This window comes from Carcharhinus amblyrhynchos, unplaced genomic scaffold (genome assembly GCF_965287045.1).
Source record: "Carcharhinus amblyrhynchos unplaced genomic scaffold, sCarAmb.v2.hapA scaffold_38, whole genome shotgun sequence".
In the NCBI taxonomy this organism is placed as follows: domain Eukaryota; kingdom Metazoa; phylum Chordata; class Chondrichthyes; order Carcharhiniformes; family Carcharhinidae; genus Carcharhinus; species Carcharhinus amblyrhynchos.
The window spans coordinates 4,420,944-4,493,032 of NW_027649779.1; the positions used below are offsets into that span (position 1 = coordinate 4,420,944).

Sequence of the window (72,089 nt, forward strand, 5' to 3'; positions counted from 1 at the left end):
TGTAAATTATCTGGGAACAGAATGGATTTCACACAGGCTGGAAGACAGACTGAGGGAATGAGATTGAAACTGCTGGTTAGAGTGAATGGGTTTGTTGCAGAGAGGGATGCATGGAAGGGAGAGAGAGAGCTGGATGGAGAGAAGGAGGAAGGGTGAGATGGATGGAGGGGTAGATAGATGGATAGGGGTGAATGTGAGAAGCTGAAGTTTCCAGTTGAAGAGGTTCCCAGTGTCTCTGAGCAGCTGAACTGGGGAAGCCTTTGGGCAGAGACTGCGCTGCTGCTATTTCCCTTCCTGACCACCGGGGGTCGCTGTAACACGCCCGGCCGCTGAACCGCCCAGTGTCACCTCTTGCCCACTCCGGCCCGGCCGCTGCTCGTTGGCGGGACATCCGGGATCTGAAGAGAGGCGGGGCCATCCACCATATTTCCGTGACGTCACTGTCAGCCCCTCCCCCCGTCGAGGAAAAAGCGACGGTTCAGAAACGTAGAAAGTGAGAGAAATTCCCACCCGGAAATCCCGCCCGGAGCGGAATTAAAATTAAATAAAATACATATTTTCATAAAGAGGCAGGTGGCGGAACCGCGCATGTGCTGCAGTATTTTCCCAGAGCGCACCGCGCGGGTGTGATTGAAAAAAAGACGGAATAAAAAACAGAAACGATTTTCCCGAATGGAGAAGGAACCGAAAGTCTGACGGGTGAGGATGTGAATAATAATCATCAAGATTCAAAATATTAAAAGATTAAAATGTAACTGCCTGGGCGCATGTGCAGGAGGGGAATTCCCCCAGAGTGCAGCGCGCGGGACGCCGTCTCCCCTGGCAATGCAAGATGGCCGCTGGCCGTCTCCCTTGGTAACGCAAGGTGGACGCCGGCCGTCTCCCCTGGCAACACAAGATGGCCGCCGGCCGTCTCCCCTGGCAGCACAAGACGGCCGCCGGCGGTGGGTGTGATTGTGGCGCAGGCGCAGTGAGGTCTGCCTGCAGCCCATTGTCCAGATTGCCCCCCAGTGGATGTGGTGGGGATGGTGCAGCAGATGGAGCAACAATCCCAGTTTCAATGGGGGGAGAGAAGCTGCAATGCTGCTCCCTGTTGTTCACTCCTCTCCCAGTCTCAGCATTGCAGAGTGTTTAAACAAGAGGGTGCATTGTCACAGCAGCACCTTGACCTGTAGTTTAAGTTTATTTATCAGTGTCACTAATAAGTCGGCTTACATTCACACTGCAATGCAATTCCTGTGAAAATTCCCTAGTCGCCACATTCCTGTTCAGAAACACTGATGGAGAATTTAGCTTGGCCAATGCATCTAACCAGCTCGTCTTTCGGACTGCTGGAGGAAATCAGAGCATCTGGAGGAAACCCATGCAGACGTGGGGAGAATGTGCAAACTCCACACAGACAGTGACCCAATCTGGGAATAGAATTTGGGGCCCTAGCGCTGAGAGGCAGCAATGCTAACCACCGTGCCACTGTGTTGCAACACTCTCCCCCAGATATCAAATTACCATCCCCCCCCCCCCCCCCAATTACAATCATAAAATCCTGACAGTGCATCAAGTCTATGTCAACAGTACATTTTACCCGATTCCCGTAACCCCACAATACTCTCTAATCCCCCTAACCTTCACATCTTTGGACATTAAGGGAGAATTTAGCATGGTCAATCCACATAGCCTGCCCATCTTTCAGACCCCACAGATATTCTGGTCACCCGATTATAGAAAGGATATTATTTAACTAGAAAGAGTGCAGAAACGATTTACTAGGATGCTACTGGGACTTGATGGATTGAGTTATAAGGAGAAGCTGGATAGACTGTGACTTTTTTCACTGGAGCATAAGAGGCTGAGGGGTGATCTTATAGAGTTCTATAAAATAATGAGGGGCACAGATCAGCTCGATAGTCAATATCTTTTCACAAAGTTAGGGCAGTCTAAAACTAGAGGGCCTACGTTTAAGATGGGAGGGGAAAGATACAAAAGTGTCCAGAGGAGATTTTCTTTTCACACAGAGGGTGGTGAGTGTCTGGAACAATCTGCCAGATGCAGCCTTAGAGATGGGTACAATTTTGTCTTTTAAAATGCATTTAGACAGTTACATGGGTGTGATGGGTATAGAGGGATATGGGCCAAATACAAGCAATTGGGATTAGCTTAGGGGTTTTTAAAAAAGGCAGCATGGAGCAGTTGGGCTGAAGGGCTTGTTTCCATGCTGTAAACCTCTATGACTCTATATGGGAGGAACATGAAAACCTCACACAGAGAATGACCCGAGACTGGAATTGAACACGGGTCCTTGGCACTAGGAGGCTGCAGTGCTAACCACTGTGCTAATGTGCTGCCACTCAGGCAAGTGTATTTGGAAGGAGCTCAGGACAGGTGGGCTTGTGGCGGGGGGGGGGGGGGGGTTGTGGGTTGACTTCTAACTCACTTTGATGAGGGGAGGGGTGGAAATCAGAAAAAAAAGCTTTGCCTCAACATTTTCCCTCATTCCTGCTCTTGTTACTAACTAAAGACCAGCTCACTCCTCCATTCTGCCCATCAGTAGGGCAATAGGGAAAAGGTTGTGGCACAGAAAGAGGCCATTCAGCCCATCACACCTTCACCAGCTTGGGAAATAAAGACTTGCCCTTCATTCTAATCCCAGCTCCAGCCATCCAGCCCCTAGCCCCCCTTACTACAGGTTCCAGCATTTCAGCTATAGATCTGTGTGCGAGGTGAGTGAGCCGAGAGATTTTTGCCTGAACCATCAGTTTAGGCAGCAAATTCCAGACACCCACCATCCCTTGAATGAGAACCCTTTTCCTAATGCCCCCTCTAATCCTTCCACCAATCACTTTACATCTGTGCAGCCCCCACTAACCCCCCCTCCTACCTCCCCCATCCCCACCCACCCACAATAAGTGACCTCTCTCTGCTGAGGGGAAACAGGCCTTTTCTGTCCACCCTGCCTTGGCTCCCTCATAATTTTGGACACCTCAGTTCGGTTTCCCTCAGCCTCCTCTGCTCTGAGGAAAACAAACCTTGCCAATCCAGTCTCTCCTCATCACCACAATTCCCCAGCCCTGGAAACACTTTTGTAAATCCAAATGGTTATCCAATCCGACTAAACTGTCCATTTAACATTGTCCCATCGCCAACTGTGAACAACCACCAGATACTGGCACCACTGTGGCACACTGGTTCACACTGCTGCCTCAAAGGGACTTGGTTCAATTCTGGCCTCGTGTGACTGTGCGGAGTTTGTATGTTCTCCCCATGTCTGCGTGGGTTTCCTCTGGGTGCTCTGGTTTCCTCCCACTGTTTAAAGATGTGCAGGAGAGGTTGATTGGTCATGCTTTAGTGACAGGGGCAGTTGCAGGGTAAATGTGTGGGATACGGGGACAGGGCATGGACGGGATTGTGGTTAGTGCAGACTTGATGGACCGAATGGCCTCCCCGTGTACTGTAGGGATTTTACACACAAATGAGAAACAGAGACTTTGCAAATGTTGGGGTAATTATTCAGGAATCAATGGGATATTTGTTGACATGTTCAGGTCAATCGCAATGATGGTCATTGTCCAGGTTGACATTAAAACAATAATGCAGTCCAAGGTTAAAAGTCATTTATCCTGAAATTGGACATTACCACTGACTCCCAATATAACCGAGAGATGTAAACTCACACCACACCCTGATGTGGCGAAGGGGACCCCTTTCAGTTATTACAATCTGGGACTTGTATCAGTAATCTCTGCCCTATTTCTATCTCATTTATTACGATCTGGGCCTTGTATCAGTAATCTCTGCCCTAAACACCTCCCAGTTGTTACAATCTGGTCCCTGTATCAGTAATCTCTGTCCTAAACATCTCTCAGTTATTACAATCTGGGCCTTGTGTCAGTAATCTCTGCCCTAAACCTCTCTCAGTTATTACAATCTGGGCCTTGTATCAGTAATCTCTGCCCTAAACCTCTCTCAGTTATTGCAGTCTGAGCCTAGTATCAGTATTCTTTGTTGTAAAACTCTCTCAGTTCTTATAATCTGGGTCTCGTATCAGCAAACTCTGCCCTAAACCTCTCCCAATGATTACAATCTAGACCTTAAGTAGAGGACACAGAGATTTAATATAATTGACAACAGAATTGAAGGGGGTGATAAGGAGAATTTTTTTACACAATATGATCTGGAATGCACAAACTGACAGGTGCTAGAAGCAGGTTTAATTGTAACTTTAAAAGGAAATTGGATAAATATTGACACAGTTATGGTGAATGGGATTAATTAGATAGTTCACTCATCTTTTTGACATTTTGAATGTTTCTGCTCTAAGGTTTTAATATTTGATCTTTTCAGTCACAATGTATCTGAAACAGAAGATTAAACCATTGGGTTTGATGAGCTGTCAGATCTGTTTCCTATGTGTCTGTGTAACTTGAGAACTGCAGATAACCATGAGAAGGAACTGATTATTTTCAGTTCCTCTAACAGATATACCTCAGATATCGGAAATCTCAGGAGATCCTCATGCCCTCATTATTCTCGCGCCGAATATAACAGCTCTCAGTCAGGCTGAGTCAGTCACATGTGTCTCTGTTATGATGTTTCCACTTCTATTTTATCACTCACTTCCTAGTGACACTCACCATAACACAGACACTTTAAAATATCATTGCTCCCTTACATCTTGTCCTCCTATTATAATCGCATGTTTGTTGGGCCTCTTGTCTCCCTTAAGGTCAGATTACCTGCAGTTCAAATGACCTCAGAGACACTGAAACCGACCTTTATGATTAATATTATACCAGACGCCAGTCAGCCCCAGGAGCTGCAGTTGTAAAATACAGTAAGAAGTCTCACCACACCAGGTTTAAGTTCAACCAGCTTATTTGATAGTAAAGCTTGTGGGATTACTATCAAATAAACTGGTTGAACTTCAACCTGGTGTTGTGAGACTTCTTACTGTGTTTACCCCAGTTCAACGCCAGCATCTCTATGTCATGACTACCATCGACGTTGTAAAATACACCAGAATTGGAATAACAGACAGGTTATTGTCTGATACTGACAGTGGCAGAGTCACACACACTGGAATTTAAATACATTATATCAATAGACCGTGTCTCAGTCACACTATCAAATGAAACCTAAACTTTGGTTATGGTGCACTGGATACTGACTGTATTATCATTGCATTGGATCTAATGTTGTGTTCACTAACATACTGCAATGTGACTCTTATTATGTGAACAAACACTGTTTATGTTACACTCAGAGTCAGTCAGTGTTTTGCTGGGTTTTCTCTGTGCTCCATCTCCACTCTGATTGGACTGGAGCCTGTGCGTGGGTCATTGTTACACAGAGACTGTGTTATTATTGGACAAGCAGCAAGTTATCGTCACAATACTGGGCTGATTGACAGCGCCTTGGACCATTGGGAACAGGGGGCGGTGCTGGAGGACTGATCGGAGAGCTCGGTCCTCCAACCAATCGGAGCGAAAGAGGGGCGGGCCCAGCTTTGACTGGAGCATGCGCAATGTGAGTAATGGCGATGGAAAACGGTTTTTGTTTTGGGCTGGGAAATCTGTTCGAGGTGATTGACGGTACGGAGAGAGCAATGGATCGCCCAGGTGGGTGAAAACGCTGCGTAAGCATGTTGTGTAAGCAGCAAACCGCGGAAGAGAGCTTCCCGGACTCAGTTTGTTCCGAGCAGGGCCGCAGCTCCTCAGGTTCGCTCCGGGTTACCGTTCGCCATCTTTATTGGGGGCAACATGCAGCGGTGCGCACGTGAGGCCGCCGTGTTTGTAGAGGGCAATGATGTCATTGAGTGGGAGGAGCTTGTTCCCCATTGTTCAGAATGGAGACAACTTGTCCATCAAACTGCATCAACCCTCTGAGTCCCAATGTCTCATTGATGAGGCAGAGCGGTGACAGAGAAGGAAAAATAAAGGGAAATAAAAACAGAAAATGCTGGAAAATCTCAGCAGATCTGACAGTATCTGTGGAGAGAGAATAGAACGCTCTCTCCACTCACATTGTCTGTACCTTTAAGACTGAATTACCTGTAAAAAATTGCATTCCAACCATTATTTTGTGAATTGAGTTTGTGTCTTTCTATGCCTTGTTTGTGAACAGAACTCCCACTCACCTGACGAAGGAGCAGCACACAGAAAGCTAGTGGATTTTGCTACCAAGTAAACCCATTGGACTTTAATCTGGTGCAGTGAGACTTCTTACTGTGTTTACCCCAGTCCAACACCGCCATCTCCACTTCAGAGAAAATAGAACCAACATTTCGAGACTGGATGACCCATAAAGCTTGTACATGTGTACAAAGAGCATGTAAACTTCGACACCACCATGCACCTTTGTACACCTCTATCAATCTACTTTGCTCCAAGGAGAACAACCCCAATTTATCTAAAAAAAAGACAATGTGAGAAGATAAAAGTGAAGGTAAGAGTTTTATAAATTTTCTTAAATAATTTAATTGGTGCTCAAAATGTCAGCCAGTGGGGTTAAGTGCTGCACTTGTGAGATGTGGGAGATCTGTGATGCTTCCAGGGTCTCGGATGACTACATCTACAGGAAATGCACCCACTTGCAGCTCCTTACGGCCAGAATGGATAGGTTGGAGCAACAGTTGGATGCACTTAGCAGAATGAAGATGGCGGAAAGTGTCATAGATAGGAGCTTTAGAAACTTGGCCACAACCAAGGTGCAGGCAGGTAGATGGGTGACTGCTAGAAGGGACAGGCAGTCAGTACAGGAACCCCCTGTGGTCATCTTCTCTAACAAGTACACTGTTTTGGGTACTGTTGGGGGGTTATAGCCTATCGGGGGATAAATACAGCAACCAGAGCACTGGCACCACGGCTGGCTTTGTTATTAAGCAGGGAGGTACAAAGAGCACTAGAGCAATAGTTATAAGGGGCTCTATAGTTAGGGGTGCAGATAGGTGCTTCTGTGGGCATGAAAGAGACTTCAGGATGTTGTGTTGCCTCCCTGGTGTCAGGGTCCAGGAAGTCTCTAAAAGGGCAGTAAGCATTCTGAAGCGAGAGGGTGAACAACCAGTGGCCATGGTACATATTGGTACAAAGGTAGGAAGAGTGACGATGTCCTGCAACAGAAGTTAAGGGAGTTAGGTAGAAAGTTAAAAAGCAGGACCTCTTGGGTTGTAATCACAGGATTGCTCCCTGTGCCACCTATCCACTTTCATCTCTTTAAGTAACTCTCCCCAATCTATCAAGGCCAACTCATGTCTCGTATCCTCATAGTTTTCTTAAGATTTAGCACCCTCATCTCTGAATCAACTCTCTCATACTCCAGTTTGATTTTAAAAAATCTATCATGTTACAGTCGCTCATCCCCAAGAGGTCTCATACAGCTAGATTGGCAATGATTCCCTTCTCATTACATAGTACCCAGTCTAAGCTGGCCTGCTCTCCAGTTGGTTCCTCCAGATATTGGTCAATTAAACCATCCTGTATACATTCCAGGAATTCTCTTCTACGGCATTGTGGCTAATTTGATTTGCTCAATCTATGTGCGAATTAAAATCATCCATGATCACCAATACTCCCTTATCACATGCATCTCTAATTTTGTGTTTAATGCCATTCCCAACATCACCACTACAGTTTGGAGCTCCATATATGACATCCACTAATGTTTTTTGCCCCTTGGCAATGGGGGGGCAGTATAGAATTCTTCGTATGAGACCCTTGATTTTAGTTTACTACAATGTGTAGACTAGACTGAGGTGCCTTATATATAGTGAGAATTCACAATGTGCCAGTCTCACAACTTTGCTCCAAGTGGACTGATGTTCTTTGAGGCTGGGAGAGCACATTTCCACTGAAATGATCCACAAAAGCTGATGAAGGACATTTATTTAATCCTGGATAGTAAATCTTATTTTTCCTACCACTACAGGTAGATCTAAAATAAATACATTTGTCTCTATTCCTTTAAGTCTACAGCCCAGGGCCAGGCCAGTTGGCTCAGTCAGTCTGTGTCAGTGTTTATGTTCCACATGATCCTCCATCCACCTCTCTTCATCTCCCCCCATCAGCATATCCTTCTATTCCTTCCTCCCTCATGTATGTATCTAGCTTCCCCTTCAGTGTATTCATGCTGTTCACCTCAGTCACTCGCTGTGGTTATGTGTCTGTCATTCTCACCACTCGCTGGATAAAGAACTTTCTCCTGTTACAGCTTATTTATTAGTCACAAGTAGGCTTACGTTAACACTGCAGTGAAGTTGTTATGAAAATCCCCTTGTCCTCCCACTCCGGCCACTGGTCGGGTACACTGAGGGAGAATTTAGCACGGCTAATGCACCTAACCAGCACATCTTATTGGACTGTGGGAGGAAACTGGAGCTCCTGGAGGAAACCCACGCAGACACGGGAAGAACATGCAACCTCCACACAACAGTGACCCAAGCCAGGAATCAAACCTGGGTCCCTGTGCTATGAGGCAGCAGTGCTAACCCACTGTGCTGCCCTAGAAATCACTACTGGATTATTGAACCCCTTCGTAATTGTCAGGTCAAGGTCAGGGGGTGGGGAACTCCAGCACGCAGACATAGAACATAGAACGTTACAGCGCAGTACAGTCCCTTCGGCCCTCGATGTTGCGCCGACCAGTGGAACCAATCGAATGACCCTCTAACCTAAACTATTCCAATGTTATTCATATGTCTATCCACTGACCATTTCAACGTCCTTAAAGTTGGCGAGTCCACAACTGCTGCAGGCAGGGCATTCCACGACCTTACTACCCTCTGAGTAAAGAACCTACCTCTGACATCCGTCCTATAATTATCACCCCTTAATTTAAAGCTATGTCCCCTTGCGTTAGCCACCACCACCTGAGGTAAAAGGCTGTCACTATCCACTCTATCCAATCCTTTGATCATCTTGTATAGATGATCTGGAGGAGGGAACCAAGTGTATGGTGTCGAAATTTGCTGATGACACCAAGATTGGTGGAACGGCAAATAGTGTGGAGAGTCTGCAGAAGGATCTAGATAGGCTGGGCGAATGGGCCAGGAACTGGCAAATGGAATTTAATGTTGGCAAATGTGAGGTGGTCCACTTTGGTAGGAATAATGGTAGGAAGGACTTTTACTTACGTGGAGAAAAACTGCAGCATGCGATGGTGCAGAGGGACCTCGGGGTCCTTGTGCATGAGTCACTAAAACACAGCCTGCAGGTGCAGCAGGTGGTCAGGAAGGCAAATGGGATGCTGGCCTTCATAGCGAGGGGGATTGAATATAAAAATAGGGAGGTCTTGCTGCAGCTGTATAGGGCACTGGTGAGGCCGCAGCTGGAGTACTGTGTGCAGTTTTGGTCGCCGCACTTACGCAAGGATATTTTGGCCTTGGAGGGAGTGCAGAGGAGGTTTACTAGGCTGATACCGGAGCTGAGGGTGTTGAACTATGAGGAGAGGCTGAATAAACTAGGCTTGTACTCGTTAGAGTTTAGAAGAATGAGGGGAGATCTCATTGAGACATATAAGATGATGAATGGGATGGATAGGATAGAGGTGGAGAGACTCTTCCCGCTCAGAAAGGACAGTAGGACTAGAGGGCACAGCCTCAAGATGGGGGGGTGGGGGGCGCGGTTTAGAACGGTGTTGTGGAGGAACTTCTTCACTCAAAGGGTGGTGAATCTCTGGAATTCTCTGCCCGTTGAAGTGGTGGAGGCTGCCTCGCTAAATATTTTTAAGACGCGGGTTGATAGGTTTTTGATCGGCAAGGAGATTAAGGGTTATGGGGAGAGGGCGGGAATGTGGAACTGAGCCATGACAGATCAGCCATGATCTTACTGAATGGCGGGGCAGGCTCGAAGGGCTAGATGGCCTACTCCTGCTCCTATTTCTTATGTTCTTATTGTATCCCTCATGGGACATGGGAGCCCTGCCCCCACCCATTGCCCCCTCCCGGGAGCCCCACCCCCACCCATTGTCCCCCTCCCCACTCCTGGGAGCCCCGCCCCCACCCATTGTTCCCCTCGCCCCCCCAGAAGCCCCGCACCAGCCATTGTTCCCCTCGCCCGTCCTCTCCTGGGAGCCCTGCCCCCACTCATTGTTCCCCTCCACATCCCGGGAGCCCCCGACCCCTCCCATTGTTCCCCTTCCCCTCCTCGAGCCAAGGTTTCTGCTCATGCGGCTGGTGGATCCGCCCAGAGTGAGAAGCCGCTCGGCGATCTCCCCCCTCCCCCTCCCTGTCCCAGGACTGCGCATGTCCAAAGGAAGAAGGGCCATGTGTGGGTCTGTGCCCACCCTCTGTGACTGGCAAGCTTAGTTGTTGACCAATGGGAGAGTTGGGGGACTGGAAAATCTCTGGTCCTCCAGCGAATTGAACCACGGGCTTTGTGTGAATGAAGATTGAGCCTCAGAAAACCTAAAACTCCCTCCTCTCTCTCACATCAGTGAGTAAAACACTCCCCCGTTTCCATTTCTTCTTAATTTCTAGTTCTGTAATATATTACTGCAGCTACATTATATATTTCCAGTCATAAACTCATTGAAGCACAGAAGAAGCTAATTGGGTAACCTTGAGGTGAGTCTGAGGGGGACACTGGGACTGTGGGACTGACAGTGAGCACCTTGAGGTGAGTCTGAGGGGGACACTGGGACTGTGGGACTGACAGTGAGCACCTTGAGGTGAGTCTGAGGGGGACACTGGGACTGTGGGACTGACAGTGAGCACCTTGAGGAGAGTGTGAGAGGGGGACACTGGCACACTGGGACAGGAAAGCAGCACCTTGTGAGAGGGGGATACCGGGACACCGAGAGAAACAAGCAGCACCTTGAGGAGAGTGTGAGAGGGGCGATCACTGGGACACCAGGGCAGAGAGTTAGCACCTTGAGGAAAGTGTGAGAGGGGGACACTGAGACAGACAGTCAGCCCCCCGGGGAGCGTGTGAGGCGGTGGGGGGAGGGGTCAGTGTGACACTGGCATAGACAGTAAGCACCTTGAGCAGAGTGTGAGAGGGGGAGACTGGGACAGACACTCAGCACCTGGAGGAGAGTGTGAGAGGGGGAGACTGGGACAGACACTCAGCACCTGGAGGAGAGTGTGAGAGGGGGAGACTGGGACAGACACTCAGCACCTGGAGGAGAGTGTGAGAGGTGGAAACTGGGACAGACACTCAGCACCTGGAGGAGAGTGTGAGAGGGGGAAACTGGGACAGACACTCAGCACCTGGAGGACAGTGTGAGAGGGGACACTGGGACAGACACTCAGCACCTGGAGGAGAGTGTGAGAGGGGGAAACTGGGACAGACGCTCAGCACCTGGAGGAGAGTGTGAGAGGGGGAAACTGGGACAGACACTCAGCACCTGGAGGAGAGTGTGAGAGGGGGAAACTGGGACAGACAGTCAGCACCTGGAGGAGAGTGTGAGAGGGGGAAACTGGGACAGACACTCAGCACCTGGAGGAGAGTGTGAGAGGGGGAAACTGGGACAGACAGTCAGCACCTGGAGGAGAGTGTGAGAGGGGGAAACTGGGACAGACAGTCAGCACCTGGAGGAGAGTGTGAGAGGGGGACACTGGGACAGACACTCAGCACCTGGAGGAGAGTGTGAGAGGGGGAAACTGGGACAGACAGTCAGCACCTGGAGGAGAGTGTGAGAGGGGGAGACTGGGACAGACACTCAGCACCTGGAGGAGAGTGTGAGAGGGGGAAACTGGGACAGACACTCAGCACTTGGAGGAGAGTGTGAGAGGGGGAGACTGGGACAGACACTCAGCACCTGGAGGAGAGTGTGAGAGGGGGAAACTGGGACAGACACTCAGCTCCTGGAGGAGAGTGTGAGAGGGGGGAACTGGGACAGACACTCAGCACCTGGAGGAGAGTGTGAGAGGGGGAAACTGGGACAGACACTCAGCACCTGGAGGAGAGTGTGAGAGGGGCACAAAGAGGATTCAAGCCACAGGTGGAGTTATGCAGCACTGGAACTGGGACCGTTTGTTTATGCCCTGTGGTGCTGAGGATTCTCTTCAATATCGACTCCACAGTCAGTTGTCAGGGAACACAACTCTTCACTCCGTCTGTTCACACAACTCTTCACTCCGTCTGTTCACACAACTCTCCAAATATTGACTGCCCAATCTGGGAGGATCCAACAGCTCACCCCAGTCCTGAGATCACATGGACTGTTCTCTGAAAGGAATGCCCCAGCATATATATAACAATCCTCCCCTGTAAATAACAAACCCCCACTTCCAATATATTTGCAAACAATTGTACATTTTTGTCTATTCACTTCATACATAAGAAATAAGAAAGAACATAAGAAATAGGAGCAGGAGTAGGCCATCTAGCCCTTCGAGCCTGCCCCGCCGTTCAATAAGATCATGGTGGATCTGAAGTGGCTCAGTTCCACTTCCCCGCCTTCTCCCCATAACCCTGAATCCCCTTGCCAACCAAAAACCTATCTACCCACGTCTTAAATATATTTAGCAAGGTATCCTCCACACTTCAATGGGCAGAGAATTCCAGAGATTCACCACCCTTTGAGTGAAGAAGTTCCTTCTCAACACCGTTCTAAACTGCTCCCCCCCCCCCCCCCCCCCCCGCCACTCCCACACTTATCTTGAGGCTGTGCCCTCTAGTCCTACTGTCCTTTCTGAGCGGGAAGAGCCTCTCCACCTCTATCCTATCCATCCCATTCATCATCTTGTACATCTCAATGAGATCTCCCCTCATCCTTCTAAACTCTAACGAGTACAAGCCTAGTTTATTCAGCCTCTCCTCATAGCTCAACCCCCTCAACTCCAGTATCAGCCTAGTTAACCTCCTCTGCATTCCCTCCAAGGCCAAAATATCCTTGCATAAGTGCGGCGACCAAAACTGCACACAGTACTCCAGCTGCGGCCTCACCAGTGCCCTGTACAGTAGCAGCAAGACCTCCCTACTTTTATATTCAATCCCCCTCGCTATGGAGGCCAGCATCCCATTTGCCTTCCTGACCACCTGCTGCACCTGCAGGCTGGGTTTTTGCAACTCATGCAAAAGGACCCCAAGGTCCCTCTGCACCGTAGCATGCTGCAGCTTTTCGCCATGTAAGTAGTAGTCCTTCCTACCATTATTCCTACCAAAGTGGAGAACCTCACACTTGCCAACATTAAATTCCATTTGCCAGTTCCTCGCCCATTCACCCAGCCTATCTAGGTTCCTCTGCAGACTTTCCACACCCTCCGCACAATTTGCCGTTCCACCAATCTTTGTATCATCAGCAACTTTTGACACCTTACACTCGGTTCCCTCCTCCAGATCATCTATATAAATGGTAAATAGCTGAGGCCTCAGCACCGATCCTTGGGGCAGTCCACTAGCCACCAACTGCCAATCCGAATAGCACCCATTGACACCAACTCTCTGCCTCCTATTTGACAGCGAATCCCCTATCCATGCTAACACCCTACCCCCAACTCCATGCCCCCTGACCTTCTGTAACAACCTCTTGTGCGGCACCTTGTCAAACGCCTTCTGAAAATCAAGAAACACCACATCCACCGGTTCCCCTCTATCCACCGCACTAGACCCATCCTCATAGAATTGCAATAAATTGTTCAGACACGACTTCCCTTAACGAAACCATGCTGAGTCTGCTGTATCAAACAATTCTCCTCAAGATGCCTCGCTATTTTCTCCTTAATTACGGATTCAAGCATTTTACCTACAACAGACGTTAAACTAACCGGCCTATAATTCCCTGCCTTTTGCCTGCTACCCTTTCTAAACAATGGAGTAACATTAGCCATTTTCCAATCTTCCGGCACTTCCCCGGAATCTAGCGAGGTTTGGAAAATAATCATCAAGGCATCCGCTATCACCTCTGCCATTCCTTTCAGAGCCCTTGGATGCATTCCATCCGGCCCTGGGGACTTGTGGCTTGGTGCAGAAGCCACAGCATATTTACAATATATTGCAGCCCACAGTTCATTCCTGTTCCTTACGTCCATCTCACATAGATCTGATCGGGGGAGAGACAATCACTTGGGAGTTGATACCTGGAGACTGGAGTCAGTTTTAAAATCCTCTCTGGCGAGTGAGGCGTCGAGGAACCACTGCCACCCATCCCCCCCCCCCCCACCCCCCCAATGTCTGATCCTCTTCCTGCCTGTTGTTAGTAACCAATGTTGAGATCCTTGTCCCCTCCATGAATGGAGGAGCTGTTGATACCAGGCTTCCCTGGCCTCCCACATAATAGAACAGAGAGTATAGAAGCTGGCACAAATCTAACCTTTGACAGGAGCAAAACAAGTTGACAAGTATGAGAAGGGAGGTGGTGAATGTAGGACTGAGTGTGTTGCACCAAATGCGTGCAGTGGACTCAACAAGGTAAATGACCGAGTTGCACTTAATGAAATTAGACGGTACGATGTTATGGGCATCACAGAGACGTGTCTGCAAGGGGATCAGGGCTGGGATCTAAATATCCAAGGGTACATGCCCTATCGAAAGGACAGGCAGATGGGCAAAGAGGACAGTATTGCATTGTGATTAAGGAATGAAGTGAAATCGATCGCAAGAAGTGATATATGACCAGAAGAGATTGAATCTGTGAAGGTGGAGATGAGGAATCACAAAGATAAAAAAGACCCTGATAAGAGTTAGGTACGAACTTCATAACAGCAGTCTGGTTGTGGGCACAAAATGAATCAGGAGGTTAAAAAAGAACACATAAAAGGCGATATTACAATAATCATGGGGACTTCATTATGTTGGTGGGCTGGGAAAATCAGGTAGGTGGAAAATTTGTGGAATTACTCAGATTTGTTTTTCTTTGAGCAACTTGTGACATAGTCTCCGAGGGAATAGCCAGTTCTGGATTTGGTGATGCGTAATGAGGCAGACTTGATTAGGGAACTTAAGGTGAAGGAACCTTTCAGGAGCAGTGACCACAGTTTGATAGAATTGACCCTGCAGTTTGAGAGGGAAAAGCTGGAGTCAGATGTAACGGTATTAGAATTAAATAAAGGTAATTACAAATACATGAGGGACGAGCTGGCCAGAGTTGATTGGAACGGGAGCCTAGCAGGGAAGACAGTGGGACAGAAATGACAGGAGTGTTTAGAGGCACAACAGAAATTCAGGAGGCACAAGAGAAATTCATCCCTGGCAGGAGGGAACATATCACAGGGAGGATGAGGCATCCATGGCTGAAGAGGGGAGTCAAGGACAGCATCAAGGCAAAAGAGAAAGCTTACCAAGTGGCCAGGATTAGTGGGAAGCCAAAGGATTGGGAAGCATTTAAAAGCAAGCAGAAGACAACTAAACAAAGGAATGGGGTTGGGGGGGAAGGGGGAGATGAAATATGAGTCTAAACTGGCTAGAAATATAAAAGAAGACAGGAAGAGTTTTTTTTTCAATATATAAAATGTAAGAGAGGCATTGGACCACTCGAAAATGAGGCTGGAGAAGTAAAAATGGGAACCGAAGAAATGATAGAGGAACAGAATGGTAACTTTGCATCAGTCTTCACGGTTGGAGACACCAATGGGATTCCAGAGCTCCGGGAGAGTCGGGGGCACAGGTAGTGACCATCACGAAGGAGTTCTGGGAAAATTGGAAGGTCAGAAGGTGGATAAATCATCTGGAACAAATGGACTACATCGCAGTGTTCTAAAGGAGATAACTGAAGAAATTGTGGAGGCATTGGTGGTGATCTTTCAGGGATCACTGACACAGGGACAGTACCATAAGACCGTAAAGTAGCTCATGCAACAACGTTGTTTAAGAAGGGAGGGAGTCAGAAGATTAGAAATTTTCGGCCAGTTAGCCTGACTTTGGTCATTGGCAAGATATTACAATTTGTTATTAAATATAAGGTCGCAGAAGTGCATGTTTAATTATGTCTGAGTCAGTTCAGCTTTGCCAAGGGGAGAACATGACTGACAAATCAGTTAGAGTTCTCTGAGGAGCAAACAAGGAAGTTAGATAGGGATTTATTTCGATTTCCAGAAGGTCATTGATAAGGCACTGCTCAGTTCACAGTTAAATAAGTTAAGTGCCAATGGTGTTGAGAGCAAGATCCTGGATGGAGAATTGGCTGACTGACAGAAGGCAGAGAGTGGGGATGAAGGGATCTGTTTTCAGGATGGCAGCCAGTGACTAGTGGTGTGACTCAGGGGTCGGTGCTCGGAAGACAACTTTTCAAAACATACATCAATGATTTGGAAGCATGAAATGAAGGTACAGTTGCTAAGTTTGCAGGTGATACAAATATATGTAGAGAGACAGGGAGTATTGAGGAACTCGGGGTTGGAGGGCTGCAGAAGGACTTGGACAGGTTAGAGAGTGGGCACAGAGGTGGCAGATGGAACACAATGAGGAAAAGTATGAGATTATGCTCTTTGGAAGGAGGAATAGAGGCATAGACTATTTTCCAAATGGGGAAATACTTAGACAATCAGATGCACAAAGGAATTTGGAAGTCCTTGTTCAGGATTCTCTAAAGGTTAACCTGAAGGTTCTCTCGGCAGTTAGAAAGGCAAATGAAATGCTGGCATTCATGTCGAGAGGGCCCACACCATGTTCAGACAGAGACGCGGTTCAGATTCAGACAAGGTTCAGATGAATACGAGGCTCAGAGTTAAACAAGGCTTGGACGGAGACCACGCACAGACTCAGCTTCACAATGATAGAAACATTGAAATATGGTAAAAGCAGGAGTGGGCCATTCAGGCTTTCGAGCCTGCTCCGCCATTCAGTTTGATCATAGCTGATCATCAACTTCAATATCCTGACCATCCCTTCCTCCCATATCACGTGATCACTTTAGCCCCAGGAGTTATACATCATTTCTTCCTGAAATCACTAAAGGTTTTAGCCTCAGCCACTTTCTGTGGTACTGACGTACGACGATGTTTCGTGTGGAGAAAATTCTCTTCATCTCTGTTCCAAAATGTTGATGTTTATCCTCAAACCATGAACCTTACTCCTCAACTTCCTGAGCCTCAGGGACATTCTTTCTGAATCTCCCCTGTCTAAACCTGATCCAATATTTTATGTTTCACCCTAATAAACTCCAATGAATATTGCCCTCATCGATTCAGTCTCTCTTTACATCACAGATTGTTATCCCAGGAATCGGTCTGGGAAACAGTCGCTGCACTCCCTCTGTACAAGAACATCCTTTCTCAGATAAGGACACCAAAATTGTACACAATACTCAAAGTGTGGCCTCAGCAATGCCCTGTACACCTGCAGTCACACACCTCTATTCCCGTACTTAAATCTTCTCCCTTTGAAGACCAGCATACCATTGGCCTTCATTACTGCCTGTCCTACTTGTGTGCTTACTTTCAGTTACTGATGTATGTGTACACCAAGGTCTTGCTGAGTAGCCACCTCTCTCAATTTACACCCATTCAAATAATAATCTGTCTTCCTATTACTGCTGCAAAGAGGTAACCTCACACTTATGAACCTGTTTGAAGTCATTGCATCTTTCCAACCTTAATTCTCAGAGACCGCCGAGGGCTGACTGTACAGGGCACTGGTGAGGCTGCAGCTGGAGTACTGTGTGCAGTTTTGGTCGCTGCACTTACGCAAGTATATTTTGGCCTTGGAGGGAGTGCAGAGGAGGTTTACTAGGCTGATGCCGGAGTTGGGGGGGTTGAGCTATGAGGAGAGGCTGAATAGACTGGTCTTGTACTCGTTAGAGTTTAGAAGAATGAGGGGAGACCTCATTGAGACATATAAGATGATGAAGGGGCTAGATAGGATAGAGGTGGAGATGTTCTTCCCGCTCAGAAAGGACAGTAGGACTAGAGGGCACAGCCTCAAGATAAGTGGGGGGGGGGGTGCGGTTTAGAACAGAGTTGAGGAGGAACTTCTTCACTCAAAGGGTGGTGAATCTCTGGAATTCTCTGCCCGTTGAAGTGGTGGAGGCTACCTCGCTAAATATATTTATGACACTGGTAGATAGGTTTTTGGTAGGCAAGGTGATTAAGGGTTATGGGAGAAAGCAGGAAAGTGGAACTGATGAACTTCAGATCAGCCATGATCTTATTGAATGGCGGAGCAGGCTCGAAGGGCTAGATGGCCTACTCCTGCTCCGATTTCTTATGTTCTTATGTTCTTATGTTCTGACTGATTTGGAAGCCTTTTTTGGAGTTTCAATGCTGGGTCTGGTTCCTCCTGCTCAGCCTCGGAAGTGAGTGGGGTTCAGCAGAAGGAGCTCGCCTCTTCCACCATGAGCATTGTGGCCCAACTTCCCTTTATCGGGAGACAATGTGGTCGAGAGGCTAAACCCACTGTGTCCATTTCAGTCTCCGAGCTTCCCACTGGCGGAGATGGAGAGCAGTAGCCGGAGTGCCTGGAATTCTTTACAAAGTTCCCAGGGTACTGAGAATAGATTTTTCAGGCACAGCTTGAGACTTCATGGCTTGTAGATGATTGAAGTATTCCATAGGATGGTATCTCCGCAAACAGACTTGAACTTGCCTCATAACCACGTTGCCAGGATTCATTGCCAGGATTCATTACTAATAACCTATCAACTGCCTTTAAGTGCCTCTCCCTGTTGGTGGGAATGGCACTGGGTGTCAACTTCCACCTTCGGAATCAGACTTAACTTTGTGTGATCTTACCATGAGCAACTCTGCTTGGGCTATTCCAGTTGTTGAAGAGGGGGGGTGGTGGTGGGAGGCGGGATGTTGTCCTGTAATTGAAGATGAACCTGGATAGTTTGGTGTCCAAGGAGGCGGTGGGATGGTTTTCTGAATCTGCTTTCACTGCTGGGTCGCTCTTTCTGCCGGACCATTGGATGATGGGTAATGTGGGCACTGTCCTAACGCATAAGAACATAAGAAATAGGAGCAGGAGTTGGCCATCTAGCCCTTCGAGCCTGCCCCGCCATTTGACAAGATCATGGCTGATCTGAAGTGGCTCAGTTCCACTTCCCCGCTTTCTCCCCATAACCCTTCATTCCCTTGTCTATCAGAAATCTATCCACCCGTGACTAACATATATTTAGCGAGGTAGCCTCCACCACTTCAACGGGCAGAGAATTCCAGAGACTCATCACTCTTTGAGTGAAGAAGTTCCTCCTCAACTCCGACCTAAACCGCTCCCCCTCCCCCCACTTATTTTGAGGCTGTGCCCTCTAGACCTGCTATCCTTTCTGAGCGGGAAGAACCTCTCTACCTCTACCCTATCTAGCCCCTTCATTATCTTATATGTCTCTATGAGATCCCCCCTCAACCTTCTAAACTCCAACGAGTACAGACCTAGTCGATTCAATCTCTCGTCATAGGCTAACCCCCTCATCTCTCGTATCAGCCCAGTGAACATTCTCTGCACTCCCTCCAAGGCCAAAATATCCTTCCACAAATATGCCGACCAAAACTGCACACAGTGCTCCAGTTGCGGCCTCACCAGTACCCTGTACAGCAACACATCAAATATTGCTCAACTTCATGCAATGCACAAATTCCTGACTGATGGAGGGTGGTCCATTTTTAGAATTCAACACCTGCAGAATGCCTGGTGACAAGAAAGCGGTGTGAACTTTCTCCACTCTTCTCCTTGTGTTTGATTAACTCATCCTGTGTTTGACCATCCATTTTGAATGAGCATCTACCAATATCAGGAACACAGACCCCATGAACGGTCCGGCACTGTCCATGTGCAGTCACGTCTACGGCCAACCCAAGTGTAAAGAATAGTGACTGGTGACAGTTCTGCCCTTGTTGATATTGCCAACACTGACACACAAGCAAATATCTGTATCCATACCTGGCCACCAGACGTGGCATTTTGGAGGATCGTCAGTTTGCCACTCCTGGGTGGTCATGGTAAAGTTCGGCCAGGTTGGGATGGTGTCTCAGGATGACACTCTTGAACCCCGTAGGAGTATGCCATCTTCCACAGTCAGCTGGTCTCTGCCACTCCAATATGGGTGCAATTCTGTCTGTAACAGGCTTTTGGTTACCCCCATCAGCTCTTACTTCTTCAGTTTATTCAGGACTGGGTAAGTTTGCCTCCACAGCCGAATATTATTGGCTGCCACTGGGAGAATTTTGAAAAAGTTCATGATTCCTGTCTCTTCCATTGGGGATGCGACCAGTGTCTGTTAATTGTAACCAGCTCAAGGTATCTGCCTTCGCGACTCGGCCTCCTAGTTACCCGTGTTCAGAGGACAATTAAGTGTCAACCACGTTGTTGTGGCCCTGGAGTCACAGTTAGGCCTGACCACGGAAGGACAACAGATTTCAAATCCTGGGACATCGGTGAACCAGTTGGGGCTTTCCGACAATCAACAATGTTTTTATGGTCACCAGCGGATTCTAAACTGCAGATCTATTTATTCAAATTCCACCATCTGCTGTGACGAGATTGGAACCCGGGTGCCCAATACATTAGCTGAGTTTCTGTATTAATAGTCGAGTGACAAAACCACCTGTCCACATCCTGAGTGTACACACCCTGAGTTCTGGTAACCAAGACACTCCATATTACATACATCTGCAGAGCTCCTGGAGTGGACAGCATTAACTGCCTCAATCAGGGAGCTCATATTGCAATAACTCCACCTGATGGCAATCTGTAAAGCCTTTTAATATGTCTCTCTGCCACTTTCTGTGTTTCTCCCTCCCTCCCTCTCTCTCTCACTCGCTCCGTCTTTTGCTCTTGTTGTTTCCATTTTACTCATTCAGTCTCAGTCTTTCCCATTCACTCCCACTCTCTGTCTCTATATCTGTTTCTCTCTGTCTCTGGCTGTTTCCCTTTGCCTCACTTTTTGCCTCCCATTTTCCCTTCCTGTCCCTCTTTTAGTTCAACCTCCAGTTTGTCTTCTTCTGTCTCCATTTCTCCTTCCCTCTATATCACCTTCACCATTTTCTCCACTCTCTATCCCTGTCTCTCTCACTCTGCGAGAGTCTCTCTCTGTCTGTGTTCTTTCTCTCTCTGTCCGTTTCTTTCTCTGTACCTGTTAGAAACTCTTTCAAACTCTGTTGTTCTCCATGTCTTTGTGTTTTTCCCTCTCTCAGCCAATCTCTCTCTCTATCACTCTCACTGTTGCTAACACTGTCCCCTCTCTCTCTACCTGTAACTATTTCTGCTTCTGCGAGGGTGTTTTGTTGTTTACAATATGAATGCCCAACAGAAACAGTCATGGGACTTGTGGTTGCAGTTTCCTGTCAGGGTTTATTGAGTTGAAGAATTGCAGTAAGGGGGTATTTCAGGAGATCTTTTAACTGCTGTCTGAAGTGAGTCTGTGTCACAGCGTAAATGGCAGTATTTGTGCAGCAACTTGTGAGTTGCAGCATGAAGCCCAATTCCATAACAAAAAGATCTAACCTTACTGATTGATAGCCCAAATTATACATCCGAATCCATATAGTATAAACCATTAATGTCGACCATAAGATGATGAAATTGGCTGAGATAACAAACAGTAAAATGATGGATTTTCTTCGACTCTCCATCTCTGGGTCACTAGGGTTCTCCCCACTGCTGTGAGCCCGGAGTCTCCTGCGGGCCCTGCTGCTCACTAAAATGTGTCTGACAGTGAGAGCATTGAGCAGCAGAATCAGGACGAACGGGACACACGGGGTTAGAATGTTGTGGAGGAACTCGATTGTTCCCCAGACCGGAGATTCTGCAGCTTCCCATGAGAAAACACAAAACCAGGGATTGTTCACCAGCTGATATCGATTTAATAACATAAAATACCAGGAAATGTTCTTTAAACAGCTCAGCACCGTCACTGTTCCCAGAACCACAGCCGCTGATTTCTCAGTGCAATATTTACTTTTCAGCTTGGGGCAGCAAATGGCCACAAATCGATCAAAGGTGAAAGTGACGGTGAACCAGACAGAACAGTCAGTGGCTGCATAAAGCAGGATGGCGTGGATGTTACACACAGGAAACGACAGCAGGAAATAAAAGTGTTCCCAATAAACAATGGGAATGTGTCTCAATATCAGGTCAAGGATAATGACGAGCAAATCTCCCGCTGACATGGCCACCAGGTAACGAGTGACACATTTGGACAAACCACAGTTTCTGCTCATCAACGTCACAATTGTGATTATGTTCACTGTCAGGAAGGAAATAAAGAATAAAATTAGCCATGATTCAGGGGAATAAGTTACCATTTAAACTGCAGGTTCAACAATTTTTTTTTAAATGTGCACACACACTGAATGAGTTTTTGTTTTATGATCCAGCACATCTTTTGGAGTGTGAGAGGAAAGTGGAACATCTGGAGGAAACCCACGCAGACACGGAGATAAGGTCCAAACTCAACACAAACAGCGACCCAAGCCTGGAATTGAACCCAGATTTTTGATGCTGTGAGTCAGCACTGCTAACCACTGTTATCCAACAGCAGATTTTATGAAATTGGGCACAAAATATGGAGGCAGAGTAAAGTTACACTCAGAGCCTCTCCACAAAATTCACAAAGGAACAGACACCGATCAGTAGGCAAGAGCATACTTTTAGAATGCAAATGAGGGCGAGCACACAAGGGAAGCTGGACAGGATGGCACCGACAGGAACTAAATTTAAAAAAAAAAATCCCACCCCATCAAAATCAGCACTTCTAAAACAGTCAAACAACCCATGGAGACACCTAAAATTAGCATAGTTAAGGAAACGTCCCTGGCCCCTTAAACATCTTTGGAGATCAATGACACACCTTATGGTTCAAACCTCAGAGATTCTAGACCATTAATAACCAATCAGACAAAAATGATTAACACACACTTAAAACAATTGTCCCAACACTCAAAAACATTGAAACAGGATGGCTGAAGTCAAATACTGTAAATAAAGTATTAACATTTGAATCGCATACTACACCGAAGATCAGGTATAACTGTAGCCCCATACGGCGGGTGTTTAGTGTGCTTTCGGGACAGTCCGATTGTATGTCCTGACTGTGCCTCCGTTGACGAAAAAGAAAATAAAGCTGTGCCTTTATTGAACTACACCCTGAGTCCGTAATGGTCGTTTCACCCACTCGCACTAACACCACTGTGCCAATATGATGCAGTAAAAAGTCTGACAACACCAGGTTTTAGTCCAACCTATTTATTTGATAATATACTCACTAGCTTTCGGGGTTACCCCCTTCGTCAGGTGAATGGAGAGTTCTGGCCTCAGACAGAGCATATAAAGCACAGACAGTTTAGAGATTACTGATTAAAATGCGAATCCTTACACCTAACCTGCTGTTCAAGACCTGAAGTGGCTGACAATGTGAGTGGAAGGAGCACTGATCACAGTTTAAAGAGATGTGTATTGTCTCCAGACAGTACAGTAAGTGAGGTTTTGCAAACCCAGGCAAGTCACGGGGGTTACAGATAGTGCGACATGAACCCAAGATCCCTGTTGAGACCGTCCTCATGTGTGCGGAACTTGGCTATCAGTCTCTGTTCAGCGACTCTGCGCTGTCACAACAGCGCAGAGTCGCTGAACAGAGACTGATAGCTGTCACGACAGCGCAGAGTCGCTGAGCAGAGACTGATAGCCAAGTTCCGCACACATGAGGACGGTCTCAACAGGGATCTTGGGTTCATGTCGCACTATCTGTAACCCCCGTGACTTGCCTGGGTTTGCAAAACCTCACTTACTGTACTGTCTGGAGACAATACACATCTCTTTAAACTGTGATCAGTGCTCCTTCCACTCACATTATCAGCCACTTCAGGTCTTGAACAGCAGGTTAGGTGTAAGGATTCGCATTTTAATCAGTAATCTCTAAACTGTCTGTGCTTTATATGCTCTGTCTGAGGCCAGAACTCTCCATTCACCTGACGAAGGGGGTAACCCCGAAAGCTAGTGAGAATATTATCAAATAAATAGGTTGGACTAAAACCTGGTGTTCTCAGACTTTTTACTGTGTTTACGCCAGTCCAACGCCGGCATACCCACATCATGACCAATATGATGCTCCATGGTAGGTACAAAATGGTATACATTTTGGAAAGAGTTTTCTGGGGGTCCTCAAAATTGACCCTCACTCAGCTCTAGGTAAATAGTCTTTCTACCTTATGGGGGATTTGGAGTGTGAGAAGGCTGTGGGGGTAACTCTGACAGAAAATACAGAGTGGAGTCCTGTAGGCAGTAATCTGTCACCTTTCAGATAGCTACTGACAAGCCCTGCAGCAGAGCTGGTACCAAACAGTGCTGGTTTCACCCTTTCCTCTGGACAGTACCAGCAGTTGGCAGAGAGAGATCCTAATGCCTCGACAGTTCAGAATCTCTATAATATTTACAAATGATTATATCCTGTAGGAGAGACCACAGCATTGTGGCCACTGAACGCACAACACTGGAAGAAATAATAATCTCACACTCGAATGACACAGAGGGTTTGCTTTCAAAGCATCGGGGTTCAGTGTATAGCTACCTTTCATAGTGCCCAGTGTATTTTTTTTGCTGCCTCCTAAAAGTTCTAGAGAGGTTGAGGAAAGGATTGCGGAGACAATCCTGGTTAGGAGTGAAAGTAATAGGGTAATTGTTATGGGGGACTTTAACTTTACGAATATTGATTGGAGTTGCTATAGTTCTAGCTCGCTAGAGGGGTCAGTGTTTGTACAAAGCGTGCAGGAAGGTTTTTTGTCTCAGTATGTAGACAGGCCAACTAGAGGTGAGGCTATATTGGATTTGGTGCTGGGAAATGAGCCAGACCAGGTGCTAGACTTGGAAGTTGGTGTGCATTTTGGTGATAGTGACCACAATTCGGTTACGTTCACCTTAGTGATGGGAAGAGATAGGCATGAACCTCGGGTCAGCAATTTTAGCTGGGGTAAGGGCGATTATGAGGCTATCAGGAGTGAATTAGGAAGCATGGATTGGATTAGGGGATTACAGGGACTGGGAACGTCTGAAATGTGGAGTTTTTTCAAGGAGCAGCTACTGCGAGTCCTTGATAGGTATGTCCCTGTCAGGCATGGTGGATTTGGTAGATCTAGGGAACCGTGGTGCACTAAAAGAGTTGAGTCGATGGTTAAAAAGAAATAGGAGGCTTATGTTCGGATGAGATTGGAGGGCTCAGATAGTGCACTAGAAAGCTTTAGATTGGCTAGGAGGGAGTTGAAGAGTGAGTTGAGAAGGGCTAAAAGAGGACATGAGAAGACTTTGGCTGATAGGATTAAGGAGAATCCTAAGGCGTTCTATAAGTATGTCAAGAACAGAAGGTTGGTCAGGGCAAGATTAGGGCCAGTTACAGACAGCAGGGGGAAGTTGTGTGTGGAACCGGAGGAGATTGGAGAAGTATTGAACCAATATTTCTCTTCGGTGTTCACGCAGGGGGACATGAATATAGCTGAGGAGGACATTGGGTTGCAGGGGTGTAAAATAGACAGTATTACGGTTGATAAAGAGGATGTGCTGGAAATTCTTGAGGGGCTGAAAATAGATAAGTCCCCTGGTCCGGATGGGATCTACCCTAGGATTCTCTGGGAGGCTAGAGAGGTGATTGCAGAGCCTCTGGCTCAGATCTTCAGGTCGTCATTGGTCTCTGGTGTAGTCCCGGAGGATTGGAGGATAGTGAATGTTGTCCCATTGTTTAAGAAGGGGAACAGAGACTTTGCCGGGAATTATAGACCGGTGAGTCTTACTTCTGTTGTGGGCAAGGTTTTAGAAAAAATTATTAGGGATAGGATTTATAGTTATTTGGAGTGTAATGAATTGATTAGAAATAGTCAGCATGGTTTTGTAGCAGGTAGGTCGTGCCTTACTAACCTTATTGAGTTTTTTGAGAAGGTGACCAAAGAGGTGGATGGGGGTAAGGCAGTTGACGTGGTATACATGGATTTTAGTAAGGCGTTTGATAAGGTTCACCATGGTAGGCTTCTGCAGAAAATGCAGATGTATGGGATTGTGGGTAATCTAGGAAGTTGGATCAGGAATTGGCTATCAGATAGGAGACAGAGGGTGGTGGTGGATGGTAAATATTCATCATGGAGTGCAGTTACGAGTGGTGTGCCTCAGGGATCTGTTTTGGGGCCACTGTTGTTTGTAATTTTTATTAATGATCTGGATGAGGGTATAGTTGGGTGGATTAGTAAATTTGCTGATGACACCAAAGTTGGAGGTGTGGTAGATTGTGAGGAAGGGTGTCATAGTCTGCAGGGAGACTTAGATAGGTTGCAGAGCTGGGCCGAGAGGTGGCGGATGGAATTTAATGCGGAGAAGTGTGAGGTAATTCACTTTGGTAGGAGCAACAGATGTGTCGAGTATAGGGCTAACGGGAGGACTTTGAATAGTGTGGATGAACAGAGGGATCTAGGTGTGTGTGTACATAGATCCCTGAAAGTTGGGAATCAAGTAGATAAGGTTGTCAAGAAGGCGTACGGTGTCTTGGCGTTTATTGGTAGGGGGATTGAATTTAGGAGTCGCAGTGTAATGTTGCAACTGTACACTACTCTAGTGCGGCCGCACTTGGAGTACTGTGTGCAGTTCTGGTCCCCGCATTACAAGAAGGATGTGGAGGCGTTGGAGAGGGTGCAGAGGAGGTTTACTAGGATGTTGCCTGGTATGGTGGGGAGGTCCTATGAGGAGAGACTGAGGGATCTAGGGTTGTTTTCGTTGGAAAGAAGGCGGCTAAGAGGGGATCTTATTGAAACATATAAGATGATTAGAGGTTTAGATAGGGTGGATAGTGATAGCCTTTTTCCTCGGATGGAGAAAGCTAGCACGAGGGGGCATGGCTTTAAATTAAGGGGGGGTAGCTACAGGACGGATGTCAGGGGTAGGTTCTTTACCCAGCGGGTGGTGAGGGATTGGAATGCCCTGCCTGCTGCAGTTGTAAATGCGTCTAGTTTGGGGGCGTTTAAGAGATCTCTGGATAGGTTTATGGACGAAAAGGGATTGGTATAGGCTAGTGGGTCATTGTTTTTGTAACTGGTCGGCGCAACATCGTGGGCCGAAGGGCCTGTTCTGCGCTGTAATGTTCTATGTTCTATGTTCTATGTACTGAACCAGTGAAGCACAGTGAGTCCTCTCTCAGTAGGAAAGTCGCTGATCCATGCGCCAAGTAAAAAAAATATACTCAAACCAAGGCCACTACCAAAGAAAAACCAAGCAGCCTGCCTTAATGACGATTTTCCAGTGACACATTTGTCCAATATTATGTGATGCACCAGGAGGTTAGTCATGGCAAGAATCAGTTCCAACCTCCCAGATTGCTTGGATCCACTACAGTTCACCTATTTCCGCAACAGGTCCGCAGATGTCATTAACGTGGCCGTACAGTCTGCACCTTGAAAATAAAACCCGAAGTCACTCGAGCTTTTTCCCCCTATTTTGTTTTCTGTGAATCTATGATCTGATGTAAGTTGGCCAGATGGTAGCAGGCACAGCACAGCTTCCCAGTGGAATAGGCCTTCTGGACAATTGCCAAGTAAACCCTTAACTATCTTGGCTGAACACATTGATGAAGGAAGAGTGGTGGATGTGGTTTACATGGACTATAGCAAGGCGTTTGATAAGGTCCCCCATGCAAGACTTCTTGAGAAGGTGAGAAGGCATGGGATCCAAGGGGCTTTGGCCTTGTGGACCCAGAACTGGCTTGCCTTCAGAAGGCAGAGAGTGGTTGTGGATGGGTCTTTTTCTGCATGGAGGTCGGTCACCAGTGGAATGCCCCAGGGATCTGTTCTAGGACCCTTGCTGTTTGTCATTTTCATAAATGACCTAGATGAGGAAGTGGAGGGATGGGTTAGGAAGTTCGCCGACGATACGAAGGTTGGTGGTGCTGTGGATAGTCTGGAGGGATGTCAGAAGTTGCAGCGTGACATAGATAGGATGCAAGACTGGGCGGAGAAGTGGCAGCTGGACTTCAACACGGATAAATGTGTAGTGGTCCATTTTGGCAGGACTAAAAGGATGCAGGAGTGCAATATCAAGGGTAGCAGTCTTAGCTGGGGTGAAGGGCAGAAGGATCTTGGGGCCTGGGTCCGTAGGACTCTTACATAGGCCTCGCAGGTGGAGGATGTAGTCAAGAAGGCGTATGGTGTACTGGCCTTCATTAATCGAGGCATTGAGTTTAGGAGTCAGGAGGTAATGCTGCAACTTTATAGGACCCTTGTCAGACCCCACTTGGAGTACTGTGTGCAGTTCTGGTCGGCTTACTACAGGAAGGATGTGGAAGCTATTGAGAGGATGCAGAGGAGATTTACAAGGACGTTGCCTGGATTGGGAGGCATGCCTTATGAAGATAGGTTGAGGGAGCTAGGTCTCTTCTCCCTGGAGAGACGAAGGTTGAGAGGCGACCTTATAGAAATTTTGTAAAATGTTGAGAGGAATAGATAGGGTGGATTCTCGGAGGCTATTTCCCAGGGTTGAAATGGTTGATACGAGAGGACACAGGTTTAAGGTGCTGGGAAGCAGGTACAGAGGAGATGTTCGGGGTAAGTTTTTCACTCAGAGGGTGGTGAGTGAGTGGAATCGGCTGCCGTCAGTGGTGGTAGAGGTGAACTCGCTGGGGTCATTTAAAAGACTTCTGGATGAGTATATGGGATGAAATGGCATTGGAAGTTAGAGATAATTCTATGGCTTGGTAGGTATAGATGTGATCGGCACAACTTGTGGGCCGAAGGGCCTGTTTGTGCTGTAGTGTTCTATGTTCGATCAGGGGCACAGCAAGTACGATACTACCCAGCCCCCTCCCTCCCTTCCCATTCCCAAGCAGTGCTGCCCTCCCCCATGAACCGCACCCCCAGCCCACGCTCTAATCCATTAATATTCAAAGTTCTGTCTGTCTCCTTAAGTTCATCAAGTCCTAACGTCCACCGCTCTCTCCGATAATGAATTCAACAGATTCACCACCCATTGAGAGAAGTAATCTCTCCCCATGGCTGTCTGAAATCTAACTGCTTCAGGTGATCGGGTCCCACTTCTGGTTGTACTCCTGGCTCAAGCACTGGTGGATCTGCCCTGAAGGCAGTTGTGTGTTTTTTTTTATATAATCCTAATGACCTGTCAACAACCCTGGACTCAGATTGGCTTGAGGTTGGCCACAATAATAACTTCAAATAGGTCCCTTTTAGCTGTGTGTTTTATTTAAATACATCAGCTGGCACAATGCAAAACCATGATGTGGAGATGCCAGCGTTGGACTGGGGTAAGCACAGTAAGAATTCTCACAACACCAGGTTCAAGTCCAACAGGTTTATTTGGCAGCACAAGCTTTTGGAGCGCTGTCCCTTCATCAGGTGAGTGGAAGTTCTGTTCACAAACAGGGCATATAAAGACACAAACTCAATTTACAAAATACTGGTTGGAATGTGAGTCTATAGAGATAATCAAGTCTTAAAGGTACAGACAATGTGAGTGGAGAGATGGCCAAACACAGGTTAAAGAGATGTGTATTGTCTCCAGTCAGGGCAGTTAGTGAGATTTTGCAAACCCAGGTTGTCGATCACCAGGAGTATTCCAGTTGGGGAATACTTCAGCACTCATGGACACCCAGCCTCTGATCTTCACGTACGCATTCTCCAAGGCGACCTTCATGACACACGACAGTGCAGATTCGCTGAACAGAGACTGATAGCCAAGTCCCTCACACCTGAGGATGGCCTCAACTGGGATCTTGTGTTGATGTCACACGATCTGTAACCCCCACGACTTGCCTGGGTTTGCAAAATCTCACTAACTGCCCTGGCTGGAGACAATACACACCTCTTTAACCTATGCTTAACCCCCTCTCCACTCACATTGTCTGTGTCTTTCAGACTTGCTTACCTGGAAAGACTCACATTCCAACCATTATTTTGTTAATTGAGTTTGTGTCTTTATATGTCCCGTTTTTGAACATAGCTCTTCACACGCCTGAAGAAACAGCAAAATTCCAAAAGCTCATGGTACCAAATAAACCTGTTGGACTTTAACCTGGTGTTGTGAGACTTCATACTGTGCTGACCACAATGCAAAACCTGCTGTGCCGGTTACCAAAACAGCCCCTATGTTTTTGGCCTCTGGAATAAGTGTTGCAACTTAGAGTTTCTGTACATTCTGCAGTTTAAACATCTTAGCGTCAAAGAAAATAACATTTTTAAAGTGATCGCACACTTTTCCCCGCTCCTACCGGTTTTTGCAATTCTTTTTCATCTTTCTAAACATCTTTTACATCTTTACAAACTCAACTTCACAACACAGGCATCATTAACGTAGTGATCCACGCTTTTTAGATGTGATAACTCAATAAGGACTCAGACCACAAGCAACAGTCGCAAACAGGGTAGAGCAGACGGCAAGAGTGGCAGAGTTAAACACGGGTTACTTCATTCATAATCAGTGGAGAAACTTACCGGGGACACCAACAATAGCCAGGATTGGATAGTAAAAGTATCGAATCAGTTTCAGGACATATTCAACACGATGAATTGTAGGCAGCCAATCTAGAGAAAGCCTGTAAAGTATCGAGTATAAACTCCTCTCAATTGTTGTAACATTCAGATCTCTGCCCCTCAGATGCTGAACCATTATGGGAACGTCCAGATCTACCTTTCCTGGATTCAGGTCCATTGCAGAAAGCTTGCAATTTCTTTCTCCTAATGTTGATCCCTCGACTCCCTCTCTGTGGAGCCGCTTATCACTGTGACACTCCCAATGACACCGTGCATAACCCCTTTATGATGCCTGGATGGGAATGCTCCAGAGACACGATTAGGACTGGTTGAATTAATTCCGACGTTAATTACAGTCACTGAACAAACAGGTTAATATTTTCCATTCAAATTTTTTTTTGTGAATGCATCACAAAATAATTCTGGGTCTGTGTGAGCGTTCCTGATGGAAGGAATTTTGGAAATGCCGGGAGGGTTGACCAGTATCTTTCAATGCTGCTGGGATATGGGATTGTAACAAAGAAAGGAACACATTATGCAAAAGTCCCCCCAGCTTGTCCGTAAAGGGAGAACATTTTAAACCTGGAAATGTAGAGCTGTCAGCATCGCATCAGTGAAAGAAATGGGGAAAGTCTGAACCCAAAATCTTGGAGAAATTAACTTGTGACTTCTGGCACCATGGGTGGGTCCATTGTGATTTGTCATTTATATTAATGATTTGGATGAGAATTTAGGAGGCATGGTTACTAAGCTTTCAGTTGACACCAAGATTGGTGGCATAGTGGATAGTGAAAAAAAGGTTATCTCTAATTGTAATGGGGTCTTGATCAATTGGGCCAGTGGATTGATGAATGACAAATGGAGTTTAATTTAGATGAATGCGAGGTGATGCATTTGATAGATCGAACCAGGGCAGCACTTACTTAATGCTAAGGTATTGGGGACGGTTCGAGAACCAAGAAATCTGGGAGGGTACATGTTCATAGCTCCTTGAAAGTGGAGTCATAGTTGGGTAGAGTTGTGAGGAATGAAATCAGCATACTTGGTTTCCTTGGTCAGAACAGCGAATAAAGGAATTGGGACAACTTGTTGAAGTTGTACAAGACATTGGTAAGGCCACACTCGGAATACTCTGTACAGCTCTGGTCACCTTGTTACAGGAAGGATATTATTAAACTAAAAAGAGTTCAGAAAATATTCACTAGGAGGGTATAGGGACTTGATTGTTTGTGTTTGAAGGAGAAACGTGATAGACTGGAACTTTTTCCCGGCTGTGCAGAAAGCCTAGGGGTGACCTTATGGAGGTCTACAAAATAATGAGGGGCGCAGATCAGCTAGATAGTCAATATCTTTTCCCAAAAGTAGGGGAATCTAAAACTAGAGGGAATAGGCTGAAGGTGAGAGGAGAAGATGCAAATGGGTCTGGGTGGGCAATTGTTTCACACAGAGGTTAGTGAGTGCCTGGAAAAGGTGCCAGAGGGAGTAGAGGTGGGTACAGTTTTGACAGTGAAAAAAACATGAAGTCAGTTAGATGGATAAGATAGATGAAAATGGGTCAAATGCCGGCAATTGGGACTAGCTTAGCGGTGGATGAAAAAAGGCAGCATGGACAATTTGGGCCGAAGGGCCTGTTTCCATGCTGTAAACCTCAGTGACTCTATGATTTTCCGGCCGTGTTCGTTCCGCCTGAGGTCAGCGGTCTTTTATATGATCTGTGTCTCGCCTGCCATGGGAATCATAATGGGCGGGATAGGACAATTCCATCCCGTGTTAATCAGTAGCAATCCGTGTTTATGTCATAGAATCATAGAATTCCAACCGTGCAGGAGGAAGTTATTTGGCCCATCGGGCCTGCGCCAGTTCAAATGGGCCACAACAGTCCCAGCCAGACCCTATCCCATAATCCTCTGGAAGTCTTCTTCTCCCTCAGACACCCACTCAGCCTCTTTCACTCTCAGACACCTCAATCAGCCCTGCCTACCCTCAGCACCCCACCCACACCCGTCCCCCCCCAGACTCCTCATTCACCCGCCCCATCCTCAAAACCCCACTCGACCCTGTCCCCCTCAGATCCTCACTCAGCCATCTCCTCCTCAGGCTCCTCACACAACCACCCACACCATCAGAACCCTACTCAACCCCCTCACCACTTAGACAGCCCACTCAGTTCCACTCCCACCTCAGACACTCCTGTCAGCTCCCTCTCCCTACAAACCCCTCGTTACTCAGCCCCCTTCAGGCCTGAGTCTTGGCAGGGTCCATGACACTGTCCACTTGTACTGACACCTGTATTTCACGCCTTGCTCCTGCACGGAGAGTTGTGGAGGTTTATCTGCCTCGTGAGTTTGATATTGTCTGTAGTTAAAGACAGTACTGGACTCTTCAAATTATCCCATAACACCAGTCACAATTTGGAAATTTGTAATCGATTATGTGCTTGTTTGAAATACACATCAGTCTCTTCGTTTCACCTCATGGTTTGCACCACATCTCCATATGTGTTCTCTATCTAGCTTGTTGTATGCCTGCCTTGAAATTGTTTCATCGGAAAATGTACAGAGATTCGTTCTCTCAATCCATGCTGCAGCGACTCTAATAGTGTTTTTAAGGGGCAGTGTAAAGGGAACTATTTTCTGCCTAGCACTGCCTTGCATCGGCCTCTGATGAAGCAGAGCCTTTGCTGTTTAGGATTATCTGAAACTTGTCAGTGACGAACTAGTTTATGAATGAAATCACCGATGTCTCCTCATTGTTCATTCATTCTGTCTCAGGATTTTATCATAAAAAGGCAGAGATGAAGGTGTCTTTACGCGGATGGATCACTGGGTGGCGCAGTGACTCTGACGGAAGGGCTTTGAGTTCAACCACATCCCATACATGACTGGGGGGACATGCCTGTCTGGGAAAGTGGGAGGGGGGGGGGTGGTGGTTGGGCTGGTGGGGCGCGGATTGCGGTGGTGGGGGAAACCTTATAATAGGGAAATGGAGCGGAGTTGTTGGGTTTTAGAGAACGGAATTGAGCCAAGCCGGAGACGGTTAAATTTTTATTCAATGTTTATTTTAAAAATTCAGAGATTTTACAACTTTTTTTTGAAAAGTTAGAAAAGTGAACATAACGATCGAACTTTACATTGAAAATAGAACACATAGACAGGGAATCCGTCAATATTTGTACATCTGTTACATACACCAAAAATAGAAAACAGGGCATTAATAGGAAGAGGAATTAACAAATGTGAATAAGAAATAAAACAAGCTTCTTATTTATAAATGAAATTTGAACTCTGGGAAACTATTAACCACAATTATATTATAACAAAAATGCCTCATACATTTTACACTGAAAACTGAAATAATATCTAAGGTAGCCTCAGTTACAGATTCAGAATGATAAGCTGGGAGAATTTTACTGATACAGTCACTGACAGCTGAGATTGCAGTTGAGCCTTACACAGATCTTGATAATCAGCTGAGGGAAATCTTCAGCGTCCAAAGTTCAACCCGTCATTTGATCTGTAAAAGAAAGAGAAAATGTTGAAGCAGATGTTTATGATGCGGGACAATAGTGTTCGAGTGTTTAATCAGTGAAACATTCAGAGATTTTTCAAATCCATTCTGCCGATGTGAAATGTGAGTGAATTGAATCATCTCACCTTCACCAGAGTGACGGCAGTGCTGTAGAAAATGCTCAGGAAGAACAGGACGATGAATGTGGAAGCGGTTGTCCAGATGTTGCTGTTATCATCCTCATTGCCTTCAATCCAGATGCGGTCGGTGGGGTCTAGGGGTTGGAGACCAGGAAATGAAATTAGATGACTTAACTTATCCAGGAAATCATATTGTTATTTTTCATCTCCCCGTTCTCCTTCATGAGTTGTTAATGTATTCTCTTTGTATAATTTTCAGTATATAACTACTGTTAAGTTCAGGACATTTAGTAACCGATCTCCATAATTATGTTCACACTTGATATTTATGTACATTCCTTGGACAATCCATGTCAGAAAGAACTGAAGAAGTTTTCTTGAGTATCAATTCATTTTCGATCAATTTGGCACTATCCCTCATTGAAGAATATTATGACTGATATCGAGGAACGTCCACTGATCAATGATTGGTTTCACAGATGGTGGCTCATCTTTAAACTGTGAATATTGCTGTTTAAGAACTGGGATGTAATTTCTGATTTTTTCTTATTTGTGGCGGTAATGGTTAGAAGATCACTAGCTTAATTCAGTTTCTCAACGTGTTTTCGGTGCTATGTACATTGAGCTAGTTGTCGGTAGATATGTGCGTTAAAATTTATGTTTAAATTTCACTTTCATCATTTACCTACCATTTGTACTTAAGATTTTGCATTTGTGTGCGTGTGCATGAACATCTCGTGCTCTGCATTAATCTTTGGCTCTCAGTTAATATATGTAAAGAGCTTTAATGTACGCGTTCATTTCCCTGCGTTTGTTGATTTGTGTAGTTGTGTGCCTGCACCTATGTGTATATTTGATTTTTCTGACATTGTGTATGTACGACTCTATTATTGTGGTAAGTCTGTGTATATTTATTAAAGCCACTCTTACTGGGTGCACATGCATTTCTGGCTATTCCTATGTGTTAATTTTTGTCATTCTAGTAATGTTTGTTTCCTTTTCTGTGCGCGTCTGTTTCTCCATTTGTCTGTGTGTGTACCTGTTAACATGTGTGTTTGTATATACGTGTTGATAATTCTTCACAACGATATCTTGATATATGTTTGTGTTTCGATATGTAGTAATGTGTGCTGTGGTGTTCTGTTCTGTATGAGCATGTTAGTTTTTGTGTCTACATGTTTGCGTGCAAATGTTTTGCTGTCAGTTCATCTATATGCAGCCTGCTTATTTGTTTATATGAATTTCCATATATACCTGTTAACGTGTATAACATTGTGTGTCTCTATAGTTATATTCCTGTCAGAGTGAATGTGTGCTAAGATATATACTTATTTAAGTATATGTATGTGTTTGTGCATTTATGTGGGTCTGCATGTATGTGCATCTGCCTGTGTTGTGTCTTTCCATGGTATGTGTTTGTGTTTGGGTCTTTGTTCCAACTCACGTAAGTGTCTGTACTTGTGTGTTTTATGTGTATGTGTGTGTGTGCCTTTGTATATATTTGATTGTGTGGCCTTGTTTTAGTGCCCATTTGTACAAGCGCGAGTTTATATATTTGATTGTGTGTGTGTGTGTGTGTGTGTGTGTGTGTGTGTGTGTGTGTGTGTGTGTGTGTGTGTGCGTGTGTGTGTACGTGTGTGTGTGCGTACGCCTATGTGTGTATTTCTAATTGTGACAGTTCTGTGTAGTATTGTCAGTGTGTATATTTTTTAACTGTTGCTTCAAGTTTTACCGGCAATTGTTAACTGAACGTGATCCAAACAATCCGAACAATGGAGCACATTTTCAGACTTTGCTGTTTAAATGTCTTTTATGTGAGTGGCACGGTGATATCAGGAGAGTGAATGAAATAATTCATTGATGCATCTCAGAATCATCAGGGACAGGACAGTGAAAGCCGGGGAGGATTCGGTTACTTGTTTAAATTTGTATTATGGGAAATCAATGCCAGCACATGATTAACAGGAACAAGAGTGTTGAAACATTTTTGAATTATGTTGCATAAATATATATACATATATTAGTTTATGTGTATTATATACTTCAGTGATACTTTCATGAAGATAATTATACTTCAAAATCTGTAGCAAAAATAGGAAGCTAATTTGTACTGTTGACAACTGACTCCTTATTGTAGAGAGTCATTCCCTTCCAAGCACGCTCCTTACGAAAGGGTGGAGAGTGAGCTCATAGCTTACCTCTCTCTATCCTGTGATGCAATATTCCTGATGGTTCTAACCACTGAGGAAGTGGAGGTGAGTGGATTAAATAATGACATTGCTCCTCTTTTCATTGAGGAAGTTGTGGTACATGGATTAACTATTGATCCTCCCCTGTCTTTGTTGGGTGAGTAGGAATCCGGTATGTTAACAATTTCACTCTCCCTCAATCTGATGTGGGATTATTTCTCTATGTTTATGTGTGACCCTTACTTCTGTTCAGTGGGTGTGATGCAGCAGCTTAAAGCTGACATGAAAGGGTAAAGGCATGGACAATGAGAGAAACAGAAACACCGAGATCTAAATATTGAGAATGTTTGCCGCAAATGTTGAAATTGTCGGATTTTTCCTCAGGGAGGAAGTCGGTGAAGACATTTTGGAGAATCCTGGAATAAATGTGCTCTATTCTGTCTCTGAGACAGGGTGGATCTGAGCTGGGCGCATTGGTTCAACAAGGCTTCGATCTGAGGCCTGAAAATATCTGACTCAAACAAAAAAAAACTACTGGAAGGAAAACTGAAAAGCAATCAATGAAGCGATTGGGTATTTCATTTATCGTTAGAGGAAAATGATTTTATTCTGTTTATTGTAGTTTTTAATGTACCCGACTGATACTCATTGACATGAATTAACAGTGTCCATCAGTGCAAGAGAAATGTTCACAAAACTGGGTTTACCGCTGGATTTGTCAACTGTTCTGTTGATGATCTTCAAGGGGATGGCTTCATGTCCCACCACACAGGAGTAAGAAGCGCCGCTGGACCATTCCTCTGCTGCAATGGATAACAGGCTGTACATGAAGAAGGAGCTATTGCCGTTCTCCGCCACCACCTCGGTGTTCCTGTAGTTCCCGGGATTCACCGGCTTGTCGTTGACGGTCCACTTGACGAAGATCTCTCGGGGGGAGAAACCTCTCACTAAGCAGCTGAGGGAGACGAAACTCTGAGCGGAGACGTCTTCCGCCGAGGGCAGGAGGACAGAGACGACCGGTTCCCGCGGATTTAGATCTGCAGAACATGTACAATAAATATCAATAAATTGGAGAATTCTGGAGGCAATGAAACCGCTGGTTCGATATCAGGAAAATGTGCTTCGGTTTTGATTTTAAATGTTTCCATTTTTGATTTCCAGCTTGGAGGAGAGGTGAACACAATTGTTTTCTCAAATAACTCAGGGGGGCGGAGTGGAAAGATTCAGAAAGTTTACAGCACAGAATCAGGCCATTCGGCCCAACTGATCTACTTTCCTTTTTGATTTCCTAGTTTTGATGCGCCACATCAGACTCGCCCCTTCTTCTTCGATCTAAACCCAGTAACATCGCCTTCAGTTCACTTTTCACTCATCAACACATCAAACTCCCCAGAAAAATATCAATCGGCCCAGAGTCGTTTAGTTCAGGGAGAACATTAATGCACTGAATACTAAATATTGACGAGTACACTTTCACTGGAGATAGACACAGTGATGCATTTACATGGAAACATAGAACATTACAGCACAGTACAGGCCCTTCAGCCCTCAATGTTGTGCCGAGCAATGTCCGAACCCACAATCAAGCTATCCCACTCCCTATCATTCTGGTGTGCTCCATGTGCCTATCCAATAACCGCTTGAAAGTTCCCAAAGTGTCCAACTCCTCTATCATGGCAGGCAGTGTATTCCTCACCCCAACCACTCTCTAAATGAAGAATTTACCTCGGACATCCCTCCTATATCTCCCAGCATGAACCTTATAGTAATGCCTCCTAGTAACAGCTACATCCACCCGATGAAATAGTCTCCGCATGTCCACTCTATCAATCCCCCTCATCATCTTATAAACCTCTATTAAGTCGCCTCCCATCCCCCTCCGCTCTAAGGAGAAAAGCCCCAGCTCCCTCAACCTTTCCTCATAAGACCTACCCTCCAAACCAGGCAGCATCCTGGTAAATCTCCTCTGCACTCTCTCCAATGCTTCCACATCCTTCTTATAGTGAGGTGACCTGAACTGAACACAATATTCCAAATGTGGTCTCACCAAGGTCCGATATAGTTGCAGATAACTACACGGCTTTTAAACTCAAACTCCCTGTCAAAACACCCTGACACACAGTAAGCCTTCACTGTTCTATCCATTTGAGAGGCAACTTTCAGAGATCTGGGGATATGAACTCCAAGATCTTCCGGGTCCTCCACATTCCTCAGAACCCTGCCTACATTTTGACCCCACATTTATTGCTTCAGTCTCTCAGCTCACCTGTTTCCTTGTGGATAGATGTTCTTAGAGGAGTCGGCAGATCCTGATGGCTCACCACGCACTCAAACACAGCCGCACTCAGCCAGGCTTGTGTGGAGATGCTTAATTTGCTGATCACGCTGTCAGGATCCGCTCCGGGCTTTTCGGCAGTCTCTGATTTCAAATACTTCCTGTCTCGGATCCAGGACACGTTAACTCCATCAGGAGCATGAGAAATGATGCAGGTTAAGGTCACGGTCGCCTCCAGTAAGACCTGTTCTATTGGTGGTGGCTGTATCTTCACTGTGGTATCAAGGCACTGGAGAGGACCTGTGAATGACAAATGAAAATGAACCCTAGTTCCCCTTCAGAAGCAGGACAGCAGTCTTCAGCCTGAAGGAGATGAAGTCACCTCCAATACATCAATCTCTAACTATAGCCTTTCAACATCAATGGACGATGAAGAACCAACTTGTTCTATGAACTTATTCCCTTTATTATAGTATTGTAGCAGCGGTACCATTTTCATAAATCAACATTGCAGGATTCCCAAACGATACACCATCCTGAACTCAGGGAAAACAGTACTGGGCGTTAGTTTATAAATAGGGTGGATGCACTTTCCGAAATTTTACCCCTATGCTGTGACTTGTGAAAGAGTCCGATCCCCACTGTCTCTCTGAATCTTACCAGCTGCCTCAGGGAAAAAAAAAAGTTGACATCAAGGCCATCTCTCTCACTATATTACTTCAAAATGGAAGGGGGGCACTCTTTCAGGGGAGGCAATGGCATATGGTGTTGTCAATGGGCTTGTAATCTAGTGCAAGGTTCTGGGGACACAGATTCGAATCCCATCATTGCAAATATTAAATCTGAATTCTATAAAAATGTATAATTAAAAGTTGAAATGATTGTTATGAAGCCATTGCTGTAAAACCTCTTCCAGTTCACAAATCCTTTTTTAACAAGTAAATCCGCTGTCTTTATCTGGCCTGGTATGCATGTGACTCCAGATTCACAGCAACGTGGTTGACATTGAAGTGCCCCTGGGTTTGGGAAATAAACGCAACTCTCATGAAGGGATAACAAACAATTGCTTTTGTGATGAAATTCTGAAGGAGGCCTTGTCCTAATGCAGCAAATTACATGACAATAACTTAGAAGTTATTCTATGCGTTGTACCAACATTAATAGATCTCTAATTCCGGTTAACATCGGAATGATATATTGTATCCTCTGTTTGAGTCTCTTACCCTGAGATGCGCTGATGTTCAGACTCTGAGTGTTTCCTTGGTGAGTGACCTGGCAGGTATAGACCGCTTTGCTGAACCATTCCCCAGCGGAGACTGTCAGCCGGCTGCTGGCCGAGAAGTTCCCGTTCACTTGACAGGCGGGAGAGGTGACAATTCCTGAATCCATGGGTTCCCCATTCTTCAGCCACTTCACCGTCAGTGACCCTGGCTGGAAATCGATGATTGAACAGACGATGGTTGCAAATTTGCTGCTTGTGATTTCTTCACTGGAACTCACGGTGAGGATAACGGTTGGGGGGATTTCACCTTCAACAAACACATGTTTAGACATCACTTGAAAATTCAATTGACAACAATTAAAATTAGTTCTTTTATTTTAGCACCAGAGCTGCCGATTTGAGAATTGTGCCCATGGTTTTATGGAACTGGCAGGGAAATGGCAAATAGAATTCAACTGTCAAAAGTGTCACGCAATGCATTTGCGGAGGGCAAACAAAGCAAGGGAATAGTCAATAAAACAGAAGGTTGAGAGAGATTGAGAAAATACAATACCTTGTAGTGCATGTCCACAGCTGTTTTTCGATGGTAGGGCAACTGGACAAGTTGATCAAGAAAGCATTTCGGATTAATTCCTCCAATGTGTGAGGTATTGAAAACAAAATCAGTGATGTAATGATGGGGCTGTGTAACACACTAGTTAGGCCACGTTTGGAGTTTGCTCCATAGTCCTGGCCTTCACGTTGCAGGAATGACGTAATGACTCTGGAGAGAGATGAGGTTTACAGGAATGTTTCCATGGCCTGATCATTGCAGCCATGAGGCGAGATTGAATAGGCAGGAGTTGTTTTCCTTAGAAAAAAAGGAGGAGGCTGAGGTGTGACGTAATTGTGGTTCACAAAATTATACGGGACGTAGGTAGAAATAATTCATTCCCCAGGTGGAGGGCTCAATTACCAGGGGGCATGATCATTTAAAATGTCTCTGTATCTGTATCTCAAGTGCTTTAACCGACAAGGCTACGAAGCAAGGACTAGAAAGTGGGCTTAAAATGAATGGTTAGTTTCTTTGTTGTCACTTTTGGACAGCACAGACATGATGGTCTAAATGGTCTCCTTCTGCACCGTAACATTTCGATGGTTCTCTCGTTCTGAGTAACTTATCAGTCAGTAGATATTTACCTGGATTTTGCACAATTTACATTTTTCAAATTGCTACAAATCAGTTATGACTAAGGCCTTATACAGTTCATTCACAGCGCCCCTCTCTTACCCAGGTTTCACAACACTTACATGGCATTTCAACGATCTTGACTGAGTCACTGTGTCGAACCTCACAGTCAATTCTGGGGCATTCTCCCGCTGAGTCGGTGATGGTTAACTGGCTGCTCAGTGTGTAGGTCCCCTTCGTGTTTCTCACTGACGGGTATGTTTTAAACCCACTGGTGATCTCCTGCCCATGTTTCTTCCAGGTCAGTTTGGCGACATCTGGAAGGTAATCCATGGCCAAACAGCCGTAGGTGACGGAGCCATCGGAGTTGTGTTGCTGACAGGAGGAGACCAGGCCGTAGAGAGTGGGCGGAGACGGTGTCGCTGGGAAAGAATAGCCGATTGAACAAGTTAGACTCTCATTTGCGTTTATTAAGTCATCAAACATGTTGTTACAAATATGTTTCTATATTAGATATAGCTCTCGGTGTTGTATGGGTTCCAGGTATGATCAGGATATTGATGAGGGATATGGGCAATAGGTATGATCAGGATATTGATGAGATCTGACCAAAGTGAATGGTGGAGTAGGCTCAGAGGGCTAAATGACCACTCCTGCTTCTATTTTTGTGCTTCTATCCCGAACATTGATTAGAATTATGAACTTATCCTAATATTTCCAGATTTAATCCTATATCTACCTTTCAGATTGTGTTATTTCTATCAATTGGGAAAAGTCATCTCTGAAGAAACTCACATCCCTGTCTCCACCTCTAGCAAATTAAGAAGAAAAATACATTCATAGAGTGTCAAAATGGCATATCATTCATTGGATTAACAGAGAAGAGCAAAGATTGTCTCAATTGTTGCAGCAACTATTTATTTCTCAAACAACAACACTTTGTGATGAAGAAGTTGTCTCTTCATTCATATCATGCACTCACCTGATGAGGGAGTTCCAATAGCTTGTGATTCCAAATAAACCTGTTGGACTTTAACCTGGTGCAGTGAGATCCTTACTGTGCCCACAACAACCTCACTCCGGCATCTCCACACTAGTTTTGGAAATTGCCTGTGTTCAAACTGATTGATGCTCCTTCCTCTCTCCAACTCATTGCCTCTCACTCCACAAATCGGAGATTAGTGACTTTGCTTCAAAAATACCTCCGGAATGAATACTTACTGAATGATCAGGAAACTCTAAATGTGATTATAAATTCAAATAAATGCAACATTAACTAATTGAAGGATCATACATTAATGGTAAGAGTTGGCCATTCGGGCCCTGAAGTCTCCACCATCATTCACTGAGATTACAGATGAGCTGATTGTGGTGCTAGCTCTATTCTCAACCTCCTCACTCCGCCCGTCCATCATCCGCTCTCTGCCCATTTTCCCCAGCTCCTTGCCCTTTCCACTGGCTCTCTGACTTTCATGGTGGCTCGTTTTCTCATTTATCCGGCTCTCTGTATTTCCACCTGACTCTCTACACTTCCCTCCAGCTCTGTGCCCTCTCGCCCGGCTCTCTGCTCTTTCTCTCAGTCCCCTACACTTTCCCTCAGCTCTCCGCCCTCTGTCTCTGCTCCCTAACCTCTTTCTCCTTTCCCCCGGCTCTCTGACCTTTCCCACTGACTCTCCTGCCCTTTCCCCTGGGCTCTCTGCCCTTTCCCTCGGCTCTCTGGCCTTTCTCCGACCTCCCTGCCCCTTTTCGTGCCTCCCTGCCCTTTTTCATCCCTCCCTGCCCTTTTTCCTGGTTCTCTCCCCTTTCCGTGGTCTTTCTTCCCTTTTCCCCATCTCTCTGTCCTTCCTTTCGGCTCTCTCCCCTTTCACTGGTCTCTCTGCCCTCTCCCCCTGCTCCCTGTCCTTTCTCCTCTCTCTCTACCCTTTCCCCTGGCTTTCCGCCCTGTTCCCCAGCTGTGTGCCCTTTCCCCGTCCTCTCTGCCCTTCCCCCAGCTCTCTGCTGTTTCCCCTGGCTCTCTGCTGTTTCCCCTGGCTCTCTGCCCTCCCCCCACCCACGGCTCTCTGCCATTTCCCACGCCTCCTGTTCTCCCCTGACTCTTTATCATTGTCCCTGGCCCCGAGCCCCCAGCGATTCCCTCCAGCTCTCTGCACTCCCAGGGCAGCTCCCACCTTTGAACACCAAACGGCCGCTTGAGATCTTTCTTCTCTCTCGTTGCAGACCTTCCCCACACAGATTTAGTGAGTGTGAGTGAGAGAGTGTGAGTGTGAGTGATTAGATGAGTGAGAGTGGATGAGTGATGGTGTACGTGTGACGGAAGGTGAGTGAGTGAAGTTCTTTGAGTGATGATGAGTGATTTAGGGTGAGTAATTGTGGGTGAGGGTGAGAGAGCGTGAGTGAATGAGGGTGTGTGAGAGAGGGTAGGGAGTGAAGGTGGCTGAATGTGAGTGAAGGTGACTAGATGATTGAAGGTAAGCAAGATTGAAAGAATGAGGGAGAGTGAGTGAGGATGTGTGAAGGTTAGTGGAGGTGGGTGAGTGGAAGTGAGTGAGATTGAGTGAATGAGGGTGAGGGAGTGAATGTAACTGAATAAGTGAGGGGTGAGAGTGAGTGAGTCAAGGTGGTGTGTGAGAGTGTTTGAGGGAGAATGAATGTGGATGGGTGGGAGAGTGAGGGTGAGTGAGTGAAGGTGTTTGATGAGGGTGAGTGATTGAGGATTTGTGAGTTAGGGTAGTGAAGTTGAGTGATGATGAGTATGTGAGGGTTTGTGAGTGAATGTATGTGCGTGAGTTTGAGTGAGTTTGAATGGGTGACCGGGCGTAATTCAGAGCGAGACAGAGAGAGGGTCATTGAGCTTGAGTCTGTGGGGGTGGGTAGGTGAGTGAGTGAGTGTGAGTGAGTGAGACTGGATGAGTGAGGGTGGGTAAGTGAAGTGAGTGAGTGAGTGATAGTGAATGGGGTGAGTGAGTGAGGGTGAGTGAGACTGGGTGAGTGAGGGTGGATTAGTCGGATCAGTGAATGAAGGTGAGTATGAATGTTGATGACTGACTGAGGGTCGAAGTCAGTGAGCGAGGTTTAGTGAGTGAGGTTGAGTGAGTGATGGTGTATGAGTGTGGGTGGCTGAGTGACCGTGAATTAATGAAGGCGCGTGAGGGTGAGTGCGTGAGGGTGAGTGAATGTGGGTGCGTGACTGAGGGTGAGAGGGTGAGTGAATGTGAGTGAGTCAGTGAGGGTGTGAGAATGAGAGAGTTAGGATGTGTGATTGAGGGTGAACGAGTGAGGTTGAATGCGTGTTTGTGGGTGAGTGTGGGTGAGTGAGTGAAGATAGATGAGAGTGAGTGAGCGAAGATGAGTGAGTGATTGTGAGTGAGTGAGGGTGTGAGGATGAGTGAGTCAGGGCGTGTGTTTGAGTGAATGTGCGAAGTTGAATGAGGGTGTGTGAGTGCTTGTGGGTGAGTGAGTGAGAATGGATGAGAGTGAATGAGCGAATATGAGTGAGTGATTGTGAGTGAGTGTGTGAGGGTGACTGACTCAGGTTGAATCAGGATCAGTGAGTTTCTGACGGCGAGTGCGTGAGGGCGAGTGCGTGAGGGTGAGTGTGTGACGGTGAGTGAGTGAGGGTGAGTGCGTGTGAGGGTGAGGGTGTGTGAGGGTGAGGGTGTGTGAGAGTGAGTGTGTGAGGGTGAATGTGTATGAGGGTGAGTGTGTGGGAGGGTGGATGAGTGAGTGAGGGTGAGTGTGTGAGGACGAGTGAGTAAGCGTGAATGAGAATGAGTGAGTGAGGGTGAGTGATTGTGGTTGAGTGAGTGAGGGTGAGTGAATGAGGGTGAGTGAATGAGAGTGTGCCAACGAGAGAAGGTAGGTAAGATAATGTGAGTGAGTGAAGTTATTTGATTGAGGATGAGAGATTGAGGGTGAGTGAGTGAGTGTGGGTGAGGGTGAGAGAGTCAGTGAGTCACCTCCTCCTCTCCCTCTCCATCGATCTTTTCCCGATTCTCTCCATTGATCAGCTTTCAGTAACAGGGCTGTGTAAAGTCAGGAATCAGTGTAGATCACCGGGCAGCTGCTTTAATGTCGGGGCCTTTCTTTCAGAAACACGGATCAGTGAACAAATAGACAGACTGAGGGAGCTGGAAGGGAAGCTTCCAGCAAAACTAGGGTCACACAGGAATCAAACACCAAGTTGACACCAGTATTGGGGAGCCAGGCGGACTTAGTCTCAGCCAGATCCCTTCTTATTGATTGTGTCTTTGTGTCCGGTGTAACACATGGAAATCCCTACTTCTGACCTCATGTTGGATGGAATGTGTCATTGATGAAGCAATAGAAGATTGTTGGTCCCAGAACAGTCCCCTGCCGAACTCCTGCAGTGATATCTCAACTTAGATGTTTGACTTTCCACAACCATTACCATCTTGCTTTGTGCTAAATATGACTCCAAACAGAGGAGAATTTCCCTCTGTAACTGATTCACTTGCGTTTTACTCGGGCTCCTCGATCCCACCCTCATTCAAATGTTACAGGGGAGGGTAAGGGGGCGGCGGGGAGTAACGTGGATGGGCGCTGTGGCACAGTGATTAGCGCCGCTGCCTCACAGTTCAATTCCCGATATGGGTCCTTGCGTGTGGAGTTAGCAAGTCCACCCGTGTCTGCTTGGGTTTCATTGGGTGCTCCTGTTTCCTCCCACAGACCAAAGATGTGCGGGATCAGTGGATTGGCCGTGCTAAATTGTCCCTAGTTTCAGGGGGACTAGTTAGGGTAAATACAATTGGTAATGGGGATTGGGCATGGTGGGACTGCTGCTCGTGCAGACTCGATGGGCTGAATGGCCTCCTTCTCTACTGTAGGATCCTATGATTCTGTTCTCTGGTATCAATGACAGTCTCTCTTACGTATGTGAGATGGAAAGTGTGTGAGGGTGTGCTTGGGTCTGTGTGCCAGGGAGGGAGGGTGACAGTGTGTGTGTGTGTGTGTGTGTGTGTGTGTGTGTGTGTGTGTGTGTGTGTGTGTGTGTGTGTGTGTGTGTGTGTGTGTGTCTGAAGGTGCCTATCTGTGATAGACTGTGTTTGCACGCGTGCGAGCCAGTGAGCTGCGTTTGCAAGAGGGGACAGTGTGTCTATTGGAAATTAAAATAAACTGCTCATGAGTGTGTGGAAGTTTGCATGGGATCGTGTGTGAGTGAGAACGATGAGTGCAATGTGTGTGTGTGATAGAAGCAATATGTGTGTGTGTGTGTGTGTGTGTGTGTGTGTGTGTGCGCGCGCGCGCGTGTGTGTGTGGAGGGGAGGGTAGAGTTTGTGTGAGTGAGAAAAAAGTGTAAAAAATAGACAGGGTGTATGCGTGAGTGCGTATGAGTGAAATAATTATTGAGAGAACATGTGTCTTTGACAGGTGGAGTGTTTAAGAGAGATACATTGTGTATACATGTGTGTTCGTGTGTAAGAGATGGAGAGACTGTGTGCGTGTGAGAGAGGTGATGTTTGTGAGAAAGAACGATTGAGAGAGCGAGTGTATGTATTTATTTGTAAGTGAGAGAGAGTATGTAGAACATGAGAGAAAGAGAATGTGTTTGAGAGATGTCATATGAGAGAGCAAGTAAGTGTGTGTATATATGTGTGCATGTGTGAGAGAATATGAGAGTGTGTATGTGTGTATTTATGTGTATGATGTGTGTAAGCCTCTATCTGGCTGATTCAGTCTGGAAAAGCACAATCACTCCACACATACCCACCCACTCACACAGTCAGTGGGAGTGACAAGTGAGCACAATACGGACTGTGGACCAATGGCTGGAAAAAACATTTAAATCTTTCACAAGTCACTCACAATTAAATAATTTCCTCTTTCCTCAATGAGTGAAACTTGCAAAATTTCACGAAATTTGAGATAATCCAGGGTAAATTCACCCACAAATTTATCCGCCCCCTCATTCCCCCTATTCACTCTCTCCATCACTAACAAGCAGTGTCAGCACTGTGTGTATTATATACAACATGCACTGCAGCAACTCACCACCGCTCCATAGATTACACTGTCCAAACCCGCTGCCTTTACATCCTAACAGGACAAGGGCAGCAGACACAATGAACGCTATCACCTGCAAGCTCCCCTCCAAAACACACATCATCCTGACTTGAAACAATATCTCAATTCATTCATAGTCGTTGGGTCAAAATCCTGGAACTTGCTGCCCAAACAGCAGAGTGGATGTTTGCAGCATATGGACTGCAGTTATTCAAGGATGTTTCAAATCAACACTTTCTCAAGGAACAATTAGGGAAGATTAAAAATTCTGGCCGAGCAAATGACTCTAAAATGCCTTTAGAAGATTTTAAAAAAGATGCAAATGAATTAGGCGCTTCAACTGTCATACTAAACAGTTCAGGGATTGCTGTAATATGGAACACAATATAGTAAATCTCACTTTGTACTTGTTCACCGAACATTCCCAAGGCCGGTACATCACTGCTTAAAAATCACCCAATTCTCCCCTCTACAGTGTGAAGTTTCTGCTCTCTGATGGTGACAATATGCTTCAGGGATCTCCTTTCTGAGACGCCGAGTCAAATATCAAGTCAAACTGTCACAAATCTCAGAGTTACAAGTTTCTTGAAGAAATAAATCAAATTTCAGTCCCCGAAATACAGCAGAAGAGGCCAGAAGGTTTATAACCAGTCAGACAGATTCCTGGTCCCAACACAGTGACCACACGCTGAGACACAAACGGTGCAACAGCCGAGTTCCCAGCAGAAAGATCTGTTCAATCTGTCAATTTCATTCAAACTGTTGGATTCTCATTGATCAATGGTCAACGTACAACAACAGAAAACCAATGACCTATTTTAAATGAAACTGATATTCATTTGAAAATTAAAAAAAAATCCTTGACTTTTAATTATTTCTCTCTATCTGCATCACCTCTCGTAAAGATGTAATTTCGCAGAAAATGAGCAATCAAAAATATCAGTTTCAGGGCAGTTCAATGTCCCTCACAGAGATGCCGTAACATTATAAGAATTAAACAAACATGGAAATGTTAACATTGAAAATCATTGCATGTTTCGAACTAATTTCTTAATTAAATGTAGTTAACGCAATAATCAAGGCAAAATACTTTATCGAGCTGAGCAGAGCTGAGTAAAGACATGTTATGTTTCTGAATTCATTTTCGATACAATTAAATATTCTCTAAAACGGATTGTATTTTGTACACCAGCGCTATATTCAAGGTCTTTTGTTTTGAATTAATTAGCACCGATATTATATTTTGTTATTGTTAATTGGCAGTTAGATCTCCTGTTACTGATTTGCACTCAGTAATTAAATCAGTTTTCAATCATTCAAAATTTGCCTTTGCCTCGAACATTGTGAAGTAATTAGGTTCCAATTAAATCATAAACAATAAACTTCAAATTACTGAATGGAAATATTCAGACATCTGAAATTCATTTGCTAAAATCGAATCACGTTGTAATTTTTTTCATTTCCACTTTTACTCCCAACGCCTTATTATAACCTACAAACGTGTTAAAATGCGTGCTTCTGTATTTGTATTTACTGTAACGACCTGGCGGTTTGAGATCGATGAAACTGCTTCTTAGATTGAATAATTTGGATCATCCATATAATTTACTGACTGAAAATATTGATTAATTTAAAAGATCTGAATTGAACAGTGAAAAATTCAATGAGGACAATTGATTCAAATCTTCTGCAACATTGAAAAATGATGCACAAAATAAGTCGAGACTTTTTCTTCAGTATAATAATTAATAAGAATTAAACATAATGTTCCAATAGAATCGATTCTTCTATCCTGTCATTTATTCATCTTTATTCAACATTTATTCTGTTTTCAGCAGTAATGGAGCCATGATGCTATGATTAAGCGTAGAACAACTATTACTATTATGATATTATTGTGATATTTGTATATAAATTAATCTTTTTGAATTTCATGTACTAACTTGTCAATCTCTATCCAGTTTCTATTGTCACTTACAGCAATTCAAACACCATTAATTGAACGATTGTTTAGTGTTAACGAATTCCACCTGTCAGAAAACTGTGTTCACTCTGTCAAGTTTATTCAAAATGTGGGATTCTAAGTGGTCAATTGTCAAATTACAACAAAGAATTAATAACTTACTTTAAATTAAACTGAAAAAAATTTCAAAATTCCCTTGGACTTTTAACTACCTGTACCTCTCTCTTAAATCTAGAAAATTGGGCATAAAATATTTTTTTTCTGAAAATGAGCACATCTAATGTAACAGATTCAGGGTAGTGTAATGTCCCCAGCAGAGATATAGTGATGCAGTAAGAATTATAATTCATGTTTTATTTTAATCTGCAACAATTAGTTAACATGAATAAAATGCTCTGGCATGCATTTATTTTTGATACTTGTTTGTTTTATCCTGAAAATAATTTTTAAACGGAGTTTGTTTTTTTTTGTTCATTTAGCTGGAAAAAGTGTAATCGCTCAGGATCACGGTGCTCAAAAAATACAGAAGCAATTGAGAAACACCAAACCATTTCAAAAGTTTTGAGATGACATTAGTGATTAATTACCTTGTCATCCAAATACAAATGAATTGGAAGAAATGCTGCGCCTCCACAGAAAGAATGTAATAATCGGACACAAAAATACCAAATAGTCACGTCTTATTCTCTAAAATTCGTATTTAAGTGAAAGCGAACTTCACTGGGATATATCAATTAATGCAAAGTATCTTGATGAACTAAGCACTGCTGCGGAAACAGATTGTTCTCATTGAAACAGTTTCCGGAATTATCACAACATATTTCCAGCATAAAAAAACATTTCTGGTCATGTTAGTTGTGTGCGAAGCACAGCAGAACTATTAGGAGGGAATAATGAATAATGATATTAATATAAAATGATGTTTGGTGAACATGGAGTTACATTACCTATTTAAAAATATTTAATTTATGTTAATTTTACGATTAAATTTGTTAATGAGAAGTCTGTAGTTGCAGCAACGACTTAGTGTCCCAGTGAACGCTGTATGTTATGATTTATTTTAATTTGTAAACGTTCGTTTAACTTTAATTAAAAATGCTGTAATATGTTTGTTTTTTTTTCAAAACCTGCCTGTTTTCTCCCTGCAAGGATTTTCAAACTCAAAGATTGTTTGCATTCAACCAGAAAACATGTAACTGCTCAGTGCCACCCAGTTTAAACAATGCCGAAACACCAAACCATTTCACACATTTTAACATTCATAGCGACCGAACCACAGAACCTCCTCAACAGAAACACACCAAAACACATCACTGCGGGAATGAATCTGTTGAATGTATCCATTCAATAAAATCAAAAATATCATCGCAAGAAAATTTCAGTACCCAATCCGGCAAACCAACTCGTCACCAAATATATGAATGACTAAACTAAACAGAAATCTGGAATAAGAGCAACAGCATTGTGAGGAGGTGAAATATGTGCAACAAATTAACATTGAAGCTTTACCACATTCTATTCATATTGGGTCATATTTCAAAAAAAATTCAAACGTATTTAAACATTTACCTGCAGCCATCAGGTAAAACATTGCACGTACCCCAAATTGGGTATGCAGTGGCAAACTGTGTTTTGGACGAGTGGCGTAAACCGTGGTTTGATTTAACCAGCAATTATCGGTTACGATTAAAAAAGTACAAATGCAATAAACCCTGCCTGATTTCTCTGTGCAGGCACAGTCAAATAGTTTAAAACCGGCAGACTCTGGATTCAATCACAAAGTGTATAACAGCTCAGTATCACGGAGTGTGAACAATGCAGAATCGCCAAACCATTTCACAAATTTTACTTCTTCAAAGTCACCCAGACAGACAATCTCCTCACCAGAAAAATGCATCACTGAGGGACTGAACCCCCGTTCATGCAGAAGCAGCTCAATTCTACAAACTGTTTCAACAGAATCAAATTTCACATTGGCGGAAAGTCTCACTTAAAAATCCAGCCAATCCGCCCATCACCAAAGTAACTAATAATTAAACTGAGCACAACAATAACACAACAAAACCAGCATTGTGATTAAGCCGAAAATGTTTATAACATTAATGCAGAAAATTTAACACATTTTGTTAAGGTTGGGTTAGATTTCAAATACTTTTGGAGTAGTTGGTACAACTCGCAGCCATTAGATGTCACCGAGATTAAACATTGCAGAAACGCCGAACTATTGAACAAAAGGAAGACATTTAATGTAACCCAGCCAAACAATGTCCTCAGCAGATAAACACCAAATCACAAGAGACTGAATTTACCTTTTATCAATTAACAGTAGAATTCTATAACCGCAATTTCAGCAGGATCACATGAAACATTGCAAAGATTTTCAGCACAGAATCCACCAAACCGCATTTCAGTGAACAAGTGAATTAATAAAATCGAGAAAAATGTAAAACAAAAACTCAAATAAAACACTGACTAAATAAATGCATGGTTCTTACCTGCAGTCACCGTCACCATGGTCCCTTGTCCCCAGTAGCCCATAGCGTCACAGTGTCACATTCTCTAGGCTGGGTCATACAATAACCATCCCTGCACAAAATAGACAGAAATCCATCAGTATTTAAACAAAATCACAAGCCAGAGTGGAAGTAAATCACTGCATTTTTCATGAAATTATTACTACCCTGTTGGATACCGTTCGCTCAACATAAATCATCTTAATGTTTTGTATTTCACAGAGGATCATATGATCAAGTTATTGAAAACACTATTTGATAATCAAATAGTTATCAAAAATTTTTCATATTAATTCTCACTATTTGTGTAGTGCTGGTGTATAAATAATACAGCACTGTAAATAATGATGGATTGTAAAACAGAACACTGCCCGAGACTCGGTCAATTAGCGCTGAGGGGTTTTTGTATTGACAGTAACTGTTGTGCCATCCATATATCACAGTGAGACACAGCATGTCAAATACTGTGCCTGCCTGCTCACTGTAAAATACAGAGATTTAATTTCACTGTTCTGTGAAAAATCTGATTCTGCCTCATCCACGAGCGAATGAGTGAGTTATTTCAGCTTGACCTGGTCATTATATTTATAAAGGGTATCGGATTGCTTTTAAACTCACCGTGTAGATTTAGCATGTCGGTCAATATCGATTTTATGGAAAGAGTTTTATAACTACTCACAAACTAATATTACGTCCACACATTATTTCTTTGAAGCCTCGTTTGCTTTAGAAATCCTGCTGTGGTACTGATTACCAATTTGAACAATCCCTTTCTCTGAGGTTTTTGTATGAGGATGTCGCTGTGCTCAGCACTGTGACCCACTGTAGTATCACAGTGACACACACCCGCACAAAAACTGCGCTCACTCTCTGTTCAGTACTGCCACACAATATTTACTTCAAATAGACCCGTATTCCTGATGTAATTTACAATTTATGCAGCTGTTTACAAAACACAATCTAGAAACACCTCCTCCAAGTATCAGAAATAGTAAAACGAGCATTATATCCAGCTGAAACAGTAAATATAAACACAGTGAAAAGCTCAGCTCATTACGTCTGTGTGTTTTCCTGATTTAATGTTTAATTTTCACGACGTTAGTGGTTTGTGTTTTGGCTCTGATTACTGGCGCTATTATTATATTTAAAACAGTTACTGACCTTCAGGTTATGATGGAAGTTGCTGAATTTCCCCTCGGACTGTTCTTGTTCAGGTCCATCCCTGGTTCCTCTCGCTGTGGTCTCTTGTACAGTAATAGATGGCGGTGTCTTCGATCTTCAGCCTCGTCATCTCCAAAGAGAAGATGTTGTTTGAAGTGTCTTTGGACGCAGTAAATCGATCTTTAATTGATGGGGCGTAGTTGTTGCTGGATGAACTATAGTAATAAAGCAGCCACTCCAGGCCCTGTCCGGGAACCTGTCGGACCCAGCCCATCCAGTCGCTGCCAAGACTGAATCCGCTGGTTTTACAGGTGAGTTTCAGGGAGCCTCCTGGACGCCCGGTCTCTGCCTCTGGCTGAGTCAACACAATCTCCGACTGGACACCTGTAAAAATAGATCAAAAACACCAGGGATTAATTTTAGTGAAATGATTGCTGACTCTGGAACATTCCAGAGAGAGACTAACACTGAGACCGTAACAGTGAGAAACTTGAACAATAGTAATAATAAATACTCACCAGATAAGAATGTCAGCAACAAACTGAGAGAAATGGCCGACCTCATCTTTCTGGTGATTTGGGGGAAATGGTTGTGTCAGGAACTCAGTGAACAAACCAGCTCCCGGACTGTTGGATTCCGGTCCCAGTGAGCGGTATTTAAATACCCGGCAGAAGGGGGCGGCTTTCCAGGCGCCGCCTGTTGATTCCCTGCTGGAGGCGGCGCCTGGATCCACGTCCCACCTTCCACACCACCAACAGAATGGACTCGGAGATTTACAATAGATTAATATTAAAATGGGCATTTTACTGTATCGGGATATTTGTTTGGCTAAAATGTTAATTGTATTGTCCCCATTATTTCTGGTGATGACATTGCAATTCATCATTTATTTATTTAAATAACTAATTCCATGGTAAAAATGGTGATTTTATTGCCACACCCCCAACAAGAAAAGAAATCTAAAAATGATGAAATAACATTAGACAATTTTGCAACAATTCCGTGTCTCTGCCACATTACAATAATAAAGCACAATTTATCAGAAGAAATACCATCGAGTTCCGTAACTAAACGTGTAAAATATACAAAGTGATTCTATTTGCAGTGTGGATGGCTATCACTGTACAATTTGGGTTTGGAGATGAGAAGAAACTCTCACACAATACAATGTTTCTCCTTATCTTTTCAAACTGCCCCAATCTCGAAGGCAGGCCTTTGAAAATAATAAGAATCCCAAGCTCCTGATAATTAAATAGTGAGTTGACAGAGAAACATAAAATTAAATTGATTTTTGACACAGAAGTTAATGAATCGGAACGGACTTGGAGATCATTAAAGTTCTCCTTCAGCATCCAATTTATTGCAACTCATTCTATTGGCCACCGGCTGTCTAACATTTGCTGGTATTGGGAACACACATCGCACATTGCACAGTGTCACAAGAATAAATGTTTTATCTTCCATTGAATCAGGTTATGAACTGATCATTTCTCCACTCATTGGCAGTTATGAGAGGAACTCATCAATAACAGAAATCAGATTATACTGTACAATAGAACACGGTGCGAATCTGGTACAAGAGACGCTGCTGTTTCAATGTGATCCAGAAATTTCAGAATATTACAGGAATCCCCGTTGTTCATGTCAGTTTTATGATGTTGTTTTAATATTATTTCGTGTCATTGCATCGATTTCACTTCACTGGGGAATTGGTCCCATCAACATCTCTCTCTCTCACATTTCATGAAGTGGTTAATAAACATTAATTATTGGAATGAAATTTACTTGGAAACTATACAAATGAAAAAAAAAGAACATTTGGCCACTTTATTGTTTTGTGATGTTATTTACATATATAACGAACAGGACACTAAATGAAAATATTTGATTAGAATGATTACGATTTAAAATGTGTCTTTCTTGAGGGAATGAAACATTTATTGTTTAAATGGCTGAATCCCATTTTGTCCATCCAGGTTCGCGCTAATCTGTCCCACACAGTATTTGGCAGCAATCCAGGCTGCTGTTAAATGCTCAAAGTTATTGACAGGAAACATCTGGGGCTGTTTGTGCAGTAGATCAAAGATCTGTTTCCTCAGTGCTGACCGCTTGGCTGCAAGTCAACTTAAAACCCTTCACGTTGCCAATGCGGACTATTTATATACAAATCTACCCAGCAACAGTATTGGAGGCACTTTAATTTTTAAAAGTTGTGAATCCAGATGATGTTTCCTACCTCTAAAGAAAGGAAAGTCACCCAGATTCTTTGGCACCCCGTTAGCAACAAAGATGATTCCCTCCCCCCCGCACCCCCCCCGCCCCCCCCCCCCCCCCCCCCGCCCCCCGCCCCCCGCCCAACGCATCAGGATATTGTGATAGATGGATGGATATACAGAATAACAGGCAAACTGAGAGATGTCCCAGAGAGATGATACATAAACATGTATGTTTGTGTTCTATTTCCCTTATTTTTCCTTGGAATGTTTGAGTTGGTAGAAAGACCTGCAGTTTTTCCTGTCCCAAATTCCCTTGGACTGACTCCTTCTCTAGGCCACTTCTGAGAAAACATTCAATCTTGGGCTAATGAATGGCAAGTAACATTAATGTCAAAGATTTGGCAGGCAATGACCGTCTCCAATAAGGGAGATTCCAACGATTTCCCCTTGACACTAAGTAGCATTATTATGACAGAATCCCTCACTATCAACATCCTGGGCATTAGAATTCATGAAAATCTGAACTGGAACAGGCATTTAAATCATGCGGCTGCAAGAGCAGGTCTGATGCCAGGAGTTCTGCTGTGAACAGCTGACTTCCTGAATTCCCAAACTCTATCCGTCATCTACAAGACAAAAGTGGGGAGTATGAACAAAGAACAAAGGACAATACCGCACATGAACAGGCCTCTGTTGCAGCATAAACGATTGAATATTCTCTACTTGTCCGACTTGTCCCACTCAAAAATCTCAGTACCATTCTGGAAAAAAGTAGCTGTCTCGAAGAACACCCCACTCACCAGCTTTCCAAAGCCTGTCACCACGTTCTCAAAGGAAATTAGGATATAACAACAAAAGTTGACTTCACCAGTGACGCCAAAATCTCATGAAATAAGGAGGCTAGGAAAAAAAAACAGAGGGCATGGGGTAAGGGTGATAGAAAAGTTTAAAGGGAATATGGGCGGGGGGCTGGCTGCTTCTTCACGCACAGAGTGGTGGGAGTGTGGAATGAGCTGCCGGATAAAGTGGTAAATGCAGGGTCACATTTAACATTTGAGAAAAACTTGGACGGGTTCATGGATGAGAGGGGTGCGGAGGGATATGGTCCAAGTGCAGGTCAGTGGGACTAGGCAAAAAAATGGTTCGGCACAGACAAGAAGGGCCAAAAGGCCTGATTCTGAGCTGCAATTTTCTATGTGTGTTTTTCTAATTTAAAACTATTATATTTCTGCCTATACTCAACTCGCCACTGACTCTGTCTGTGTTACACTGGGCTCTGCCTGGATCACATTCCAGGAGGTCCTTTCTAAATTTTCTTTTCCTGCACTCGGCTCAATTTCAGGTATTCATATATGAGGTAGCGCCCCTGTTAATATTATAATTTCTAAGTTATGATCACACTTAGCCATGTCTCTTCTAATCTGACAAGAGGCTGTATCTTAATTCTTACTGCCTCACAACATTTGCCACTGTATACTAAACTGGAAATACAGTCTTCATCGGTTATACATGGTTCTGCCACAGTTACTATGCTAATAGTTCATTAGTCATGTCGAAGTCATGTCTAAGTTAATGCTGCACCATCAATGTGTTTGATTATTTAAGACTACGCCATATCTCAGTTTTATTGCACTTTGCAATACCTTCTCTGTGCTGCATTGTACAAATCTCAGGATGTATCAGTCTCGGTTCTGTATCAACAATTATTACGAATAAAGTAGGCTCTGTCTTAGTTTATATCAGTTAGTGTTCTGTATCAGTAGTTATCACTAACACTCTGGATTCTGTTTCAGATTAAACATGTCTCAATCCTGTACCAGTCATTATTACTAATGCACTTGGCTCCATCTCAGCTCATATAAATCTCGGTCCAGTATCATTAATAAGTCGGCAATGTCTCAGTTCATGTCACACAAGCTCCTATATCAGTAAAACTGCAGAATACACTGTTTCAGTTTTCTTTTCATTGACAATGTCATTTTTTAAAAATGTTTCTTTCATGGGATGTGGGTGTCATTGGAATTTGGCATTTGACCACCCCCGCATGGCACTCGGCACTAACTCATTTCTACTTTGTTGGATCAGTCCCCTGTTTATATTAAAATACAGTCTGGCTCTGTTAATACTCTGCTAGATCAGAACTCAGTTTACATTGCACTACACATTCTCTCTGGATATGTAATGTTCGATACTGACCCTGTATATATTTCAGTAGGATGTGTCAGTGTTATTCCTGCACTTAAGTAAACCTCTATTTGAATTATGCCTGTGTTAGTACACCGTTCTTCGAGAAGAAGAGATAATATGTCGGGATAAAATTATTGCTATCAGGCAGCATCCAGAAACGGGCAGTATTAGGTCGACAGTATTTGGTTGGTGCAGTCTTGGAGGGCCGAAGGGCCTTTTCTTGTGCTGTAATTGTCTTTGATTTTTGTTCTCTGTTGACAGTGCATTCTACACAGGAATTGGTATCCATTTTGAATGCAGTCAGCAGAAGTAGAATTCAGAAATCGCTTCTTCTTCTCCAAATCCCAAAATCTCATAGAGTTTGCAGTTGCAGAAGGATGCAGAGAATTGTGTTCTTCCAGCCAGTTTTATCAATACTGGCCTTGACCAGTGCAATAAAAACTGAGACCATGTCTGATGCAGTATATACATGGACACGGTCAATTTCAGAAACAAGGCTGAATCTGGTTTGATAAAAACCGAGAAATATCTAAATTAATATAAACAGAGACAACATCTCGCTTTATATAAAGAGCAAAATTACGGACAACATAAACAGGGAAAACGTCTAACTTAGTACAAACAGATAAAAGATTCAGTCTGATATGAGTAGAGACAGGCAATAGAAAATTCGACATGCAATATAAAATGATTTAGGCTGTAGTGAAATATAAAGAAATACATGGCCTCATAATATAAGTTGACACAGGGTAAATTTGCTGTAATATAAAAAGACAAATTTAATCCCCATGAAATTTTCAGAGATGGCGATTGCACCATCATAAATTGGAAGGACAGGAGGAACATGGGCTTCGCTGCAGAATGCAAAATTCCCTCTGCATTGCCAAATTAAATACTCCCAAGTCAGGAATAGCATGAATCAGTACAAAGTGAATCTCCTTCTACACTATTCAAATCAAACATTCCCGGAGCAGTATCGTGTATAGAAACAGAGTGAACCTCCTTGTACAAAGTCAGCTCAAACAAAATGAAGGCAGAAGGAGAACGGACTCTCTTCGACGTAAAACCTCTCCTGTATGTATCCTTTAGAGATTCGGGATGCAGATGCTAGGTACAGGGGAAAAATCGGCTACACACTTCAATAAAACACATCCACGTCAGGTACAACAGAGATTAGATACAGATTACATTTTGATATTGACAAAGTCATATCAAACATTGAAGAGGTAGCTACAGTGAGTTTAGATGCTGAGTAAATGTTCCTCCACACTGTCCAGTCAAACACTCCAAGGACAGGGATAACACCGGCTAAATCTAGGGAAAGGTCCCTTGGTGCCGCCACATCGAATTTTTACCATTAGCTACACCCGAGGTTAGATGCAAAAGAAAATGTGGCAAGCATTTCAAGATCATGGAATGTTCAAGAGATCTTTTAGAGTACATTTAACTCATGAATTCACATTAATTTAATTACATGTTTTAGAAGCCTGTAACTCTAGCTGAGAGAATACATTGGACAGATATTGACTTTATCTGTGGAGTGAAGACGATGAACCATCGTGGAGAGACAAGACACAGAACCAGACAGGAGAAACACAGAGAAAGAGATGAAACACAGGAGATGTTCTGTGTTTTCTGTGTCATTTTATTTCGGGATCAGAGGAATTATTTCCTAATTTCGAACACAGATTTCATAATGATGTTTTTCGTCACATAACTGATGAATAAATAATGGTGAAAAACAATCATTACTGGAATCCGTTGATTGATTTGCATGGTTGTCACTATTTCTGTGCTGTGTTGGTGGGGAAACATTTCTTGTGTTTTTGTCTGTCAACAATCTATTTTGGAATTTCTATTTTTGTATTTATTTACATAAATACCTCACTGTTTACAATGAAATGTTCATGACAGAAAAACCAGATAAACCGTCACTTATTGATCAGTTTCAACTCAAAATAGCGACTTATTTTAAGAATTTTAACATTTGGTTCAAAATGAATAGAAACTTTTGAACATTCATAACACCAGTTGTATTTAATTTAAAGAAATGATACATCCCATTTCAGAATTAGTTCTGAAAGTTCTGATGTCACAATTAACAAAGCATCTGTGAACAGACAGATATTCTACTGAATGTTAATCTGATTGAGGATTTAATCTGTTTAAACTAGACAAGTTAAATTAAAAAAAATACACAGATCTGATGTCTGAAGTACTCCTGTTACAAATAGAGATCACATTCATACGAGGAATGAATAAAAAAAAATCCAGTGTGGTTGTCACTAAGGGATACTATTAGCTTTGCTGCCTCACAGGCGACGGGGAAGCAGGTTCGAGTCCAACCTTGGGTGAATGTGAGTGGTTTTCACATTCTATCCATATCCATGTGGGTTTCCTCCCAGTGCTCCAGTTTCCTTCCACAGTCCCGGGATGTGCAGGTTAGGTGAATTGGCTATGATAAAATGCCCCTTAGCGCCCAATGATGTGCAACTTAGTATCATAGAATCCCAACAGTGCAGAAGGACACTATTCGGTTCATCAAGTCTGCACCAGCCATCCAGCAAAGCATCCTTCCCAGGTCCAAGGTGGATTGCCTACGCTGAAGTTCTTATTAGTGTTCAACGATGTGTAGGTTCAGGGGGATTAGCCTGTGATTATGCGTCGCTGTCGGGATAGGGTGAAGGCTAGACCCAGGTAGGATGCTCTGCTGGAGAGCCACTGCAGAGTTGTTAGACCGAATGGCCTCCTTTTGAACTGCAGGGATTCTATGACGTTATGATCAGGCACAAGCTTGACGATGTTTGCATTAATCTCAACGCTTCCAAAGAATTACAATGTTCATTTTGGTGGAATTTGCATTAATAGAACACTTTACCCGACCTCATATCGTCCTAAAGTTTAAGTGGCGCAGGCGTGGAAGGCCGAAGGGCCTGTCTCCTGTGCTGTATTGTTCATTGCTCTTTGTTTGTTCTTAAAACTCACTGATGTCCTTCTGCTGAATTTAGTCACTGCTGTCATGTTGCAAATACAGCAGGTAATTTGCGTACAACAAGCTACCACAAACCGAGATGTGGCAACTTGACAGTAAATGTGTGATTTTGTTTGAAGAATCAGTATTAATGTAGAATATTGGAGAGAACAGTTTTGTTCTTTAGAATTATATCAATGAGATTTTGCATCCTGGCATCGATCATTGATATGAATCTAGTTCTCTCTCTGATGATACACATTGACCTGTTGAGTAACATTTGTGTTGTTGTCGTTTTAGATTTCCAGAATCTGCAGCACTTTACCCTGTTGTTATTGACCCACTGGATGTGAGCATCACTGACAAAGCCAACATTTAGTTGTCCCTTCTGAGAAGGCAATTGTGAACCACCTTGTTGAAACCTGCCCTCTGGATGATTTTATTATTTGATTTTCTACAGCAGCTTTGATACAAATGACTGACCTGCCCGGCAATTTCAGTCGTGGCTAAGAGTCATTTTCATCACAGAGGAACTGGAGTCTATGTAGGACAGACAGGATAAATATAGCAATCTTCCATTTCCAGTTATTTCCAAAGAGAAGATGCCGTTTGAAGTATAATAACAAATTACAGCAAATTGAAACCAAAAGACAAAATACTGGAAACTCTCAGCAAGCTTGGCAATATTTGTGAGGAGAGAAAAGAGCTGACGTTTCGAGTCCAAGTGACCTTTTGAGAAAGCTTCTCTCTCCTTACTGATGCTGCCAGAGTTGCTGAGATTTTCCAGGATTTCCTCTTTACGTTGTTTGAAGTGTCTTTGTGCGGAGCAAATTGATTCTGAATCCATGGGCAGAGAAATTGTAGGTTGTTCCATGACTATCATACTGAAGAAGACACTGTGAACACTGGCCAGGGACTGGTCAGACCCAGACCATCCTGTTGCTGCCAATATTGAACGCTATGTCTTTACAGCTTAGTCTCAGGGAGCCTGAGGGACGCCCGGTTTCTGCCTCTAGCTGAGTCAACACAACCTCCGATTCGACACTTTTTAAAATATGAAAAATGAACTATGAAAATAAAACGTCAGGCACCCCGGACATACTGAATCATCTTTTGCCATCGGGGACAGATACAAAATCTGAGGACAGGTACAAACTGATTCAAAAACAACTTCTTTACTGTTGCAATCAGATTACTGAATGGATCCACTTCGCACTAAATTGATTCTTTTTTCCTAGACCCTAGCTATGACTGCAACATAACATTCTTCACTCTCTCCCGTCCTTCCCTATGTACGGTATGCTCCGTCTGTATAGTGTGCAAGAATGAATAATTTTCACTGTGTACTTACATATATGATAATAATAAATCAAATGAAATCAAACAAAATATATCAAATATACTGAGAATTATTCCCAGTTAATTGATTGCTGGCGCTGGAACATTCAAGAGACAGACTAACACTGAGGCAGTAACAGTGAAATCCATTGTAACGTCTTCGATAGCCCAAGAGGTGAAATTGCATTTGAGCAAGTGTATTAGAGAGAAAAAAAATAATTTGATTGTAAATTAAGTCCCTCCATTTCTGCACCCCTTCACAATGGAATAAACATGAAGAAGATAGCATTACCTTATCAGGATAAAGACGTCAGTCTTATTTACAATAATGTTGTATCTCTAACACATTGCAGCAAAAATATAATTCATTCGAGGAATTATTATCGATTTATGTAACTAAATGCTGGGATGATTGTATTTCAGGTGTGGATAGCTATCACTGTAATTTGAGACCAGATGTACGAAGAAGACAAGAAATGGCCAACTGTTATTGTCACTGACAATTCATCCAATAACTACACTAATATTTTCAGGACCTGGCTTCGAATCCCAGAATAACAGATGGTTGAATTTAAATTCAGTCAAAACATCTGGAAATAAGAATCTACTTTTGAGCATGATATCATTGTCGATTGTGTAAAAAAAACCTATTTGCTTCACTAATGTATTTTCGAGAAGGGAATCTGCCGTCCTTAACTGGTCTGGCCTATCTGCAATTCCAGAGCCACGGCAATGTGGTTGGCTCTCCATTGCCCTTGGCAAGAGGTAGGCAATAAATTCTGGTCATCCAGCGGTGCCCATGTTCAGAGAATCCCACAGAGCAGAAGGAGGCCATTTGGCCTATCGGGCTCGCACCGATACCATTCCTACCCAGGCCCTATCCCCAACACCCAACTATATTCCCTGCGAATTTCCTTGACATTATGGGTCAATTTATCATCACCAATCAATCTAAGCGACACATTATTTGACAGTGTGAGTTAATCGCCAGGCAATTGGAGAATGTGCAGACTCCACACAGGTAGTGATTACACATTGACCAAAATCTGGAATTGAAGCTGGGTCCCTGGCGCTTTAAGGCAGAAGTGCTAACAAAGATGTCACCGTACAACTCACAAATACATTCAAAAAAAATCCTCATATGCTGCAATGTTACACCTTATATTCCCCCAATAGCTATTTAACCCTGTGAAAATTAACGGTGAAAGAAAACTGGTTGACTTATGATTACTTGAGTTGACAGAGAAACATGGAATTAAAATCGACTTTGGACAGAGAATTTAATGAATCAGAACGGACACGGGGATCAGGAAAGTTCCCCGTCAGCATCCAGATCATTGCAGCTCATTTTATCAGCCACCGGCAGTCTAACATTCACTGGTAGTGTGAAAACAGGATATCAGGACTTTGCGGCATATTGCACAATATCACAAGAATAAATGTTTTATCTTCAACTGAACCAGGTTATGAACGGGTCATTTCTTCACAGATTAGCAGCTACGAGAGGGACTGGTAAATGATCAAAATCAGATTATCCTTCACAACAGAACATGGATCTAATCAAATGTGAGAGAGGGGCAGAGCACTGAGAATATTCCAAGAATCCGCGCTGTTCAAGGCAGTTATATGGTTTTCTTCTACTTTTAATTATTTTCATTTTTGGGCCATTACACTGATCTCATTGGACTGAGGGATTGGGATCATCAAAATCTCCTCCATGCAGATCATGCAGTCGCTCCCAACGTGGCATTAATTGTTGAAAGGGTATTTATTTGGAAGTTATAAAAATGAAATAGCACCTGGCCATTTTACTAGTTTCTGATATTGTTTAATCACATAATGAACAGTACGTTCATTTAAAATATTTGCAGAGAAAGAATACAAATTAAAACGTTCCTTTCTTGTGGGAAATAAATAATTATTATATTACTGACTAAGTTCCATTCTATCCTTACAGATTCACGTTAATCTGTCCGACGCAGTATTTGGCAGCAGTCCAACCTGCTGCCAAACACCCGAAAATATTTACAGGAAACATCTGACGGTGTTTGTTCAGTAAATCAAAGATCTGTTTACTCAGTACTGAGCGCTTGGCTGCAAGCCAACTTCAATCTCGTAGCATTGTCAATGGGGCCTATTTATAAACAAATCTGTCCAGCAACAGTACTGCAGGCAACTTACTGATCTTTTAATTTGTAAATCTATACCAATGTTTCCCATTTCGTAGGAAAAGAAAGTTTCCAGCTTCTCCGGCACCTTGGTAGCAACAATCATGATCTCTCCAACACAACCAAACACTGTGATCGTTGGATTGAAATAGATACAGGCAGATTGCGAGAGCTGATACAGAGAGATGATATATTTTATACTACATAAACATGTATGCTTGTGTTTTATTTCATTTATTCTTCCATGGGATGTGGGGATCTCTGAGAAGACCAACATTTGTTTCCTGTTCTCAACTTATTTTCAGCAGAGTGGTATTCCAGGGCATCTCAGAAGGCATTGCCCAGTTACACAAACTGCTGTCTGTCTAGAGTCCCATCCTGCTGATGGTGGATCTTCAAATCGAAGCTGGAAAGAGTGAAAATGATGAGGTTGGTGAGAGTGGATTGTTATATTTGGAACATTGTGAAATTGATTTCTGCACAACTTGACATTTTCCAGACAAAGCACATAGCCAAACACACACCCACACATTCTCTCTTGTTCTCATTCTGTCTCACATATTGTCTTCCTTTCATATACACATGCACGTAGACACACACACACACACACATATGACTACACACATTTTCCTTCAACTTAAGACTCCACCTTACCTTCCTGGGAGGCTTCAGAGATAATGACCCCAACTATCTTTCAGGTGGAATGATGAAGGAATAAACGTTCCCCAATGCCAGGATTGCCGAGCTGGACGTTAAAGGTGCCATGGTCTCCAATAGAGCCTTGGTGAACATTCTTCCTTCTAACCAGGATCAACAAAAATACATTAACATGAATTGAGGCATTTTGCTCTGAGGCTGGCTTGGCAATATAGTAACAGGAGTGGGTCATTCAACTCCACAGACTCGCCCCGCCATTCTTTAAGATCTTGGCTGATCTGTAACCAAAGTCCATGTACCTGCCCATGACCCATATCCCTTGATGCCCCTGCTCAATTAAAAAAAAAACTACCTGAGACTTAAATTTAACAATTGAACCAGCATCCACCGGCGTTTGAGGAAGAGAGTTCCAAACTTCGCCACTCTCTGTGTGTAGAAATGCTTGGTATCAACTCTCCTGCATGGCTTGGCCTTTTTTTTAAATATGGTCCTTTATTCTCGAGTCTTCAACTGGTGGAAACATTTTATCCTTGTCAAATCTATCCTTCCCTGTAAATATTTTGTTGATTTCTGTGAGCGCACCCTTCAAACTTCTGAATTAGAGCGATAAAATCTTAATTTGTCTAAATTCTCCTCACAACCTAATCCCTTAAAATCAGGTATAATTCTTGTAAACCTGTATTGAACTCCTTCCAGGGTGAACACGCTTCCAAAGTTTGTTGCCCATTCCTGCTCAGAGTCCTGTAATTGTGGTCTAACAAAGATTTTGCACAATTGCAGCACAACATCTGCATCCCTATACTCCTACCCTTTAGATATGAAGACCAGCATTCCTTTGGCCTTCTTGACTGTTTTCTGCATCAGTTCGTAGCATTTTAAGAAGCTCTGCAACGGAACTCCAAATCTCGCTGGACATTAACTGAACTGAACTTTGTATTTTCTAAAACAAATCTTAATCAATATCAGTTGGATATTTGCCTATTTTTGTAATTATTTAAGTCGCTGATGAATATTGTCAATAATCAAGGCCCCCAGATAGATTCCGATGGGCACCATCTAACCTACATTATCCAACAGCGTACCTATAGAATTCTTTGCACCTTAAATTTTGGCACCTTCCACAGAAGGGGATGTTATATTATATTTATGGGTGTGAACTCTTGATACATTAGTATCATTGATCATACCTGATAATGATACTGTCACAGTTAACTGTAATTGCAGAGTTTTGCCAGCAGATGGAGTTGAAATCTTGATCAGTTACATTAGATGATTCAGGCACTGTTTCAATAAATACTACACTGGACTCTGTGTCCGTTCATTCTGAATTGGCCTCCATATGTATATATGTGGAATGGGCCCCGTCTCTGATTACAATATAATGTATCATATGGCACCTTGTTTCAACTAATTTGCACCGGTACATGTCAATGTATACATCACATGATCACTTTGATCCGAATTTTTACCGGCAGGGTGGAACGTTGCAGTTCTCCCGCACGCAGCCCTGAATGGTAGTTTAAAATAAAACGCAGCAGAAGTCTCAAATAAAATCCAAATTTTTAAGATGGGAGAGCTCAGCAAGAAGGAAAAGAAACAAGGCTGAAACAATTGCTAATATCTTCAGCCAGAAGTGCCAAGAGGATGTTTCATCTAGGCCTCCTCCTGAGGTCCCGAGCATCACAGATGCCAGTCTCCAAGCAGTTCAACTCATTTCACAGGATAACATAGGAAGATAGGGACAGGATAGGGACAGGAGTCGGTCATTCATCTCCTGGAGCCCGCTCGGTCATGCAATATGATCATGAATGATATGTGGCCTAACCCCATGTTAAAAGCATTGGACAATGTAAAGATTGTTCGTCCTGACAATACTTCAGCAACAATAATAACGATTTTTGTTCTGGGACTAGTTGTGCCCCAGCCAATGTATTCAAGTACAGCTATGACACTATCAAAGACACAACATTGTGGAATTTTGGCAGACACGCCTGATCACAAAAGGCAGGACAAATCCAACTCGACCAAATGCCACCCAATGAACGGAACTCCATCAACGTAGTAGAAAGTATCAAGGATTATTGAATAAGCAATAATAATAATTGTAATAATAATAATTTGGTCAGTGATGCTCTGCTGGGTTCCCACGAGGAACACTCATTTCCAGAAATCATTTAAACTTACTCCAAATATAGTGGAACTAACTGATTTAATAAAGAGAGAGCCTGCCCTCGACATCAGCGCAGCACTTGACCGATAGTGACAGCAAGGACCCTGAGCAAAGCTTCAATCAATGTGGATCCGGGGGTAAATATTTCACTGACCGCAGTCATACCGAGCACAGAGGAAGATGGCCCTGGTTGTTTAAAGCCAATCATCTCAGTCACAGCGGTTTACAGCATGGAAACAGGTCTTTCGGACCAACTTGCCCATGCCGCCCTTTTTTAAACACCAAAACTAATCCCAATTGTCTGAATTTGGCCCATATCCTTCTATACCCATCTTAGCCAAGTAACTGGCTAAATGCTTTTTCAAAGGCAAAATTGTAACAACGTCTACCACTATCTCTGGCAGCTTGTTCTAGATTCTCACCACCCTCTCTGCGGAAACAAATGCCCCTCTGGAGACTTTTGTATCTCTCCCCGTTCACCTTAAACCTGTTCCGTCTAGTTTTAGACTTCCCTATCTTTGAGACAAGATATTGACTATCTTGCTGATCGATGTCCCTCATCATTTTATAGAAGTCTATAAGATCACCCCTTAGCCTTCTACGCCCCAGAGAAAAAAAAAGCCCAGTCGATCCAACCTCTCCTTATAAATCAAACTATCAAGCCCTGATAACATCTTAGTAAATCCCTTCTGCACTCTTTCTAGGTTTGGCGTAACTGCAGTAAGGCTTCCCTAATTCTGAACTCATGACTTCTTGCAACAGAAACCTTCCTAATTGCTTGTTTTACTTGCCTCTAAAATTTCATTGACTGGTGCAAAAGGACACCCAGATCCATTTTTACATCACACTTCCTAATATATGTTGCTTTCGGCTTTACACACCAGTATATAACTGTACATTTATCCCCGTTGTAAGGCATCTGCTGCGTGTTCGCCCATTCACTCAAATTGTCCAGATCACATTGAAGCCCCCCTCCCTGCACCCACCCCCCCAGCCCCCCGCGCTACCCCCAGGACCCTCCTCACAGTTCACAAATTTGTCAAACTTTGTTTCGCCAGCCATTTTGGACATGCTACAATTGATTCCCCCTTTCAGATCCCACTGGCCACAGCGCCAGGGACTTGGGTTCATTTCCCAGTTTGGGTCATTGCTGTACAGTATCTGCACGTTCTCTCCGTGTCTATGTGGGTTTCATCCAGGTGATCAGGTTTCCTCCCACAGCCCCACAGTCATTCTGCTTAGGTGCATTGGCATAAATTCTCCCTCAGGTGTGTGTACCCGAAAGTGAGCTGGAGTGTGGTGTCTCAGGAATTTTAACTGTAACCTGATTGCAGTGTTACTGAAGCGTACTTGTGACGAATAAATAAATAAAATAAATTCAGACCCTGTGGTACCCCAATTGGAGCTGAAAAATCACTGGGGAAAAATCCCCATCTCTTTCCACTCTCACTTTCTTATCTGTCAACAATTTATATACCTATGCCTATACGTTACTCCCTATCCCACGTGTTTTAATTTGGTCTTCTAATATTTTATGAGAAACCTTCCCAAATATCTTCTGAAAGTGAAAATACACCATGTACGGTGGCCCACCCCCTCCCCCTTGCCTATTCTATTATTTATATTAACTAAAAAGCGCAAGTAGGTTTGTTAAGAATAGCATGGCTTTCTTAAGATCATCCTGTCTTCATCCAACTCCGTTGATGCCTTTCAAATACGTTGCTATCATATCTTTGATAACAGTCTCTGACATCTTCACTGATACAAAAATCAGGCTGTAATTCATCATCGTCACTCTCCCTTCCATTGTGTACATTGGAGTTACAATCTGTAGGAACTGCTCCAGAGTGTATTGAATTTTAGAAGATGAACACCAATGCATCCAATATTCCCCGGGGCCATTTCCGTTCATATTCTGGTATGTAGATTATCAGGTTCTTGCGATTTTTCAGCATTTAACCCTATTAATTTCCCCAACATGATTTTCCTACTAATACTAGTATTCCTCAATGCCGTCTTCCAACTATCCCCTTGGTTCCATAACATTTTTTGAATGGTGCTTGTGTCCTCTTTTGTGAAGATGGAGTCAAACTTTGTTGTCTATTCCACCAACATGTCTTCCTTCCCCACTATAATTTCTCTGGATTCTGAATGCAAGTTCCGTACATTTGTCTTTATTAATCTTTGTCCATTCAGATATTCATAGATGTTTTTGTAATTAGTTTATTGAAAAAAAGTCACAGATCAGGCTTACATTAGCATTGCAATGAAGTCACCGTGAAATCCCCAAGTCACCTCAGTCTGGCGACTATCCGGGTGAATACTTCTGACCAAAACAGAATGTACATGGAAATCGGAGCACTCACAGGAAACCCACGTAGACACAGGGAAAACGTGCAGGACCACCCAGGCAGTCTCCCAAGAGGGCAATCGAATCCGGGCCGCTGTGAAGCAGGAATGCTCACTACTGTGCTACAGTGCCACCATTATATCTCTAATGTTCCCTGCAGTTTTATTCTCATAATGTATTTCCCCCCTCAATCATTTTGTCTTCATTCGTTTAATTCACAATCCTCAGGCCTGTTGCTTCTTCTGACAATTGTCTATACTTTATAAGTAAGGAATAAAATTTCCTCTCTTTAAAACCACTAGAGAAGAAGATGAGATTTGATGAAATATGATTGTTAGTAATTACATAAGAATTTTTGTTTCAGTTGAAGCAAATTAATTGAACTGAAATTCCCCAGCTGTCGGGTTGGAATTTAAACTCCTGTCCCCAGAGCATTATTTCAAAATTCTGTATTACCAGTTTAATAATAATATTGCTGCAATTAAGTATCATCACATCTAATAATGAAATAATTGAACATTCATAACTGGGTCACAGGTTGGATTATGAGTTCAGGTATCTGTTGTGTGAATTGGACATATTACCAACTATTTCAAAAATGATTTTGACTCCTGTGAGATAAGACTGTTAACTGATCACATTTTGTGTTTTAACATTATGCCATTTAGTTCACTGTGTCTAAAGTGTGAGGTCAGTGTCCAATATTACACGGATGTGTTTAATTGTCAGAGGCAAGTTTTTTTCCTAGTCTTGAATTTTATCTGTCTCGATGACAATCATTAATGGAAATCTACGTAAAACTTCCATCAAATCTTAAAATAACATCTGGAAACACGCGAGGCACGAGGTCTGAGAGTTTGACGTTAATGACGCATGAGTTCCACCATCATAACAGCTGAACACTGAGTTTGTTTCTCTTCGAACTGAGCAGTCTATGGGAGATTTTGTACAAAATTCAAAGCTGTGAATGGGAATGTTCTACTCATTAGGAAGAAACTGTTACCCACTGGCAAAAGGGCCAGTATACAGAAGGCACAGCTTTATTAGTTATGAATTAAAGGAACCATCTCTCTGATTACATCACACCAGTCCATACTTCTACTTATTTTGTACCAGATCCAACCTTTAATTGTACGTCGGTAGATCCTGACCTCTTTATATTACATTCGCTCGTATCTCTCGTTAATCTACACTGGACCATCCCTCTATTTATGTGACATTAGGTCCTCTCAATTAGTACTAATGTCCACCACGGATCTGATTATGCTAAATGAGATCCAATGTATTTTTATATTGCACAAGGATTGTCTCTTTACATGACGGAAGAACCCCTCTCTGTTAATTCAATATAGAACAATGAGTATGTTTCCTGTCAAGATATTATCAATCACGACATACATTGGATGTGCCTGTCCGATACCAGTCATTCTTGTTTGGAAATATAGGTTTATTTTTTGCTAATATCTATAAGTAACTGTGAGAAACGCCGAATTGTTCTGCTATTGTATTTAGCGTGAACGTTCTAACCAATTTCTAAGTGATTAAATGTCATTGGGGGACAGGTCAGTATGTGAAGAATGGTGCAGCATTCGTTGTAACACCGTCAGGCAATCCCTGTTGAGACAAATTTTAATAGTTGAATATTGTGTTGCATTGCGTCAATTTACCACAGATTTTAGCGAAAAATGTTTCGTCTGTCTCATTTTATTAAAAACATTCACTGATACGGTGACAGTGTGAGACTGAATTGTGGACTTACAATATCTCAGATGGATCCAACAGGCTGAATATCTATCCAATCATTAATTGCTTATCTGTTTCCCAGAAAAAAAAGAAAATAAATTGCCATAGAACAAGTTTTGACAGTTATGTCACGTTTGACTTTCTGCAGTTTGTATTGTTATATTGTAAATGATTGTTTTATTTTTCAATTTGGAATATGTTCAACTGCTTAGGCCCTAACCTCTGGTATTCCCTCCGAAATTTACTTATCTCAGTTTCCTCGTCTAAATCAATCCACAAAGCTTTCCCTTCATTGACAATCCTTTTACTAATCTGATCAAATAACTGTTGTTCATAAAAAAATATATTGCAGATGCATGGGGCTGAAAAAAAATGCCAGAAACACACAGCAGATCATTCACCATATGTGGAATGGCATTCGTGTGCATCTCTCTCTCTCTCTCTGTCTCTCTCCCTGCCTCTTTCTCCCTCTCCCCTACTCCTCGCCATTCCTGCCTCTCTCCCTCCCGCTCTCTGTCTCTCTTTGTCTTTCCTTGTCCCCCTCTCTCTCCCTGGCTCCTTCTCTCTCTCTGTTTTTCTCTGCCTCTCTGTCTCTTTCTCTCTCTCTGTCTCTCTCTGTCTCAGATTGTGCTTAAATCGGATGACTTCTCTTCTCTCACTCAATCTCCAATACTTCAGTTTTACTGGTACCCAAGAGACGGATCCAGCTATTAGTTGAAAAAAAATTGCGTGAGTCGCCTTGCGACTGAAAAGATGAAGCACAAAAATCCCATCAAGGGAAATTCAGTGCCGAAAACAGATCTGATCACGCACTTAACCTCTCTCTTCGATTTCTCTCACACGACGCCTAACCCACTATTTTTTTTTATTTTAGAACTCCTCTCCGGGGCAAAATGTTGCTTTAATTTTCCCTCTTTTTTCTCGGTGGTAATCTTCAGTCCATCTTCCCTTTAATTAACCTATTTAAACACCAAATACGACAATTCTCTTGATTCACAAAAATGGCAATGGAAGTGAATGTAATGCTGAGACCGGCATCAATCTGTGTGACTGTTCTTCAGGCTGTCAGAGCGAGTTCACCCTCACAGGCAGGAAGGTTGTTCACGGCGATAACATCAAACTGACGCCCACTGTTTCAATCTCAGGTAACACAACTTCCCGATTCTTGCTGCCGGTTCCAAACCGCACATCTCACTTCTGAGCAGAAAATAAATCCAGGGACCACAATCTGGTGAGAACATCTGTCAGTGCGGCCTATATCTGTCCACAGAGTCAGGGCAGAGTCAGACAGATCACATTGCGGTGACATTTACAAATGAGTCTGTTGTGATCTGTTCAGAGTTTCCCGGACATAACTGATGGTCAGTGGATCAGTCACTGAACTCCCGGTTTTCATGAAGGAAGAAAATTATAACTGTTATGTTTCGTTGTTTAATCGTTTTCTCTCCATCTGCTATTTACTTTTTGTTTCTCAGCTTTTATCTGTCAGCACCCCGTTTTTATTTCTCCCAACTCTCCAAGTCTCTCTCCCTCTCTCTATTTCCCTGTCAATCTTTTGAACACGTTTATTAGTACTCAAAATCATGAAGTTTTGATTGGGACAATTAAAGAGAGAGTATTTCAACTGGGAGGGCGGTCAGCAACCAGAGTCGGCAAAAGTTTATTTTATTGAGCTGAGAGACAGGAATGAAATTATTTATTTTTACGCAAGATTTGTTATGAACTGGAATGAACAGCTTGAAAGGGTGATCGAATCAGATTTCACAGTAATTTTGGAAAATAAATAAGATATGTCCTTCATGTGCTTAAAATTTCAAGGA

At 43.7% G+C, this 72,089-nt stretch overlaps 1 long non-coding RNA gene and 1 gene segment (V, D, J or C); one reads left to right on the plus strand and one right to left on the minus strand.

The window, feature by feature from the left end:
• The first annotated feature begins 5,528 nt into the window (after positions 1-5,528).
• LOC145362556 (uncharacterized) lies at positions 5,529-22,022 on the plus strand. The gene is made up of 3 exons (XR_013890005.1): positions 5,529-5,612; positions 6,118-6,438; positions 21,770-22,022. It is a non-coding gene; the product is annotated as an uncharacterized LOC145362556 (long non-coding RNA).
• Positions 22,023-33,806: 11,784 nt separating this feature from the next.
• Positions 33,807-53,033, minus strand: LOC145362411 (Ig heavy chain C region-like). The segment is given in 6 exon segments: positions 33,807-33,823; positions 39,645-39,950; positions 40,928-41,233; positions 51,291-51,347; positions 52,542-52,853; positions 52,988-53,033. Coding segments are annotated over 6 exon segments (1,044 nt in total).
• Between the last annotated feature and the right edge of the window lie 19,056 nt (positions 53,034-72,089).